At 32.4% G+C, this 72,089-nt stretch overlaps 4 protein-coding genes across 9 annotated transcripts; 2 read left to right on the top strand and 2 right to left on the bottom strand.

Moving 5' to 3' along the window:
• Positions 1-3,355: 3,355 nt before the first annotated feature.
• Positions 3,356-4,000, top strand: LOC129301930 (uncharacterized). The gene has a single exon (XM_054940560.1). The coding sequence runs from the start codon at positions 3,356-3,358 to the stop codon at positions 3,932-3,934; it is 579 nt and encodes a 192-aa protein (XP_054796535.1). The 3' UTR covers positions 3,935-4,000.
• A 16,985-nt stretch (positions 4,001-20,985) lies between these two features.
• On the top strand, positions 20,986-23,223 carry LOC129299752 (F-box/kelch-repeat protein At1g22040-like). Of its 6 annotated transcripts, XM_054938247.1 has the most exons (4): positions 20,986-21,153; positions 21,509-21,701; positions 22,147-22,239; positions 22,402-23,223. In XM_054938247.1, the coding sequence occupies exon 4, from the start codon at positions 22,421-22,423 to the stop codon at positions 23,198-23,200; it is 780 nt and encodes a 259-aa protein (XP_054794222.1). In that variant the 5' UTR covers positions 20,986-21,153; positions 21,509-21,701; positions 22,147-22,239; positions 22,402-22,420; the 3' UTR covers positions 23,201-23,223. The 6 variants fall into 6 exon arrangements, with proteins under 6 accessions (XP_054794222.1, XP_054794228.1, XP_054794216.1 ...); XM_054938253.1 differs by lacking the exon at positions 21,509-21,701; XM_054938241.1 differs by lacking the exon at positions 22,147-22,239 and having other exon boundaries at positions 21,514-21,701.
• Positions 23,224-25,479: 2,256 nt separating this feature from the next.
• On the bottom strand, positions 25,480-36,430 carry LOC129299741 (COP1-interactive protein 1). Its single transcript, XM_054938212.1, is given in 14 exon segments — positions 25,480-26,082; positions 26,462-26,601; positions 26,674-26,775; positions 27,016-27,147; positions 28,082-30,084; positions 30,087-30,470; positions 30,473-30,601; positions 30,604-32,578; positions 33,354-33,483; positions 33,561-33,598; positions 33,795-33,917; positions 34,394-34,594; positions 34,710-34,907; positions 35,776-36,430. Coding segments are annotated over 13 exon segments (5,679 nt in total). The 5' UTR covers positions 34,788-34,907; positions 35,776-36,430; the 3' UTR covers positions 25,480-25,838.
• A 9,327-nt stretch (positions 36,431-45,757) lies between these two features.
• On the bottom strand, positions 45,758-48,993 carry LOC129303754 (aminotransferase ALD1, chloroplastic-like). The gene is made up of 10 exons (XM_054943268.1): positions 48,834-48,993; positions 48,698-48,726; positions 48,357-48,421; positions 47,962-48,078; positions 47,766-47,828; positions 47,176-47,280; positions 47,010-47,060; positions 46,582-46,902; positions 46,281-46,487; positions 45,758-46,175 (listed from the first exon to the last, which is right to left on the bottom strand). Exons 1-10 carry the CDS (start codon positions 48,893-48,895, stop codon positions 45,885-45,887), a joined length of 1,311 nt encoding a protein of 436 aa, XP_054799243.1. The 5' UTR covers positions 48,896-48,993; the 3' UTR covers positions 45,758-45,884.
• Positions 48,994-72,089: the final 23,096 nt, after the last annotated feature.

Below are 72,089 nucleotides of genomic sequence, written 5' to 3'. Positions count from 1 at the left end.
TCTAGATCGGGTTTGAAGGCCATTTCCGGCCACCTTCCTTTCTGGCGAAGTAAATTCCATTTTTTGGGCAATACCGGCCTTGTCAGTCCAAATGTGTGGTCGACCATTTTGGGCCTTCACCTTTAGCCACAAGCCCATGCCAGTTGCAAGTTTGGGCCTTCAATTACATGCTAACACCCACCGAACTTACAGTTATAGTACTGGCTTTCATCGGCAATGGAGTTTTCACGTGAAGTTTTACCGAAGTGGATTGGACAAGCAATAAATTTAGTATTATTCAACTGCTTTAAGATATCGTGTGCAAAAGTAAAAAATAATAATAATAATAATGAGTCCTATTATTCATGTCGCATTGACAGTGTTGCTTGCTATAATTTTTCTATATTCCATACACTAATTAATTATATTTTCAAAGGTATTGCATAAAATCTGACATGAGGAATACTTGCTATAAAAATTTACTAACAAAAAATTTGAAATAATTAAGAAGCTTTATATTATGAAATAGAAATTTAAACACGCATAAGAAAACTGAGGAATATATGTTGGATATTTTATAAACAGTTAAGATGTTCATGCATGAGTGAATTTAAATTGATATAAAAAGTTTCACATCAAACAAAATAATATATAATAAAATAAAATAGTTTATAATTTTGAATTTTAAAATTGTGAGTATACAAAAAGAAAAACTCCAAAGGACATCAACTACAGTCTGGTTCCATGAAAACTAATTCAAATTTTGCTTTTAACTACGCGTCTAAACTGAGGGATAATCGACGTCACACTTGAGTTCTAAAATTCTGTCCGCCGGTGGCGTAATTTGTGTTTCACCTAAGAAAAATTGGAAAATACCCTAACAAAACGGATTGTTTTGAGCTATAAAAACGCATCATTTCAAAATTAAAATTGGCGCCATTCTGCTTCAATAAAAGTTGGGAATCTTGTGCTTGCTTCAGTGGATGGCTGTAGACTGCATGGCAATGTTTTAAAATTTGAACCAAATGTTGAATTAGAAAGAGCAATAGGTCATGATTTTCATAATTTAATCAGTTAGACCGGCGATTTAACCAATGACATAAAAATTCAATAAAAAAATATTTATATACACAAATATATGAATAAAAATATTAATTTGTCAATTGTGCTTGGGATCTCGATGCCAAAGGCTAAACACCTAAACTGCTTTGGAGCTGGAGGCAGAGACATGTCAATACAATCTTACAATCTCGAAGCAAAATGCTAGACCTAGAGACACGCAATCATGTTATGACTCTCGAGCTTTTGATCTCGATACCGAAGACTGGATAGCTAAAGTTAAAGGTAAACGCTAGGGGAGAGGTCAGAGATTGAGCATAGGTCGTAAAGGAGAGATTAAAAATGAGATAAGAGAAGATAAAAGAGAACTAAATATTAGAAAAGAAGAAGCACAAAGTTGAGGGACTTAACTTGAATTTCAAGTCAAATATGGTTCTTTCAAAACTGACTTGGTTAACTTGGTTCAATTGCCAGATTGGTCAACATAGTTGAATTAGGTCGTTTTGATCAGTTGGTAGTATTCGAACCATCCAATCTGATTTTCAAACACTATTGCACAGGACCATTGTTTTGCATAGAGGATAGGCAGAGGATGGGCGAAGTTATAAATCTATTCCTAGGTCATGTTTTCTTGCTAGAATATATTAGAATGAAATTAAAAAAATCAAGAAAAAAATGAACTCAATCACCTTTATCCTCATGATAAAATGATAAAATTCATTAATATATATTACAAATGTGAAAATCATCATACCCTTCAAAAATTTCATAATCATGATTCCCAATCTCGTAAACTAAATTATTCCCTTTTATGAATATGCTTACTTATCTCTTTTGATCTCATTATTTTTACCTTTGTTTTTTTAATACATTTCATTCCATTCCATTATAGTAAGTAAACATAATCTTAAAGTTTTCTTATAGGTGCACCTCATAACCTAATTTTTTTTTAATACAACCTTGCCCACGACGCTTTTTAATTTAGTACAATGTCACTCTAAATAATAGATTCAGATTTTGATTGTTTGTTTGACCATGATTTGCAGTACTGGCAGCCGCGTGGCATCTATTTTATAAATTAAAAAAATTAAGAAAATTAACACCTGGTTCCTCAGGCAAGGGGGTACCATGTCCTTCCCCAGCTTATCTCTCCCAGGCAAGCAATAAAGCATTTTTACGAGCCAAAATGAGGACAGAAAAAATAAGAATATAATTCTGAACATACTGTATGCATTTCGCTCTATGTGAATAACCTGAATATTCTTAACCAACAAGAATTGAATCCAATGAAAAGAATTAAGATCTCTCATGATATAATAAGTTAATATTTAAATTTTCATTAAGAGAAATGCCAATATCAAGTGCTTGCCTTAAAAAAGATTACTTTCTATTGAAGAATGTATGTGAGCAATAAAAAAAAAAGACGTGAGTATTATTCTTGTATTACAAGGTACTTTTTACATAAACAAAAAGTGGTCATAATTCTTATAAGAAATCAAATAAAAAGATAAAACAATATATTAATTTTATTTTTTTAACTGGATTTTTAAAAAAAATAATAAAGTGATTTATAATCATCCTTTAATTAACACGGGTATAATTAAAAGGTTGAGATCCTTTTTAACAAACACAGCAACGTAATTTTTTTTCCAAGTAAATGAAAGATATTTCACATACTTTATAAAGAGGAGAGGAGGGATTATCAATCATGCAACAATTTTTTTTTTTTATTGACGCGTCGCTAAAGTCACATTTTTTCTACACAACAATTATCCTATTATTGCCACGGTTTTGAATGGGAATTAAAAGATTACATATGGCCGGTAAGGATGCTGCTTTTGCACATGATTTTCATGTATTATGTGAAATAAAAAATACAGATAATATAATTCATTATTATAAAAGTTGTTAGTTTTTATCACATTAACAAAACATTGTCATCAAAATGAAAAGCACAATCAATTATATTATTAATATTTTACTTTCTTAACGTTTCCTGTTGTTTAATCAGGGGCGTGTAATGATGTAGTAATAACTGATAATGAAGACGTAACTTTTTGCCCTGAATACCTCATATTGATAAACCTGAAGCCGCATGACTAAATATTAGCTGTCTTCGCTGCATCTTTTTTCTCTCCTTCCCAAAATCCTCATCAACCCCTCCCTCTCTGCTGTGGGCTGCGCTTTATAAATCCTCCCAAGTCCCATAGTCATCACCTCAAACTATATTCTCATCCTTTCATCCGCATCTCTCTTGAATATAAATCCCATATATATGTTTAGTTCATCAGAGGCGTAAATACTGATCCCCAACATCATGAGCTCCACCAACGGCGACTACATCGGCACTGAGAGCTGCATCAATGACATAAACCACGATGACTTACGCGACATGAATGAGCCTGCAGGCCCGCCAACGATGAAGAAGCAATCCAGCGGCAGAAAGATGAGGGACAAGAGAGAGTTCCCTCCCCCCATACCTCTGCTGGTTTCATCCCACATGCCGCACGAGCTGAAGAGGTACTGCACCAGCGACGGCCGTCTGATTCTCAGGGAGGAAAAGCCCAGCCGCCGCCACTTCTTTCGAGCTCACAGAGCCAACGGTCGTCTCATCCTGCAACTCCTTCCCCTCGACCACGTGTTCCATACAGATAGCCTTTGTCTCGATGCTCGGGAGCAGCTAGAAGGAGTCCAAGCAGCTAGTCCGCCTCAAACTGATGTTTATGGTGATGGTGAGACCGTGCATGATAGGTTTGGAGATGAAAGCCCTGGCGCACGGGATGCTGAAGGGCTTCCCCGGTCAACAAACTGTAATTTGAACTTTACTAGGGTTTCATCAACGCCGTCCTCCTTGTTTGAGATGCCTGTTCATCCAATTAGGACGGTTCGTGGTTGATTTCTTTGTAAACAAATCTGGAATCCAATTTTTTAATTTCCTAGCTAGTCCGTGCAGCAAGCGCCAGGGTGTTCTTGGTCTTGTTAACAAGGTTGTTTTTCCTGTATTGTTGCTAGTCCATCATCCTCAATGATAAGCAATTGTGATCCTGCTTTTCTTTTAATGTTCGCTGCCAACTCGTTTTGCTTCAAGGTTTATCCAACGGTTTCAACTATGAGAAGTGCCTTGACTCGATCGATATTCTAAAACAATTGGAGACAGATACACGGATGGAGGAGTGTCAATTAAGGCCAAGTATGTCAACATATTGAAGTGGTAAAACTGAGAACGAACTTAAATAATTGATGGAAATGAAAATAGATAGGAAGTGTATATATGGACTCGCCGTGTCTTTCAATTTTAATTGTACGTTGCCACCAATTAATCAAGTCATTAAGAGATATTCAAGAAAATAAGCTTATCTGGAATTGGGAGTCGAGGACAGCGATACTGGCATATTTAGCTGACCAAATAGTTGTTTTTAAAACAACCAATTACAAGAAGAGATTACTCGAGATGGGATAAGATTAAGATGGATCGTCGTCCACTTCAATCTTGTTCCTGAATTGACTCAGGTTTTGAGACCACAGTTCTCGAAAAGAACAACTTCATATATTCAGGTGGGTGTTGATGGGACAATACTGATAATGAGAATGCGGTGAATTTTAATTTTTTGGGTGCACCATGAAGAGTTTAATATTTTTTTTTTATAAGCAGAATTCAAATAGTTTGATTTCGTCAAAATCTTATTGGCTTAGAGATCAAGGTATGAAGTTATGAGTTTGAATCGAATGAAGTTCGTGTAAATAGGTGTTGTGTATGTGTTTGTGGGCTTTCCTATGAGAGAAGTGAGAGTGTGTGAATAATTAAAAAAAAAATGGTTTGTTCTCTTAACAGAAATGGAATAAGTAAATTAAAAGAAGAAAATCGAAGGGAGAAGTAGAAATGTGGAACGAAAAGCGCAAGCTGGCAGGGGGAAGAGAGAGTGAAATTTCCGACTTCCGAGGGAGGAAATGGGAGTTGGGAAAGCAGGGAGAGAGAGTCCTCCGTAGGTGAGGTACAGCTAGCTTATGTACTTTCAATTCCATGAAAGAATGATGCCGCGATCCTAAAAAAATTAATTAATTTAAATTATATTTTAAATATTAAATTTTATGAATTTATAATTCAATTTTTTAATTTTAATTTGTAACTTATATTTTAAATTTTAATAAAAAATAAATTTATTTATATTTTAATTTTGTTAAAATTTAAAAAATAAATTATAAATTCATCACAATATAACTATAAAATTAAAAAATTAAATTATAAATTTATGAAGTTTCAATTTAATTTAAATTAATAGATATTTTTGAAATTTTTTTAATCATACTCCCAATATTCCAATTCCTATTTGTGTCAGTCCTCATCATTCGCTCTTTCATCCTTCCAAATTTGGGTCTGAATTGATTTTTTTCATTTTATCTTTTAATTTTAATTTTAGACATATTATTTTACCTCCTGCACAATCAGTGTATTCATTCTTCTGCTCGATTCAATGCTTGTTTTATTTAATTAATATCTGGATGACAACAAAAACAAAATTTCAGACGTCTGTGAATAAAATTTGTCTTCCTTCAACTTAACATTGTTCAAATCTTATTTTAATTTCTTAAAGTGTAAAGCGAAGAGATTTTTTTTTTTGTTAAAAAAAAAGAGGAGTTCCACGTTATAACGTAGTTTCACATTTTTTTAGAAAATTGTACGTTTTTTCAAAAAATTATAATGGTTTATTCCTTTTGATAATTTTTCTAGTGATTAATTCTGATCTTACGTACATTTATTTGATTTAGTGCTTAAAAAGTTATTGGTCTTATTTAGTTTTGACTAACGAAAAAAATGTCATTAATTTTATTGATCATGGACCAATATCTGTAACCTTTAAGTGTGGGAAAAAAAAATCAGTGCCGTTAATTGAAATTTCCAAGAATAAGTAACTTATCAAAATTTTATTTTAACCTAATAATCAGGAAACAAGTTATTATTGTTTTTTAAAGGTTGGACCAATAAAGGTATCTGGAGCGCGTTTTGGAAATTGGAACAGCCAAGTTCTCTGACCAATTAATCATGTTGACGTTTGATACGGGGTTACACCGTATTTTTATTCAATAATATTTATTTCTTAAAAAAAAAAAAAACGATGCTCCATGACCATTAATATTGCACAAATATGTACATGACCTTCCATCCATCTTTTAATATATCCTTTTAAAGACATTTTTAAAAATCTTACCTAATTTAAAATATAAAATATTAAATAACTTTTATATTTAATTATACAACTACATCCTTATTTCATTTATTTATCTTTTAAAAAAATTATGTATTAAAATTTAATTTTTATTATTGAGGCTTTTATATATAATATTTAATGAGAGTATAAACTGAAAGATGTACATATTTTTAAGAATTTAAACTGTTAACTAACATTATTTATAAATCGTGAATTCATTAATCATGCTTATACTATGGTTTGAACTTTGGGGGGAATTATAGCACATATGTTTATATATTCTCCCCCATTCCTAATGTAAAATATTTTATTAGAATACTACCGTACTCAAAATATAAGATATTGTGTAATTTTTAATTCTTTAATTATATTTTTATTTATTTATTTGTTTTAAAAATAGTTCACTTAAATTTAAATTATTATTATCAAGATGTTTATACAAAATATTTAGGGAAAGTGTAATAAAATAATGTAATTTTTAAAAAATTGATGTCCCAACTAATATTTTTAAATAATATTCACAGGATATTAGGACTGTCGTCCTGGCGTACAGTAATTGGATACTCTTGGAGAAGCACACCTGGCACCTTGAACAGCGGGCCCCACAGCCAATTGTGGGCTTATCGCTGCGACCCGCGAGAGTTGCCACGGATTTTCCCCACTGGAAAGTGTAGGTGTGGTAGGTATGTACGCGTACTTAGGAGCAGTGAAATATTTGGAGTGAATCATATAAATACTCTTTTATTGATCAGAAACAAGAAACTGAGAAAGTTGTGAGTAGAGCGGAACTGGCACTTAACATGGATTCCAGATATATTCAAAACCCAACAAAGTTCTTGTTGGATTGATCATGGATGGTGTGATCAATTTTTCTTAATTTGGCCCCGTATGTCTTTACGCTGTTGCGCCTCCGCATCCTCCCAATCCCCTTTCCGCTAATAACACTCCGATCGGAGTTTTGTCGGAATGAAAACCAGCCGTTTCAAGTCTGCCCTGGAAAGACCTTCTTAGCCCTGGGGCCTGCTGTGGGCCCCTCGAGCCCAAGGGCATCTCACGTTAAAAGAACCACTTGGGAATATGGAAAATGAGTTGGATCCGGAGAGTGCTGAGTGTTTTCTCTCTAAAATCACTTCCATTTTCACTGTCATTTTCCACTCTTCCTCAGCGCCGAGTAAGATATCGTTCCTTTGCCTTCATCATCCAACTTATCGCAATGTTTCTTCTACACAGGTTTTGTGCCTCATGTGATATTGTTGCATCTCTACATAGTGTAAATTTACATGGATTTGATGATAAATTTATTGTGGCGCTGTTTCGTAAAAACAATGGAGAGTTCTGCATATCATGAACATGACTTCAAAATTTTAGTATCAAGAAATTAAACATCTCTGATAACTGTTTGTGTTCAATTCTGCTCTGCCATTCATTACTTCAATAATCCTTTCTTTCTTCGCATATGGGAAACCCATGTGTTACGAGCGTCTCCTTGCCGAGGAAGACGAAGCAAGCAAGGCATACACGAGAAGGGTGGCAAATAGGACAAAAATCCTCGACATGTATATCACAATTGCTCACCACGTGTATGAAACTATTGGGAAACAAGTCGATCGATGTTGCGCCTGTGTGTACATATATTTACATATATATAAATGGCCGAGGTTGACAATCATAAATTGCATTTCCCTCGATCCCCAGTCGAACACAAAAGCTCATCCAGTTTTCACGTGTGCGATATGTCTGTGACCAACATGTTCAAATTAAGTTTGGTTTGTAGGAAGCTTGGAATTAATTCAACGCTCAAGTATTATACTATTCTTGTGTGATTTTCTGCAGGTGTCAATGGATGTCAATGTCGACCGGCTTCGTTCGTTTGCCGCTTGAGTGGAGACTATTCCCTGTTTGATGCCAAACTCGGAGAGCGGTAAGGAGGAAGTCAAACAAGAATATTTCTACTTACCCCCACAAGCAAGACATGGGCATAATTCGATACTTTCTATCATCCAAGGAAATGTTATCTTCGAAAAATCCAAAGCAGTCCACTGCAGGTCGTATTGAAGATGACCTGATCAGAGTAGGACTACAAACCCTAATTCATCCTTCCACTCGTGCTCCCCGCATCGTACATTCGTATACTGGCTATACTGTCTTCACAGCGAGGAAGCCACTTCCACCATCAATGTTTCGCTCGCTTGTGATGGACGATGTTATTGGAACCGAGAGTGGTGACTACATGAGCTCTAACGTGGAATATTCAAAAGGCGTGGTGGACAAATCTGAACCACGCCGTAATGGCACAAGGTCCAGATACAGGAAAACTGAAATGAAGGAGTTCCCACCTCCCATTCTACTGCTGACACGAACAGGTGGAATGCCGTGGATTTTCAAGAGGCAGAATATCGACGGAAGACTTATCATGAGAGCGGAGAGAATGAAGCGTCATGGATGTTTTGAGGCTCACCGACTGGATGGCAGGCTCACTATGAAGCTCGTCCCGCCCAGAGACGACGCCGCTTATTGTGAGGATTGTGGTCATCCCATCGCCGACCAGCAGGAGGAGTCGGAAGATTATGAGCAAGAGGAGGTGCAGAGTGAAGGTTCTTGGGTACAGAAATCACCTGTGAAACTAGAGACTGAGGAATCTGAGGAGTTGTGTGGGTGCATCGGATATGATGATGGGTTGGTTCGGGATTCGGACCTTTTCTGGAAGGGCAGAGGAATTGAAGGGTCCAGTGGGTGTTTGGCAAGTCCAAGTTCGGCCCATTTTCGGCCCATGACAACTGTCATGTAATAAAGTCGGCTAAGGTGCTGAGTCTAGTGGTTGTTTTTTCCCGGGCCTGGTGGAGATCAAGGATATCCCAGTTCTGTAATGACTAATGAGTCGGGACATCACAGAATTATTGTTTCTGCATCTTCAGTTTGACGCTTTCTTCAAGCTCAATAATCTCTTTTAATTTCCTTTTTTTAATGAAATCTAATTTGTTTTGATCCTCATGATCCTTTGGACAATGTTTAAATCTAATTTTATCGATGAATTTAAAATCCAACTTATTCAGTTAATTAAAATTCTCTAATACTCAAACTCCTTTTTAAATGGGATGTCAAGTTTTCACCACTAAATAAATAAACATTACTTAAAATAAGACTAAATTAGAATTATACAATTTATAAAAATATGAGATACTAATCATTTAAAAAATATTGTAAAAAATGACAAAAAAATGTTATTTCACATAATATGGGTCATTCGCAATGACCAATGATACGCTCATCGCGACGGACCATGTTGAGGCTAATTTAATTTACATAATAGTTAATATTTTATACATAAATAATGGAAATAATTTGCTTAAAATTTTAAAGTTTAAAATCCAAAAAGCTACTAGCGTAATAGTTTAAAGTTTGTGGCGCTAATTAATAAATAACACATTCATAAAGTACTATCACGTCAACATTTAATTGGGCCCCATGTTGAATAATAATGATGTTAACAAAAAGATAACAGGGTTTAATTTGCCATAAATTTAAAAAATTTAGGATCTATTTTACACATTCTAAGAATTCAATATTTATGGCACTTTTCATGCAATATTTCAAAGTATAAAATGCTCATTAACTCTTTATATAATATAGTCCTTGTTTAAAAGAATGACAAATAAGTCCATCAAAATAGAGAAGCAATAATTTATTTCCACGAAATGTGATAATACCTTCTAAACTTTAAGGATTTAATTGTCAATACAGTCACCAATAAAATGATAAAAATACCTCTTAAATTAAAAAAAGTACAATGAAGCTTTTTTTTTTCACAACCTTAACTCAAAAATTCACAACTTTAATTTGATAAATGATTAAAGAGGTTTACGTATTCAGAACTTTCTCATGTCATTTTTCTTCAATCAATAAAAGTTTTTTTCATTTACAATTTTAGTTTTGGAATTTATAACTTTGATTTAGTAAATGATTACAATATTTTAGACATTTAGAACTTTCTCTTGTCATTTTTTTTCAATCAGCAAAGTATAATAAGGTTTTTTCATTCACAATTTTGGTTTTAAAATTTACAAATCTAATTTAATAAATTACTAAATTAATTGAGGTATTCACAACATTTTCTTCACTTTTTTAATTTAAGGAGTATTTTTTTCATTTTATTAAAATTTTTAATGACAATTAAGTCTCTTAAAGCTTAAAAGGCAATAACACATTTTGAGGATTAAGTTATGATTTTTTAGAAGAATTTATTTATTACCTTTCTTTTTTTCTTTGTGAATATTAAAAGTCAAAGCACAAGGGAATTCAATCGAATATTATAGTTGACTTATGTTGTACGGAACTTACTTTACTTTGAAGGTGCAATGTGGATCTGCAATTAATTTCAATAATTATTAATGCAGATTTTTGAAGATATCTTGCAACTCATTTTGGAGATTTTAAAAGCTTCAATATTGTTTTCGACCTTGGCCATTCCTCCAGGATATTTCGAGGATTTGGCCATCACTCATCGCTCATTATGCACAATCCTACCCATGAAGTGGCATTTACTCCTCCCACCTCACCCGTGCACTTGCCCCTTTCAGCGCTTGGCTGCACTCCACCGTCCCATCTGCTTCCTTTTCAGCTTTTTAACCAAAATACTACACTCAATACAAAAAATTTTCAAAATGCTGTAACATGAAAAATATTTTTTAAAATATTACATCAAAAATTATTCATAAAAAAACTGAATTTGAGATTTTAAAGAAATCATTTTTCTCTAAAACAATTTGAGTCAGAAATTATTTTTTTGTTCCATTCAAAGTGAAATCATTCACTACCTGAACAATTTTAGCTTGTTATTACTGATTTGATGCTTTATCCTCAATCCTTGTATTCTTTTAACCCATTAGTGTTTTGTCAAAATCTTCGAACCCCTCGAGCCTAGCTTTTGCTTTTCATGCGAGAATAAAAAATTCATATACAATGGCTATATATAGGGTTGAAAACATGAAGACGCAGTAGAATAGTTGAAGCCAGATAGTGCGAAGCCAGTTTTTTGACTGACATACTATACAATATAAAAGAAAATACTAAAATGGTACACAAAATGCTACATTTAAAATCATGTAGGGAGAGAACAATTTTTAAAATTCATCACACCAAAAATGATTTCTTTGATGTATCAATTCAATTCCTACAAAACTTGTTCTTGGCAAAATTGATTTATGAACCTCAACTGCACCTTCCAATTATAGTAATAATTTAGTAATAATTTGAATGAAAAATGATGAATAATAATTGTTACTAATGTGATTGAGGAGTTATCATGAGGTGTATTAAATTTAAAATTATTAATAATAAATAAATAATTGCTAGGTTTTATGAAAATTAATATTGAATAGTTAAGTTATATGAATAAAAAGTGTTTGCTAAACATGTATACTTGTGCTATAATGTTTGTTTGATTGTTACTTGATGGGAGAGTATTTCTAAAATAATTATCCATTGGCCGTGATTCAACATGACCATCAACTTTTAATTCACATATGTTTGCATACAACTTTGCACTTGTCAAATGAGTTGAGAATCAATGGCTCACTTGCCACATTTGTTCAACATCCGAATCATCCTTCAAATTGTATGATTAGTACTGTGGTGGATTTATGCATGTAGGATATTTATATATTATATTTGTTGTCAATTTATTGGGAGGAACTCATAGCTTTTGTGCAATAAGTTGCTTTAGTCTATCCAAGATAATATTTAGGTCAACTTTCATTACTTTTACAGTATCTGACTCAAATGTTACACCAGTTGTGCCATGAAAAATTTATCCATTTACAAATACACACACGAACTCTTTTCTATGATCCATTCTACTTCCTATACAATTAACATCTCAGTAAAACTAAGTTATAAAAATAAATTAACTTAACTAATTTCCTAAATATTTATAAATTAATTACCTAACTTTTATATTTAAGACCAAATGAAGTTTACTTACATGTAATAATCTTTTTATGTGTTTTTAATCCTTTTATGTGTAATAAATATTTTTATTAATAAATTAACCACAAACACACACATATATTATATAATATATGTGTATGTGTTTGTTTGTTGTCTGACTTCTCTCCCTAGACCATAAAAGTATAAGGATTTGTCATGTTTATAATATGTACATTTTTTCACATATCAATCATTATAAAGATGTATAATTTTTCTATATTGTTTATTTGGCAAGTTTTTCCTATACTATTTATATTTGTTATGATTAATGTTAGAGATATATAATTTCACTTTTAAAATTTTTGTATATTATTTATTTGATAAGGTTTTCCTATATTATTTATATTTGTTATGATTAAATATTATAGATATATAATTTTATGGATATATTTGTTATGATTAATATTATATGTGATTTGTTCTCTCATATTTTTAATATAATAAACTTACATAAACAATTAATTATTATGAATATTAAAAACATATAAAAATATAGAAGATTGTATGTTAATTTTAAAATTTTGACCCCCTTTACATTTATGCTGATGCTACCCCTAATTATTCTATAAAAATATTTACTACATGGCTACATTTACAATTAAAAAAAAGCTTAAAATAAAAAATATGAATGATTAAATATTAAGATTTTACTCAAAAAAATATTAACTTTAATATAAAAGTTGAAAAAATTATTAGAAACTTGTACATTAATCAGTTGGAGAGTCAGGATTTAAGTAGATAAAGAGAAAGAAAATGCACTTCAAACTTTGATCACAGCACTAACACCAATAATTAGAGTAGAGAAATGGAATAAAAATAAATAACTTTAAAGTTTAAATAAAAAAGAAATAACAAAGCATGAGAAATGAAGTAAGCAAGAAATAAAGCAAGAATGAAAAGTATAGGAATATAATGTTCGAACACTAGATAAATAAGAGCAAACAATATTGTATTCAATCTTACTAACACATGAATGAAATGAGAAGAGCAAAAATTACCATGCATTATGTGGTTTTGCATTATCTGATTTCAACTTATCTAATGCATCTTCATGTTTTAAGCTCTTTATATAGCCACTGCCATGAATTTTTTATTCTTGCATGGAAAACAAAAGCTAGGCCGGGGGTTATAAATATTTTGACAAAATGATCACAGGTTAAAAGAATGTAATGACTGAGGATAAAGTATCAAATCAACAATAATAAGTTGAAATCATTCAGGCAGTAAATGGTTCATTTTTAATGGAATTAAAAAAATAATTTCTAACTTTAAAATTATTTTAAGCGAAAAAGATTTTTTCCGAATCTCAAACTCATTATTATTATGAATGATTTTTGATGTAGTATTTTGAAAAATACTTTTCATGCTGCAACATTTCAAGAATTTTTTTTTACTATGTGTAGTATTTTGGTAAAAAAAACCTTCCTTTTCCTTTTTTTTTTTTTACCTTTGCATTTTTTTTTCCAACGGTGCCATATTAGTTATCACTTCGGTGGAGATGTAATGCAGATTGCACTGGAGGCCATCTAAGCCCGCTCTTCTCCTGAAAATTTCAAGGAGATTTTGGGGAGAAAACCCTCCTCCTAAATTTGCCATATTTTTTTACCCCCTCATCAATTTTGGCACGTGTGCATATTTTTTTTTTAATGAAATGTTACATATATCTAATTTTAAAAATTTTGAAATCATTGCAACAAAAAAAAACTTTTAAAAATAAAATATTAAAATTGGATAAAATTGCTTTAAATTAAGATTAAGATTAAAATTATATTCTAACTATGTGCTTTTTTAACTTATAAGTATTTTCTAAAAATAACAAAGTCATTGTTGTTAATGTGAAGGTGACCAATTTTTTATCGTCCCATCTTCCGTCTATCTTCATCCGAACAAAAAGTTAAGAAAACAAGGTGTGTAATTTGTAAATGATAATTTACTAATCTTCTAAATATGTGCTGTGCGCATCTTCCATTACAGCCAGTAATTCTAATGAGTCAACTATTTATAAACCTGTCATAAGTTAGGCTGGTTTAGTAAAATAACACATATTTTAATGCATGAATAATCAAATAACACTTTAATTTTTAATATGCATATACACACACACTATCTTAAATATTAATTAATTCTTTGAGTTTCAATTAGTTTTATACTAAGAAATTATAAATTTAAGTATTTTTTGGATATTTTATTAATAAAATTAAAATTAAAATATTAATATGATTATATTTTTATCATTTTTAATCTATAAAATATCTTAAATCATATTTAAAATATATTTTAATCTTGATCTTAAAATTAAAGACTCATAATTATTTTAAAAAAGTAAGTCATTTAATTTCCTTAAGTATTCAGAAAAAGTATATTTTACATTTTTTACAGTAATAGAAAAATTAATTTAAATTAAAAATGAAATTTTAAAAAAAGAAACAGGAAAAAATGGATAATTCAATTATTTGAGTCAACTTAAGTAAGGCAGCACAAAAGACAGGACGGCACTGGATTTCACCCTAACCTGAAGTTCAGTCTCTTTCGTGAAAAGGACGGGGTTATGCAATCTGTAATCCAGTCTTGTCTAGTGATAACCTGAAAATTAACAGGACCAAACTTGATCCATAAGACCGGGAGACTGGTTCTGTCAGTTCAGTTCTCACTTGGCTTTTTTTCTCTTTTTATTCTATAAGAGACAATAATTCATTCCAACATAATAAACTCAATTAAAATAATAAAAATACTTATAATAATAATAAATTCATAATAATTTTCAACAGTAAGAAAAAATATTTCTATTATAGTCTAAATGATTTAAATTTATAACTTTAACAAAAACAGTATTCAACAAAATTCAACAACACTATATTACAACAACAATTTAAAAACAAACTTAACAAATTCTCATACAGTTATCTCCTTAGTATCAATTATACTTTAAACATTTGTTAAAAATAAACTAATTATAATTATAATAAAAAAATTAATAGGACTGAATTGGACCAAGCGGTCCGGATGCCTGGTCTCTTGTCCAGTCCAACTTGAAAAAATAGTTTGGTCTTTTTAGTCTTTTTGGTTCTAAAAGACCAATATCTATACAGACCGAACAAGACTGAGACCATCTTGAGTTGGATTGGATCAGACAGAACTGGAAGACTTTTGCACTGCCCTAAACCTAAGCAAGTTCAAAATTCTAAAGTATTAGGATCAAATTTGGCTATGTGAGTTTTTTTTTAACAAATTTGTATTTATTTAGCTCGCTTTGAATTATCTCCTCTCTGGATTTGGAGGGAAAATAACGGTGGATTGGGTTGAATTAAATTCTATGAAGCAAGATCGCAATAATTTAGATGTGTTTGAATTTTAGTTGAGTATAATTGATTATAACAAATTAATTAATATGATTGATTTTAAACATAGTTGATTAGATTTCCCTTATTTAAAAATATAAACATTTTTAATTAAACCTTACCCTTAATAAAGTAGTTACTTATCTTTAAACTAACTCTATTTTTCCATATTTATCTCTATTTAATAGAGTGTTTCATGTTAAAAAAAATATAAAGTTATATATTTAATAGGAACACTTTAAAAAAAAGAGAATAATAATTATACTTTGAAAGACTAAAAATACTTAATATTTTTAAATAAAAGGAGTATATAATTGATTAATAAGATTGATTTTAATCAAAGTTACAAAGTAAAATAAAAAAGAAAAATTAAAAAGCAAGTAAAATTATGATTCTATGAATATACATCCAAACATCCATGTTATATATTAAAATTAATTATGAATTAAAAATCATATTTTTTTTAAAAATATTCAAACATCCATCATACATGCTAGAATTAATTTTTTATTTAAAATCATAATTTATTAAAAAATATTAAAACACCCCTATAATATCAAAATTAATTATGGGCACAAAAACCACAATCATCTTATAAGTCATTATTACTTATTTTTCAATTTATATTTTCAATTATATTTTTCTAAAAAATTATCCAAAAATCATATAAATTATTTTATAAATTATATTTTTGAGTTTATAATTAATTTTAACACACACACATGTTAGGTGTCTGGATATTAAAAAAACATAATTTTGGATTTCAAATTGATTTTGGCGTGTAAGATAGGTGTTTAAGTATATAAAAAATGTGATTTTAAATTTATAATTAATTTTAATATATAATAAAAATAGTTAAATATATTTTTACAAAATTATATTTTTGACTCTTAAAATTCATATATATGTAAAGGGCATGTTATACTATTCATCTACAATTAAATGAATAGTAGCTATACATTTCTTTCAAAAATAATTCTTGTAAACTAAAATTTAATGTGGGTTGTCCAAAAAAAATCATGTGAAACCCATAATAAAAATATTTTTGAATATTGGATTCATAATAAAAATAATATAAGGAATAATATTTTTTGATAGATGTAGATACTCTACTTAGGGGTGTGCATGTAGCCCGATTGCCCGATATGCCCGCTCGAACCCGGTAAAATTTTGCCCAACCCGGCCTTAAAAAAAGTTGCCCGACATGACTTGGGCATGTTTGGGCAGGGCCGGGCCACGAGCAGGATAGCATGCCCTGCCCATTTGGCCCAGCCCGAGTACATTAATATATTTTTTAAATTTTTTAAAGGGTCAATTATATTAACTATTAAGACTTAAGGAAAGATGAAAAAAGGAATTGGGAAGAAGCTTTTTGTAAATTAAAGTCTACTCTCTGAAATTATTTTTTTTTCATGATACTCCAAACTTTTGTAAAATTTATTGTTTTTAATGGATTATTGTAGTTGTTATTTTGGATTGTATTATGGATAATTTTACTATATGTCAAGATTTATAATAGTTTTATATTTCAAGTTAGATGTTGAATTATAGATAATTGGATATCATAGCTGTTATTTTGTATTTATGGTTTACATTTTATGAATGTTATTTTGAGTTGATGGGCTGGGTCATTGTTGTTAATTTATGGTGGTTTCATTTGAAGTTGATGGAAAGGGAGATTATTTGATGGGGAGGGCGACCCGAAGGTGCCCAGCTTGCCCTGCCCAACCCAAGTTAATTGGGCATTTTGCGGGTAGGGCTGGGCAGCGGGCTACATTTTTCAGCCCATACATCCTTTGGGCAGGGCATCAGGCAAGGCCTTGCCCAGCCCAGCCCATGTGCACCCCTAACTCTACTTGTTATTTGTTGTTTGTATTTTATATGTGTATAAGATAATTAATTTTGTTATAAATATAAATATAAATCATAAATGAAATAAAAAAATTAATTTATATAAATTATAAAAAATATGTGTATAATTTGATGGATAATTTTTATTATTTCAAATCTTAATTCACATTAAATAACAAATTCTGTATAAAATATTTTTAATTTTATTTTTAAAATATAGATGATGATAAATTATAAAATAAAATAAACTTAAATAGGATAAATATTGGCTCATTTTTTTAAATCAAATTTTACATTAAAAGATTATGCATGGCTTATAGTAAAATGATAGGTAAAAGACCTATCATGAGTTGATTGTATTTTTATATATATAACATAATATCACAATAATTTTTAAATTTTATTCCTAATACTATCACAATTAACATGCATGGTCAAACCAATTTTTACTATGAAATAAATTATTATTTAAATTTTAATTTATGAAAATCAACAACAAATGTTATTTTGAGTACACAAACATAAATGATTTTTTATTTTTATCTTTTAAAGTGTTACCATTCATATATAGTTAAATAAATAGTACTCTTTCCATTAAAAAATGTAAGACTTAAATAAATAGTACTCTTTTTATTAAAAAATGTAAGATATTTTTTAAGAAGTTAAATGTTAATAAATGTAAAGCTTTTTTAATCTTTTGAGGTGTAATCATTATCTTTTTTTTTTAAAAGTGTTCTTATTAGTAATGACTTTATTTTATTGTAGGATATTTAATAGGGATAAATATAAAAAGATAGAGTTAGTTTAAAAGTAGGTAACTATTTTATTAGAGAATAAGATTTGATTAAAAATACCTAACATTTTTTAACGGAGGGAGTAAAAAAAACTTTAAATAGAATAAATTTTTATTTAAATTTAAATTTACATAAAGTAACATATTACAAGTAGACAAAAAAATTATTTTAAAATTTTTATTTTTTTTTTATGCTTACCTTTTAAATGATAAAAGACTCTTACAAATATTCAAAAAAAATATCTCAAATAAGTTTTTACAATGCTTATAAACAAGTAAAAAAAATTAGAAAGAAAAAATTAATTATTTAATCTTTATAATTTTAATTCAATTATAACTTAATTTTTTAATTTTGATTCGTTATAACTCAGTTTTTAAAGTTTTGACTTGATTGTAAATTAGTCCCTAAATTTTTTCTCTTATAATTTAATTCTTAAAGTTTTAACCTTTTAAATATTGATATCTATATTTTAAAAAATAAAATTATAAAAATTAAAAATATTTTAAAATTTATTACTAATATTTTAAATTTTTAAACCCTTTTAATTTTTATAAATATTAAATTTTAAAATATTTTTAATTTTTATAATTTTATTTTTTTAAATATAGAGATTAATATTTAAGAGGTTGAAATTTTAAAAATTAAATTAGAAGAGATAAAATTTAAAAATTAATTTATATTTAAGTTAAAATTTTAAAAATTGAATTATAATAGGTTAAAATTAAAAAATTAAATTATAATTTAATTAAAATTATAAAAATTAAATGATTAATTTTTTGAATTAGGAACTATCAAAGCAGACAATCTGTTGGCCCCTGCAAGCAAGTCAGTGAGCCACTGGAGAGTGGGGACCCCAAAGGCGAAAAGAAAACGTGTAGCACGAGTAACACATCGTACACGAATATCCGCCAACCAAACCTTGTCTAAGATGATGTTTACACGACGCCTGTTGAATCACACGAAACACAACAAACATTTATTTAAATAATTTTTATTTTTATGAGAAACAGTTATTTTAAACTAAAACACGAGTCTTTTTTTATGACCCGGAGAAAGGTCCTCATACATACAATTAAAGTATCAAAATTGCGGTTTTGTTTTCTTATTATGTTTTAAATTAAAGTATTGGGCATCGGCCTTTTCTTTTTTCACTCAAAACTTGTGCACAGAATCTCATTAAAATTTTATTGATTTAGTTCTTTTCATGTAATTATTTTAAAATTTATTCTCATGAATAAAACTACCACCAGTAATTTTTATCGGTTATCTATATTCTGTAAATGAATTGATTCTAATTTTTTTAAAAATATTGATAGACTATACAAAAAATTTGCTGCATGTCAATTAGTTAATTGAGAACAAACTAGAGCATTTTGCATACAATTTCCATGCAATTTGCAAAAAAAAAAAAAAAAAAAACCGGGGGCGGGGGGGACTGTCGTCCTTGGTGTACTCACAATTGCTTGAAATTAGATTCTTTTATAGATCTTTGAGATATTTTGGTGCGAAAATTATTTCCAACGCATATATTTTAATTGCGAATAATCACTTTCAAATATGACTTTATGACAATTAAACTAAAAATATATTAAATATGGTCAGTTAAATTAAAAAATAAAAAATCCTACAAGAGTTCAAGTGACTATAAAACAAAATTTTAGTCAAAATTTTTTAGATGGCTCTAACATTCTCTGGATCAACGACTCGCATACTGTGCTTATATGTTTTCAGGTATAATTTTTCTTTCTTGCAAAATTTTATCATCATTAAAAAGTTCAATGATAAGATTTAGTAAAAGATGAGTTGTCTCGGTTGCAATGTGATCACCTCACGGGATTGTTTGCCAACGGTCAAAGGAAGGTTTCGAATCATCAATACAAAATGTGAAATTTTCTGAAAATTGCTTTACTCACGCTAAGCTATATGTAGATGATGTAATGTCACGCAGCTTTATTATATTATTTTTAATGAAATAATCATTTTAAATTAAATAATTAGAAACCAGTACATCATAATAAAAAGTATAAAAAAATTAAAATATATAAAATTTTAAGTATATCCTTATATAATAAATTATATATATATATATATAATAAAGAGAAGCGCGGAGAAAGGTCGTCTCTGATGGGAAGAAAGAGAAGTCGCTTGGGTTTTGCTTCAGCTGTGCTTCTTTGGTTCTCCATTTAGTCAGCTTGCTTCTTCATGTCTATCTACATTTTGCGAGAAATTTTTCTCGTTTTCCGTTCTCCAACATTTTCCTAGTAACACTGATAAAATGTTTTTCTTGGTGTGTTTACTTTGGTTCTGTTATTCTTTCTGATTTGTTAGGCTTTTTCATGTTGAATATATATATATATATATATATATTTTCCATTCTTTCATGCTTTCATATCACGTGTTGTTCTTCTCCCTCTCATCTCATATCTTCTTCAGCTCTGGTTTTAGTATTCTCACTTCATTCTTCTCTCAGTTTTTTTTTTTTTTTTGTTTTAAATCTTTACGCAGCATTTTTGAAACATCTGGAGGAAATTAAAAAAAAAAAAAATTTTGCCGAACCGGTCAGGTAGTGAACAGGCCAGTTTTTGGATTTACTTCAGTTGTTGGCCGGTTGGCTCAACCGGTTTCTAGAACATTAATTTCGGCAGTACGAAAATATCTAGTGATAGAGTTGGTCTCGGTTGAAATCATGGAAAGTAAGATAATTTTTATTTTATGCAAATCGTTTACAAATAATAACAACGTCGTCAATGAGGGAGCTGCGTGTGTCCAATTATCCCAAGTAGGTCCCACTGGAAAATTGAGAGCCCACCTTACCAGATGCCCCCTTCATCCTCCCACGCCTCCTCGGACATGGCCATTCTCTCAATGCCAAATTCCCTCAGCATTTCAATTACAAGTTTTACACCTTTTCTCCTCTCTCTTTCTTCCCTTCTTTGCCAGGTTAGATTCTGTTTCATTCTTTCTTTCTTCTTTTTGCCTTTTGAATTTCCACTCCCCTTCTGCTCTCAGATTTTTTCTAGTTGAACTTTGATGTTTATCTTACTGTTCCTCTATGTTTGATTCCTGGTCTCTCCCGTTCCTCCCTCCCCTTTTTCTGTCGGTAATTCGAAGTGAAGTTTGATTCTGGCTTATTGATTATTGAAATTGTGAGTGTAATTTACCGCCAAATAGACACTCGATTCCAAAATTGAATAGTGCCTCTCAGCTTCACAATGTCGATGTTTTCTGTCGATAATAGTTTTTTTTTTTCCCTTTCGTCATTTAATTATACTGCGTTCGTCAAGTTTTTGCTCAGCCCAGACAGGGAATAAGGGAAAGGAAAGAACTCCACTGTTGCCTGGGAAGTGTGTTATTTTTGCTTTGGGGAAGTGCTCAGACTTTTCGCCTTAACCACGGCAGGCTGAAATCCTGAAATATTATTTTGGTTCCTTTCGTCGACAGATCGCGGCTGCGTGGTCGAGGATCTATATCTTCTGATGGACCGAATGGTTCCTTTTCTTCTCCTTTCCTTTAATTGTTTTGGGCGGTCAGAGAGGACTTTTTTTTTCTGTGTTTGCCATTTCGAGGAGTTCAAAATCTGTGTTAGAACATGAAGAGTTTTTGTTTTTTTTGGTTTTTGAACGTTCATGGAGGGCTTATTTGGATGCGTTGATCATTACTTTGTATTATTTGCAACTTGTTATTTTTTTTATCATTTTGTTTTTACTTATTTTGAATCTATCATGGGCCGGTTGGTGTTTGCTTTAGTTGTTATGCAATTGTCTTCCTCTTTGGGTATTTAACAAACCCCCCCCCCCCCACAAAAAAAAAAGTCCAAGATATGGAGAGGGGTCATTTGAAGCTTTTAAGTTACATGCTTTCATTTTTAGTTGAATTAAAGCAAAAGTTTTGAAATTGTACTCTAAGAATATTTTTATTTGGACATCTTGTTAGAGTTCTGACACCGGCAACTTTTCTAGCTACGGCTGTACCTATGGTGGATACTGTCTAAAATTGTTGCGTTAGTTTGATCATTGGAACACCTGGGTATGTGTGTGATGGCAAGCTTTATGACTTATAAATGCTGCTTATCTTCTCCTTTACTTCTTTTCCATCGACACAATAAAACTCTCATAAATTGGCCCCTTAGTTTTCGAGCAGTTGGACTGAAAGCCAACTTACTATAATTATGATTTTGTTTTCGTGCAGATATTGAATTTTGCCCATTATGGGTTCTTTTTTTAGTATGGCAAGTACCAAATTCGATAGAAGTGAGGGTGATGAGGTCTTTCAGAATGAGATCTGCAAGAGGAGAAGAATGTCATCTAGCTTTGATGAGGAGAGTCCAAGGTTAATTCCAAATCTTCCTGATGAATTGTCACTTCAGATTATCGCCAGAGTTCCTAGGATTTGCCACTTCAACATGAGGTTGGTGTCGAGGAAGTGGAAGGACACTATCGTGAGTTCTGAACTATATAAATTAAGAAAAGAACTTGGAACAACGGAAGAGTGGCTATATCTGTTGATTAATGTTGGAGAAAATAAGCTTATATGGCATGCCTTAGACCCTCGTTCCCAAAAATGGCAGAGACTGCCTGCTATGCCTAATTCTGTTAATGAAGAAGACTCTAGAAAGGGTTCTTCTAGGCCTCGGATGTGGAACATGGTGGAAGGTATTAGAATTGCTGAAGTTATTAGAGGTTTGCTGGGACTGAAGGGTGCATTAGATGAAATGCCTTTTTGCGGTTGTGCCATTGGAGCTGTTGAGGGATGTCTCTATGTTCTAGGCGGATTCTCTAAATCTTCAACTATGAGATGTGTTTGGCGATATGATCCGATACAAAACACATGGGCCAAGGTGACCTCCATGTCTACAGGTAGGGCATATTGTAAGACAGGCATCTTAAACAACAAGCTTTATGTGGTTGGAGGGGTTAGTCAAGGTCAAGCTGGGTTGATTCCTCTTCAGTCTGCTGAAGTTTTTGATCCCTCTACAGATGCATGGTAAATTGTTGTTGAGGAACTTGCTTTGATATTTATTCCAGACAATGTGGCACTTGTGGGTCAAATTTTCAAGCCTTCCATTTAGTTTTGCACATTATTCATTTTACACATATGAAATTTAATTGAAACTCTAATAATTTTCTTTTTTCCCCCAAAAAAACTTTAATAAAATTACAGTAAAGCCAAAAAAAAAAGATATGGAGAAGAAGAATTGTCTAATGAAAAGATAATGAAATGTGTGAGTTATGTAATTCATTTGTGTTCTGATTTATTTATATATCAATTATAAAAGTTTTTTTTTTTTAGTTGGGAGAGAGATATAAAAGTATATATTTTTATTTTTAAAAAGTTAATGTATAACAAGATGCTCTTTATAGGAAAGATAAACTAACCTACCTATGTTATGATTAATTTTAAGAAGAAGAACAAGTAAAGATCTCATGAGAAAATGTCAAATCAAGATTTTTTAAAAAATTTTAGTATTAAAATATAAAAAAAGCAATAATGAATTGATAACTTCAGTTATGAAATGATCTTAACTTGACATTAATTTATTTATGAGGTCTCTGTTTGCCATTCTCCCAAATCTCAATTATTTATAACTTGGCATTAATTGTCTTAGACATCCATTTTGTCATTCTCACAATTGTTTATAGCACTCAGGATTATCCATAGGCCAGCAAGATTATCCATAGGCCAGCCGACGTCATACTTTAAAATTTGCAGGTGAAGAACTGTGATTGAGCGCATATGATACACGATCGGGGCTGGCTGGCGGCTGGTTTTCACATAGAGAAAGGGCTGTCATCTTTGGACCCAAATATTCCCTAGAGGTCAAAATTCATGAGTTGGTGGTGCCAAGAATGGACAACACAGTACTACCGCAATTGTAACTTCTCAACTTGAAGAAGAAAAAATACTGAAAAGGTCCATCATGTAGAAATGGGATCAATTTTCAGACAAAGTCTAATTGATGTTGGTAATGGTCAAAGAACACATGATGATGTGTGAGCAGGCTACACAGACAAAACATTGTTAAAGATCATAAACAAGTGGGTTTAGACAATGTGCCCCATATAAAGCAAGAGATGAGATCCATCCTGCCTAATCACAGAAGACCACACCACATGTTGAAGTATACAGACGAAAATGAAAAAAGCGGGACTATCACTGTTGAAGGAGAGAGCCATCATGGCAGTCGTCATCGATGAAGCCATATAAAAGAACAATTTCCGTGCTGAACAATAACGTAGGATGGGGTCACTGTGGCGATGACTTCCAATGTTTACTTATTTTAATCTTCAAGCTTTGAGCTTGCTACTGTGATTAAAAAAATGTCATTCAATATAAATATATTAAAAAAAATAAAGGAACTGTTTGAAATTATTTTTATTTTATTATTATGAGAGTTGATGTTTTGTAGAACATGTTTTTACGAACAAAAAAAAATAATAAAAATAAATATTTTTTTAATTTTTTAGAACAATAATTTCAAAATATTTAAAAGTTAGTTTTATTTTTTTATTCTCTGAAATAATATTTTATTTTTTATTTTTCAAAATACTTTTTAAAAATATATTATTAAATAATTTTTTTTAAAACAGAAAATTATTATCAGAATAAGTTTTCAAACAGGCTTGAAGTTAAAACTCTTAACACATGATACACGTTGACGCATCTTCCGTTAATTCCAAAATGATAATTTATTGAAGCTGACAGTCTGATAAGAATTCCAAACGAAACGGAGACTGGCCATTGGACAGCGGGAGGGCCGGTTATGTTGATAAGATATTTTGGATCAACATGGTCCAAACACGAAGACTTCTTATGATGCTGAGAATGAAAGCCTCACCCTCCGTACTCTATATACCATAGTGGTAGACCCCAAGCCCAAAATCTGAGTCTGCCTCTTGTTTCATTACTTTACATATTTTTTTAAGTACTTAAACTTTTTTGGCAAAAAAAAAAAAAAACGTTTTTGCTGCTCTGATGAACACTCGAGCCTTAAAATTTAAAACGCGCTGATGAGGTTAGGTCCAGCCAAAAATATTAAAAAAAACTATTACAACATGATAAATTAAAATTTGAATATATATTGAAAATATGATTATATTTAGTGTTGGACCTCGCTTTGAAATTCTTAATAAGACACCTTGAGCGATAAATAGAACTTCAAAAGGTATGTGATTTTAAAGGTCAAGCTCAGAGCCTATAGCGGGTCGTGTGCGACCAACATATTTAATGTATTAAGCAACAGAAGAAAACGTTCGTGAAATATAAGCCTTCCAGAAGCAAAAAGAACTACTCGCCGTCCATTTTTTTTTTTTAAATAGAAATGATCTTTGTATGAACTTAATTGTTTCTGTACAGCAAAACGATTCAGCACCGAGACTAAAACCGCGATGTTACAGGGCACGAGCCAGGGACGGAACAATTTTATTTACAAAGTATTTATCAGCGTCTTGATTTGAAAAATGATGATATACCATAACCACCCTTGGCCATGGCCGAAGTCCCACCCCCCCCCCCCCGGCGCTATACATACACACACTCACCATAACCTTAGGAGGGATGATAGGATGGGACCATCAATGACGAGCTCGTGCCAGGAGCCGGGGGTTTCAGATGCAGTTTTCCATTGGCTACAAAGAATGGTCCCTCCTGGTTGTCCTGGAATTCTTGAGAGTCATCATGAGTTTTTGTCTTTCACCTTCAACTTCTGCAAATTGAAGACTTAACTGAGAGTAACGGTCATGCATCTCTTTCAGTTCCGTCTCCACAGCAACATGTCTTGCCTTTAATTCCAACATGTCTTTGATTAACTCATTGATATCCCTGAAGCTTCGGAATATTGCTTCCTCGTCACTGTGTTGTTTCAAGAAAGAACTGCAGTGTGGGGGAAAATATCATGCCTTTGCGTCAATTTCTAACCATCCAACAGCAAATCATGTCATGCTATCAACAGAACAAAGCCCTAAGCAACGGGAACCCTCTTAATCCAGGCACGAAGGCAATAAAGAGGAATTCGATTTATTTCATCATTTGGACCAAAAAGAGTAAGAAAAATACGCACCATATAACTATTAAACAAAGTGATGGTAACTTCTCAAGGTTAATATCACAGCAAACACCTTAAAGTGATGTGTACAACAGAATCGAGCGCATAAAGAGAAAGGAACTGTAAAGAGTAAAGACAGCCTACTTCCAAAATGCCAACAAAAAAATTTTCATCAAATTTTCATAACTGACGCAAAGAAGAATGTACCTCTGAAATTGTATGCTTGATTTCTTGGCCTGCAATGCTTCAGCTAGTTCAATCTCCAAAGCAAGCACCCTTTCCACTGCATTACCACTGAGAGAGATTTCATTGAACACAGGGAATATATCCCCCAACTCTTGATTGGCCTGGAAAAAAGGCAAAATAAATAAAAATGAAATGAAAGACATGCTTCGGTCCATGGAGATAGAATCCATCACCTCATGAAGCCGCATCAATTCTCTTTGCAAGCCTGGAAAACTTGACTCGAAGTTACAGTCATCTACTGAAGTAAGTAAATTCTCATTCTTCATTTTTTCCAACTGCAATTGGAAGACAGAAATCAGATCACATGTTTTAGTCAGAAAAGGGTTAGACTACATTGGCATTGGACAGAACTATGAAATTAACAACTCAATAGGGAAAAGCAAATGATATTTACATTCCCTCGCATGCATATGGAAAGACTATACTTCTATCACAAGTTATTAGAACTATAAGAAGAAAGAATGGAAGAAAACCAGACTATTAATAACAAAAAACTTATTCACACAAAGAAATACCTCATTATTCAAGTGGTCCAGGCTAGATTTTAAACTTTCAGATAAAGTGACATGCTTCTGTCCACCAAGTTGCAAATTCTCTTCAGTTTCAACAGTTTGGCATCCATTTGTACTTCTAAATGCAGGAGCATCCTGGCAAATGATTACCCAATAGAATTGTTAAAAGACTTCCCAGATGTAAAAGAAAGCCTATATTAAATATGCAACAAGAGGAAGTACTTCTCCTGAAGCTCAAGGATTTGCTTGCCTTTGGAGCAAAGAGACATCAAAGCAGAAAGGAAAAAGGGTGAAAAAAGAGGAAGAATAGTCTTTTTTTTCTTCTTCTAGCGTTTTACTTGGTTCCTTACTACCTTCAGCACACTCCCCTTATTTTACTCAACTTGAAGAGATACACATTTAATCATGTGAGCATAAGCCAAAATCAAGATATTTTGTCTTATGCAAAGGAGCATTCTATATTGCAAGAAGCATATCTTAGGGACATTGAAAATGTCAGACTTAAAAGTGGTTAAAACTCGGATGATATCTTGTATATTCCATAACTTGTCATCGATAAACAACAAAACAATCAATTCAAAATCATTTAATAAGAGGCTTATTTACAGGATTCTCTACCAATACGACATTCAGCCATAATATTTAAAGTATTGGAGGGGCAGCTTGAAGTAATTCAGACTTCAACATCCATGGATGACAGATAGCTCAAAATGAATCTCGTATTAAATGACATAGAGTTTATGGTAAAATGATTTATCTCACCAAACTACATAAAATCAGCAGTCTAATATTTTTTGAACTATAGAAAGTATAGAGCTCATTAAGAAAATTTGCACTTTCTTAATTAGAATGTCTTTATACGCAACTGTTTGTAAACATGGAGCACTCCCAATTGATTTGATGAGCAAATCAAGACTTTCTAGATTTAAAGTATATTTGCTACACTGGATCAGCATAAAATCTTAGAAACAAGGTTATTTCTTTTCCATTAAATTAAATATCTAGTAAAGATTATGGAACATGCAATGATGATGAAAAATGAGCTTTTAAAAAGAATTATATCATTTACCGCAGGTTGTGCATTGATGGCCGTATGTGAATTCTCTGGCTCTTGACTGCACGCTACACAAGTAGTTTTGGCTTCTTTGGGACTTGATGGACTAGAGAATGGGTCCACAGCTGAATGATTTTGAGTAACCTTATCTAAAATCTCTGTCCCAACAGTAGGAATGTCAGAAATTGAGTTTCTAGCCTGAAGCTTTTGTTCTATGGGTTCATCAGATGGGACAATACTTTTCCATAATACGTTATCACCTTCCTTCAGAAATTTGAGATGAGATCCAGCATTTTCGATTAATTCCTTCATCAATGTAAGCTCAACAACAAATTTGGACTTCTCCTCATTGCATTTTCGAAGAGAATCTTCAAGCTCCTGCTTTTCTTGCTTGCAACATTCAAGGCTAATCATTGAGCATTCCTTTTCAGCATTTACCAGGTCAAAAGCATTTAACAAATTGCGTTTTTCAGAAAGCACAGCTTGTAACTCAGCTTCCAGGTCCATGATCTTCATTCTCAGCTCTTCATTTCTTTTTATGTGTGAAGCTTCAGATTTTTTTCTATTCTCAATATCATCTATAGCATCTTGTAGTTTCCATAGCATTTCCTCACTATGCTTTTTTGACAAGGAAAGTTGCTGCTTTAGTTCTTGCAGCTTCGTTTCATACTGTTCCTTGATAAATGCAATTCTCAAGGACTCCTGCATAGCAACTGGTGGTCCTTCATGCCCTCTTCTGTCACGAGCATTGAGACATTCAGCATCAGCCTTGTCTTTGAGCTCCTTCAAATGAATGGACAAGTTTTTGAACTCTTCTGTCTTCAACACCTGTTCGGAGAGCCTCTTGGTAAGTTTAGTACATTGAATCTGCAACTTTATCAGTTCATCATCTGATTGCTTTGGCAACATCATTGCACTTTTCAGTTCATCTAATTTGGACTGGAAAACCATGCATTTTACTTCAACTTCTTCCTTATCGAAAAAGAGGTCTTCAATCTCTCTGCTACAACTTGCCAACAAGCGCTCCAGCCTTTCAACTTCAAGAGCACCCTGGGTTTTATGTTCACAAGAAATATCAATTACATTCTCTGCCCTGCTCTTGTATTCTGTAAGCTTGGCATTTATTGCATTGTTTTGATCAATAAGTGCTCTACTCTGAGCAGTAGAGGATTCTAACTCTGATTTTAAACAATCCAGACTTCTCGCCAATCTTGTTTTTTCTTCAATGTGAGTTGATTCTCTTGAAAGAAAGCCATTTAACTCAGATTCTAAATCAAGATTCTTCTTGCAAAGAACTCCAACTTGCCCGCAAGTTGTGTGAAGTTTTTCAATAAGATCCTTAATTCGACCCTCCAACTGAGCTCTTGTGAAAATCATGGTGATATCTGTTGCTATTGAAAAATCATGCAGTTCAGATAACTGAGTTTCCAGAAAACTAATGGAAGAAGATTCTCTTGAAACGTCTTTAAGACGTTTATCAGTTTCCAATAATTGTTCAGACACTCTTGATTTCTCAGTTTCTAGGCCTGCAATCATTTCCTTGAGCTGGACTAGTTCCTTTTTGTTTAAATCAAAATCCTCCAGCTGGCATTGCTTCTCATTCAATACTGAGGTCAGATCTGTAACTGTTTTCTCCAACTTTAATCTGAATGTTTTCTCAGCATGCAATTCATCATACAGAGAGTGCCAACCTTCTTTCAAAGCATTAAGCTCTGAAGAAATCACGGAAGATTCTTCAGCTTTCTTCAGTAAAGACACCTCTAGAGCTTCTTTTTCCTTGGTAGTTTCTGCTAAACTCAGCTCACACTTTTCTAGGTCACCAGATAAAGTGTCTAGCCTCAAAATTTCTTGAGCAAGATCATGATTTCTCATATTAAGCTGTTGTAGCTCAGCTTCCAGATGATCAAGAACAGATGAAAGTTCTTTGTGATGCTTCAAGTAAATTTCTTCGACATCTGAACTAGCCTTCTGCGCATTAACAATTGCTTCAAACTCTAACTGAAGTTTCTGCAACAGGCACTGGACATACTTAGATTACTTAGCATCCCTTGCAAATCATGTTCAAACTTTTGTTTCATGACTATGAAATCTGATTTTGCCGTATTTAAGGATACTTGAGACATATGCTGTTCATTCACCAAAAATTTCTTCTCTTCAATCAGTTCCTGAATCCTATCACATGCACTATGCTGGAGCTCTTCCAGCTGCAAAATGAGATCATCTAGATCTTGAGACTTCAAATCCTGACAAGCAGAAGTGCTACTAAGAGAAAGCCCACTGTAATTATTTGCATATGATGCAATTAGTTTCTGCAACTTGATGCACACACAGCTGACCACACTCTGCAGATGGTCCTTCATAGAAACCAGCTCATTTAATTCACTTCTGCTAGCTTTTAACTCTACTGCAAGGTGGATATTTCACCGTGAAGAATATTATTTGCTTGGCTCTCTTTTTTCACTAAATTCTTCAACTCAAAGTTTTCTGCACTGCAGGCCACAAATTTACTCTCGTAACTTCTATACTCTGTCAGATGGGTTTCCAATTCAATGATTTTCTGATAAGAAGATGGTTTTCATGAGCAAGATTTTTAAAACTTGCTTCCAAAATTTCATTCTGATGAGCAATATCATTGCTTCTAGTTGTGCAACTCGCCTTGTATTCATTTAGGGAGTGAATATCATTCATGGCATTCTGCAGCCGAAGTGTCAATAATTCCTTGGACTCTGTTGAGAGTTTCAGCTGCTGAGAGAGTTGATCAATGTTCCCTTTCATGAGTTGAATGTCAGTACTTGCTTCGAGCAACATTTCTTGTAAAGCTTTTGAAAATACTTCCAGGTATATATTCACAAAATGCATATGGCAGACTTCTTCTTCAACCTGTTTGTACAAACCCTCTTGCAAGTGGAGTGATTTTTTCAAATCAATTAATAAAATATCTTCACCCAAATGCTGTTTGTTTAATGCAGCATTCTGATTTCGACATGGTGATTGATTTGAAGTGAGGCCTTCCTCTAAATTTTTCTGATGATTTAATGTTTCAGGGCAACTGTCAAGGCATGGAAGAGACGAATCAGAAAAGGCTTGCTTTATGAGATTCTTATTAGTCTCATACATAGAAAGAACCTGGACAGAAAGTAGTTCAAGGTCTTTTTGCAACTGGCCAACGGCAATAGAATAGTTCAATCGGGCCCTTTTGAGGGCTGCTTCTGCAGAAACAGCCCTTCTTTCAAGCTCATTGTTAATAGAATTCAAAATGCGCTTGTCCTCATCAAATTTTAATGTGTGCTCTTTCATATTTAGGTGCATTCTCTCTATCTCCGTCTTGCTAGATGATATAGCGTACAAGCAAGTAGAATGTTCATTCCTGAGGTTCTGCAGCTCTGCCATCATCTGTCTTTGGTTCTGCTCAAGTTCCTGAACAAGAGCTTCATAGTAGCACTCCATCTGGTCCATTTTCCTAGCAAGGCCTTCCCTTTCAGTTTTGGACTCGTCTAGCTCTCTAAGAAGTTCAAAAAATTTAGCTCTCATTTCAAGGGTAGGATCTATGGTATCAGATTCATGGGGCACAAAGCCAGGGATGCTAATGTGATGAGCCATGCCTTCTGATTGAAATAAATCTGACTCGGGTCCTGCTCCTGCTAAAAATTGCTCATCTTTATGTGAAGCCGTCTCTTTGCTTTCTCTTCCTTTGGCAAGATTGGTCCCTGGATACTCTTGTTTAAGGACTTGCAAAACCTCAATTAGTGCTTCTAACTCTGAGTCTAGAAACCTAGAATTCCTTTCATGAAACCCCATAGACACCTTTGTTTGAATTTCTCTCAACTTATCTTCCATAAGCAAAAGCTCCTTGAACCCTTTAAGCTGGGACTTCTGAAATAAATCATCCTCATCTGTCTCAGTTGGTTTTATCAATGAATATGCAAAGCTTAATTTAGAATTTTTAAGCTGTTCAAAGTCATTTTTAAACTCCAAACACTCTGATTTTAGTACAGCAACCTCCTTTGAGAGCACTTCTCCAGAAGAAACCTCAGCAGCAAGTTGCTCAGCAAATTTTAGTGTTTCAGTTCCTATTTCATCAGCATGATTCCGCAAAGAGCTTACCTCCAGCTGTAGATCAAGAATAGATGCCTCAATTGCTTCTAAATCTCCTTTAAGTCTGCTAGTATCTTCAGAAGCAGCAACTATATCATTGGCAGCAGTATAGTCCACTGTCCAATCTTGGACCCAATCACTGCCCTGTGAGGGATCAAATGCACCTCCTTTCTCTGGCTGAGAACTTTGACTGAGGGATAATCCACCCAAATCACCAGAAGTTGTGCATTTACGGCCATCTTGTTCATTTGTGGAGGACATATCATGCTTCTCAGTATATATGCTCTCTGATGTAGTAGAAGAGCCATCAAGTCCAACAGCTGATTCAGCACACTCTTCATTCATCCCTGCCTCTACTTCAAGTGAAGAAACAAGAGGAAGCCTAGATTCTTTCTTGAATTTCCCTCCTACACTGACCTAATTTAGTGGCAAAAGAAAAGGCATCATGAAAATGGTACTCACACATCAAAATTTTAAGAAAAGTCAATAGACATGATCAGTCACTCCAATGCTAGATGACATAATTTCCTTTTCATTTCAGAAACCACCAAGATCAGGGAATAACGGCATATAGGATTTGATAATAAATTGTTATTTCTTTGGGGGGGGGTTAGCATTATTGCATGTCTATTTCCTTGTAATATACTAAGCACTCTCCCAAGTATCCTCCAAGTACTTTATTAATGTTCATTCAACCAATCATCAATAATAGCTTGAACAGCAGAGTTCAGTGATAGTAGAAAACAATTAGGTAAATATGGCATGAACGAAGATAAGTTACAGATTGTAAAGATCCATAGAATAAAATCTCATGTGCAGACAACAAGCACAATAAAAAATCTCTAAGAAGAATACCCTGCATCTTCAACCAGGCTGAGAAAAAGAATTCTAAGTCTAGGAGTACTTAGATAAAAACTAAACAAAACACGGATGCATCTGATTAGCACATATGAATTGACAATGCAGTTTGAATATGACTTTTTTTTGCCAGGAGAGTTCCTGAGCAAAAACAAAAGAGGAAACAACAGAGAGTAAAATGTAAAAGAATAATAGCTTGAGCCAAGAAATAAAAAAGTTCAAGATAGAGTTATAGCAAGTATGCTTGGAGAAAGTAAGACTGAAGATTGGTAAATTAGGTCTGGAAAATATATAACAGAAATATACTTGTAAAGGAGAAGGGGGGGCATGAAACCTTATTTATATGATTATTGACGTTCTGATCTGGAGATAACTCTTTGCAATCAGTAGATTCATCATGAGTGCCTTGGTCAGAGGTTGTCTGCAGGCCCCTCTCTCTGAGTTCCCTCTGCTGCTCAAATTCTCTGAAAGTAAATAAAACCTCAAAATAAGTGTGTACTATTGTTGGCTAAAGCACATTCTTCCATGCCACGGATAGTACCTGAAACCAGTTTTGGATGTGAGCAGCTGCACAGTGACCTGGCTTCAAATAAGAAAATAGACAAAGATTTTTAAGGAATACCAGTGATATCTAATGCAGTAAATATATTCTCAAGAAATATATAAAAGCAAGATGCCATTGCCCTGGAACACAGATGCATGAAATATGGACTTGTATACATAAAGCAATAAAAAACACAATTAATAAAATGAAGAAAAATGAGATTTTTCTCACATGTAGTATGATCCCTGCCTCACATCCATTGAGCTGCAAAGAGACAGCTGTAGGCTTCAAGGCATCAACAAAATCAGCAAGATTGATAGTGACTTCTCCAAGGATGCTAGACCGCGAAGAGCCCTAGTATAAGAAGAGGCCAAAAATGAAGTTAGCACAGTTCCAAGGAGACAAAAGCCACAGGAACCTCTCTTATTGCAAACACACAGACAGCATGTAGGCACTTCCAATTGTAGCAGGTAACAATAGCTAGCTCTCTGTAAATATATGATATTCAAATTTCACAAGTATATGAGTTGTCTCGTTCTCAGCAAATGGGTCATAGTATTAATTAAATTTGATTCCCAATATAAAAGCCATTCAGACTGAGTGAGAAAATTATTAATTAGTAAATGAAAGTTGAAATATTTCTTTGGTCATTGCATCACAGAATTAGAGAATATAATCAAAACATGGGAACACTAGACTATGCGTACAACCCAAAAAATGGCAAACACACGAGTAGTTTATATAATAAAGGCAATTATGCAAATGAAATGGTTAAATTTTGACAAATTCTGCAGAATATAATTACCATATAAGGCCATAAAAAAACATACCATTCCCACAACAAGTTTATAAAGTTTATCATCATATTGTCTTGTTTTAAGGTCTTGGAGAAGTCTTGTAGTTTCATAAATTGGGTCTGCCCACTTGCAGGTTCCATTTCTCACATTTGCTTTGGTTGTCTTCGCTATAGCCTTCCCAGAGTCAGAAGGGATAAAAGAAATAAACAATTTATCCCATCCAGCTTGCGGAATCTGGACCAAAATATAGAAAGCTTATTCTCAGCGCTTACATAAAAGAAAATAAATTAGGTGCATGAAATTTTAAAATCCACGAAAATAAAAAGAATTGGGCTGCTGGCAAACTTACATGAGTGGCATGGAATTGTAGTCGGAAAACAACCTTTACTTTCGTCTTCTCTATTTTCCACTTTGTAATTCTTGACATTGTTCAGATAATCAATTAATCCTAACATGCATTAAAACATAACTTGAGGGTTCCACAATCATTTTCAAGCCCAAATAACCGCTTTAATATCATGCATGCAATAGCAGTAATCGTTGTCTCCTGGATGCAAGAGAAACAAAGCACAACCATCATTTCTTAGAAATAAACCTAATTGAAAACCTCACAAACCCAGTTATAATCCACTGATCCAAAATTACGACAGCATATATCATATGAAGGATTTACGATGCATTAGATGAATTGCACATTTGGTACAGTAAGGGGATATGTGCCGCCAGAAGTGAATAAACAGCAAAAGGAATGGCATCCAGGAGGGATTACACTTAAACCAGTGAAAGACCATGTTGTAGAACAAACACGTTACGAAATGACGGGGCAGATTCGTATTGCACATAGTATCGATCCTTGTGTTAGTACTTCTTAGTCATGACTCATGAATCATGACGAAACAGCAATGTTGGGTCGGAAAATTCCAGTAATTACTAATGTTGTGCTCTAGAAGGAAAAATGTTAGTATTATTTTAATCATGATTTGTCTGTAAACACCGTCTTAATTGGGAAATCCAAATTTGCTAAATCGCGAGAGGAAACCATTTCATATGGTACGACCGGCTGACTTGTAAATTCAACCTTCAAGTTGGAACTCGAGATATAAACTAAAGTGAATTAGATCTCCAAGTTGAACTATCGCCTAATACGTTTGGCTGCAAAGGAAGTTGGAAATCAAATATGAAAGTTAGGCCTATTTTAATCCGGTAAGTGCCTATCCGACTGAGCTTCAACGATTTCTGGTTTCGCGCATTACAGAGTGTTCAGTGATGAAACAGCTAAATCCAGCATTTCTTCCTCGCTTCCGCCTTATTCCCAAAAAAGCGGTTATGACCGAACAGAAAATGATCAGGCTACAACAAGATTTGAAAATAAATTCAGAACCACGCATACCTTGTTGAAAGAGTCGGAAACTTACTCGGAATGTGAAACCTGAATTTTTTTTTTTTTTTTTGGCCAGACGTCCGCCAAGAAAATTCGCGGATCGAACGCAATGGATTTAAATTTGACCTCGTGTGTAAAGACGAATAGCTGGAAAAAGCTGCTCCGGACAATGCCACTATATACTTCACCCGAAAAAGCTCAGAACCCAAAGACTGACAAAAAGCAAAGAGTGAAATAGAATCCCAACCCGAATGCTACGCCGAATGTAGAAAAAATTGGAGCTAAAAGAGTAAGCACGGTTTTTTCCCAAGCTGAAAAATTGTTACCAGATACTGACACTCCTTACATCAAAATGGAGCCAAAATAATAGAAAAAATGCGATGAAGAAGAAAACGCCAAAACGATTGCGCAAACAAAATGCCACGGTAAGAAGACACCTACAGCCACTAGAAAGCTGACACCTAAAATCGTCAAAATGATAAGCGATAATTTTTAAATATAAAGATTGAAATAATAATATATCAACAGAGGAGGAGGCGAGGGCTGTGTAGCGAGGGTATTATTGGGTAGGTAGTATCCGAGGACCTGTAGCTGCTTAAGAAGCAAGAAATGGCAAGGAATCTTTAGATGGAAGGCTCTATGAGTGACCGTCGCCGAGTTCCCTCTGCGTCTGTGTGTGTCTGGGAGTGGGAGAGAGGGGGAAGACTTTGGTTAGTTAGGTTTTGAAAGAAAATTAGACTGTTGCGTGAGTTAGCAGTAAATGTGGAGTGACCGCTATTATTATTAAGGTGAGGTGGATCTATGATAGCATGGTTGGTCTATCAACTTCGGAAACCAGCCAGAATCTCTCAATTATCATCTAATTACAACAAATCATGACATTAGTTGGTTGGCCTTGTGAGAATGTATTTTTAATTTTTTTTTTTCTAATTCGTTGGCAGAAAAAAACTGTTCAATTTCTTCAGCTGTCTCACGTTGAAATCCAAAGGGATATCAGTATGTCACGTTGATTTTCCCGTGTCGTCCTTGCTTGCTTCTGCTAAATTTGGACTTAATGACAGGTGAAAGATTGTCTATCTTAATCCTTCCTTGTTTTGTGGCTAAATTTTGGGATTAGGAGCAGAGAGGTTAAATCCAGTCTGCCAATCTAGCCTGTTTATGATGTAACAGCTCAAATATAATGTCAAACAAATTTTAAAATGTATTGGCTCTCATGTTAAAATAACTTCATGACAAAATTATAAATTGAATATCTCTTTTTATAAGAAATTGAGCTCCTACGTTCCAAGTAAAATATACCTCCACAGGTAAATTGCAGCGCAGTAATCCCCTGCTTGTTAAGTTATCAATTATCAATGCCAGAGAAAGAACTGAGAAGCGGGGACGGATTTTTTTTCTTTTTCTTTTTCTTTTTTTGGAGGGGGTGCCGTGCCACAATTTTTTTTAAAAAAATTGTTTGATTTTTATTTGCAAAAAATGTTAAAACTAATTTTTGGTCCCCATTATCATGTAATTTTATATTTTGACCCTTTATAAAGTAGTTGTTGGATCACACTAAGAAGTGATTGACAGTATAAAAACAAACTTCTTGTCATTCTATCTAAGTGCAGAGCCAGAATTTAAAAATAAGAGGGTCAAAAATAAAACATGTATGTAGTATAAAGTTTTTATAAATTTTAGAAAGTGAAAGTATATAACATCTATATAATATTAAAAAATTTAAAAAAAATTGAAAGGGTCACAGCTCATATTGGTTCCCTCTCTGCACCACTAATTCTATCCTGTCTATTTATTTTTTATGGTCACATGCGAGTGACTTTTAACGAGGTGGTGTTGATGGAGGATCATTTTCACCTATGCTGCCCCATTATTGTTGCTAGGCCCCTTAAATCGTTCGGACTTATTATATTTACGTGACATGCATTTGAACTCTATTCAAGCTGTTCAAATATACATAGATAAAAAAGAAAATCGAGTGCTAATCATTACAACGAGTTTTATCCCGTTTTAGCGAGGTCAAAGATACGCTACTGATAAGTAATATAAATACATTTGTATTGGTCATAGCTCATGAGCAATATAAATGAATTCAATCTGCTTGCATGTTTATAAAGTGAGAAGACAACAGCAAATGAAACAAATTTCATGAGGCGAGAAGTGCAGGATTTACAATCAAATGAGATCAAGATTTAAAAAAAAGAAAAAGAGGAAAAAAAAAGGTTAGTTGTTGACAAGAAGCAGAAAGTGGGTTGGGCCAAACAAGTTAAATGTTGACTTGAGTGGCGTTTGGATGTGTGGTGGCTGGTGAAGAGGGAATCAGAGCATTGTGGTGGGAAGGGGGTCGTCTTCAGTGGTGTCGTCCCAGACCAGTGACCACGCTGCACATGGGTTTGTTAATAAAGGGGCATCTATATTTCAACTCTATACTCGAGGATTGCGATCATGTCACGCAGCTAATTGCCAACACACCGTTATCACGTGAGAAACTTTCAATCACATGCATGACATTCACGACGCAAGCTGCTGCGGCGATGCTCCCTTTCTTCTCTTTCGTCCCTTTTTCGGGGGTTTTTTTTTTTTTTTAATTGTTTTTACGTGGTTCGAATTAACGAGCATTTTGATCAGCATTAATGAGCTAAACACAAAAGTTAAAATGAAAAGGGCCAGATCGCCCAAAAGAGAGGGTGCGATTATCCGAAGCCCGTGATGTGATTTGATGACAGTAGAAAAGACTCAATCTCATGGACCCCACCATTCACAACTCACAAGAGCCGCTCGCGTTGCCACAAATCTCATTTTTAAAAGCCCAACATGAATCCCTCCCACTTTCTCATTCGCACTCTTCATGTGTCATAATAAAAGAACTCACGGTAGCCCAAACGAATGAGAGAAGAACTTGTGGTTGGCCCAACAAATAAATCAATTTTCCTTTATGAAATCCAAATGATTAAAGGTTCAAATCAAGTTTATATCCATAGAATGTATAGAGCCCGTACCTACAGACTTAAGCTTCTTCTTCTTCTTCTTCTTTTATTTGTTTGGCCAGACTACGGAGGTTACATGTAAGCTAAGCCCTTTGTTTAAAAGGGTAATTTCAACGGAACTCAAATTTATCTAGAGATGTGTTTCATGGTTACTTAAGATACTTTAGAAAACCCCCCAAAATAATAAAAAGTAATTTAACACTGCGCGGTGCGATCATCACATGACATCCTTCTCCGTTAAAATAAACGACTAATAAATTCAAGGCAGCTCCATGCCTCCACCGGCGTGCACTAGCACATGAATCTAACGCCATCAATTTTAACTCATTTTCTACTTTTTTTTCGCTAAAAAATGACCATTCGTCCAAATAACTTCATCAGCATTCAAGAGTTCAGAGCCGACACGATTAGTATAGTTGTTTCGTTTCGAGCTTTATGGCAAGACGCTAAGACTTATTATCGAAAGTCAGAAGTAGACGCCACAAGGTAGATGTGTAAATCGAAATCTAACTTCTACCATGACATAATTCCCAAAAGGGGGAAAAAAATATCCAGGCGAGTTATAAACCTGTTAAATTGTAAGAGAGAAATTGGACGTACAAAGAATCGAGACCCCACGACCAAAAGAAATTAGGAAAAAAGACCTACGGATTAACGCATCAAGATATAACAGTAATTCTCTTGATCCAAATATGAAAGAATGATGACATCCTAAGAACAGATAATAACTAAAAGCAATCCCCTGTTTCGCGTATTGCTAAAATTGGGGAACCATTAGCCGCCGGGTCAAATCAAATCCAGAACCCTGATCATGTATTAGGAGCCGAAGTCCCCGATTTGTCATCGTCGTGATCTGATACCCAAGCAATTTTGTTGCGATGGTTCTTAGATGGCCAAAAGAAGCATCCTCCTGGAGCAGTTCTGGGCTGGGAGCCATGGAGTCGATTTTGAGCTCTCGCTTCTTCAAACTTCAACTTCTCCTTATGCAATTTGCGCTGAACGTAGATTTCAGCGAAACTAAATCCCGCGGACGCCATGAATAAATGTTAAATACGTGTGTGGGTGGTGGAGGTGGGTGAGGCTTGGGGTTTACCGGTTTAGCAGAGACAGAGGTGGGTTTATACTGGAAACGAAGGTGTAGAGTTTGATTGGGGAGCAAGGAAAGGCGGAAATGTGACGGTGGCTTCGACGAGGCAAAATACTAGTCATTTTGTGATGGGATGTTGAATTCCTTGTCCTTGTTGAATGTTGAGGTCTATTTGACCCTAAATTTGTGGGACCCTTTATTTTGGATTTTGTTCGCTGCCTGCTCTTGCCTCCTTGGCCGCCAAGGAAAGCACATTTGATATTTCTTTATTTTGACTTAAAAAAATATATATATAACTGATGAGACATATGAAATTTTTTAAGACTCGCCTGGTATGAAAAAAATTAGTTACTATTTTTTTGAGAAAAAAAATAGTTACTACTTGCATGCTGAGTTCCACAGTATATGGATAACGAAGAATTGTATAATTTTATTTTACATGTTAATAAAAACATGTAATTGTATAAAAAAAAAAGATGTAATTGTTCTCGCAAAAATAGAAGGCATTCTCTACAACACACATCAAATTGCATATTTTTCTTGTTGAAAAAAAAAATCATAATGTCAAAAGTTGTGTGACTTGCCTTAGTATACATCGTTAGAATGAGACACGTTTAAAAAGAAGAAAAAGAAAAAAACACACGCACGCACACGTTTTTTATAAATGACCAACTTGCCTAATTTACAAAAAAAAAAATCCTGCGAATTAATTAACTGGCCGCACGATTTGGATTGAATGGATGTTTTATTCACAGCTAAGTGTGCGGTGAATATTGAACGCTTTTTTTTTTTTTGGATGAACGAATATAAATAGATAGGGGCACATGAATGAGAAATTCTTATTCAGACCTCATCCACTGCTTCATTTGTACATTATTCAATAAAATTTTATCATTCCAATCAAATAAAATTTCATGTATAATTATTTTTAATAATTTTATTTTTATAATAGAATGTCTCTTGACTTTTTATCTTTTATTTTTTGCTATCATCATTGGTGGAATTAATTTATAATAGCCACGTAATATAGCTTATTTTTATTAGACAGTGCACAGATGATGTAGTGCATTGAATACGTACAAAAATTTCCCTATGTGTAAGACTTATATTTCAAAAATGTAAATGTATCCATATCTAATAGGGAGAATTTTAATAAAAACATCATAATCACATTTATTTAAATTCAAATTCCCAAAATTTTTGAAATTATACTTTAATTTAGGGATACTTATTTGATATTAAATTTTTAAAAAATGACAAAATTACTCTTATTTAAATTAATATCGGAACTTATTTACTTCACTTGTTAACTTACCTATGAAATATTATTAATTGTCCTACTTAATTTGTTTTTATTTAGGTGTTTAAATTATCTCAAGATGACTTGCTAATTCATACCATGTATGTTGTTCATTTACTTATAAATTGTTATTTATTCTTCATTCATTTACTTATGAATTATTATTTATTTTTTATTTAAACTAATATCAGAATTGTCATACTTCACCTATTAATTGCTTTATTTTACTTATTTATTTACTTATTAAATGTTATCAATTACCTTACTTTACTTGATTTCATTACAACAAAATGAACAAGTGAAGTAAAACAATTAACAATATTTAATAAGTAAATAAATAAGTAAAATAGAGCAATTAACAAGTGATATAGGACAGTTTTAATATTAATTTAAATAAAAAATAATTTAGTCATTTTTTTAAAATTTAGCATTAAATTAGTACTCCTAGACTGTAGTAAAATTTTATAAGTCTAAAAGTTTTGAATTTAAATAAGTATGATCAAGTGATCTTTGTTGAAATTCTTCCTATTTAATACACATTCAATATGATACATGCATGTCCTGCATTTCATGATACGGGCCACATAATTTAATACTTGTACTTCGATTCTCTTTCAACCAAAAAAAAAAAAAACTATATTAGTTAAAAACGTTTCAAAAACTTAATATTTTGATTGATTTTTATTGTTACAAATATTCTTGCATTATTTTAACAAGAGTTAAAGGATATTTTTATCTTTCAACTATTCTCTTAAGGATGCTTGATGTTCTAAACTTATGCATGATGCAATTTTTCCTTCCAACATTTAAAAATAATACATTGAGCACTTTATTGTTAAAAAGCTACCTTTATCATTAATTGACTTAAAAATTATAAAAATTATCAAAAATTATATAAAATGATCCAAAAAAATCATATAAACACCAAAAATAATTTTTTATCTATAAATTTTCAGATCTTTTTTTTTTGGTTGTAATTAAGTCAACTAACGGTTAAAGCTGATGCAGCTGAAACTTGACCAACAGATCGAGGAAGGCACTGGTGTGGGAAGTGAAACTAATAATTTTAAATTCTATTAAGAAGAATAGAGGACAACTAAAGATAATAAGTTATTGACTGAAATAACTTAATTAACAACATTCCTTAAAACTTAATAAATGATAAAGCATAATGATACTATGCAATCTAGATAATTGATCCTATCTAATGAGATAAATCTTCTAGTTGTTGTTGTAGTATATTGTGTCATGAAATTATGTTGCTGACACATTGAATTTAAGATTCGAAATTTCCTACTGAATTTGCAATGCTTATAATGGCAATGAAGCGGGCGAACTAGTAGGAGATTCACCAAGCAATTGCAATCTTATTTGAGTCCACCCTTTAACTTTCCAGAAAATTTCAGAATTATTCAATAGTAGGATGTCTAACACACTGTTTTTTAAAGATGAAGGAAAAAGTTGTATCATGTATACATTAAATGCTCTTGAGCGAATAATTAAAAAATATATATCGTTTAATCCTTTTTAAAATGCTTGATTAAAACTCAAGACACCGATATCTATATTCTAAGACGTAGAAATATTACACACACACACACACATTCATATAGATGTATCTTAAATTTTTGAAAATTGAAATATTCACTGTATCATGTGTTATTATATCCGTAACACATGTCGTACTTAATTCTTTGGATATACTTACTCACTTATGATTCAATTGACTAATAATCAAGTAACAGGCAAATATTTTCCCCTCTCCCTCTCCCTCTCTCTTTTTAAAAAAGTAAATCTAGGGGGAATTATGAAAATAAAAGGAAATACAGAATAAACAAAACTTTGACTATCTCAGCGCCATATTCAAGATCAATACTAATATAAGATATAAAGTACACGGAAAGTTTGGGGACAAAATGCTGCTCATTAAATTTAAATCTACGCCCACCCCAGTTTCAAAGGGGCCGTGATTATTCATAAAACATAACTTAAATTTTCTGATTACAATCAACACCTGGACGGATCCCGAAGTTAAAAATGGGGACCAAGAGTAAACATCGCAAAAAAGTGGGGGCCAAAATTAATGTTTACATATTTTATAAATAAAAACTAATATATATATTCAAAGAGAGTTTGTAATATGGAGGCAAGCATGCGCGCGCGCCTATATATATATATACGTATATGGTCTTAATTTCTTTAAATTCGTGCCAGGAAGAGCTGCACTATGAGTTTAAAGCAGCGAGAAAGACGCAGCGGAGCTTAAAACCGTTCATGTTTGCCTGTGTGGGCGAAATGATCTAATTTATTCGAAGTACCGTCGCTTCTGTGAAGAAAAAACTTGATATGCAGAGTACATGGAGGATTCAGATTGGACCGAGTATCCTAAGTGGCGGCTTCTTTTCTGGTGTAATCTGCAGTCCGAGAAGTTGATTTGCACCTGTTCTTTGAGAACCAGAAGCAGCATCCAGTGGCTCTCTGGACACGCGGAGACCCAGCAATGGTGGACGTGGTGGTTCTTTCCCGTTCTTCTTCGACCTTCAGCTTCTGCTTATGCCGCTTGAGCATCACATATGCCTCGGCAAGATCATATCCTGACGATGCCATGGCCGACAGATCATAAGTGGTCCTCAAGATTATCAGAGCCCACGACAGTGGGGAGTGGTCGTTTTTATAGGCTAGGGCCGCTTCCGACTGGGCTTTATTGCGTGGGGATCAAGCAAATTGGGCAACCCCACACTGTGATGGTGTGACCTCCGACCCTTGTTTGTGACGTCCTCGCTTCGCTTGCTGGTAACTTTCTGTTATTGTTGGCTTGGGGACCAAGAATTCTCAAGTGACTATACCATAGAGTATCAATAATGAATAATTTATTGTAATTTAATAATTATTCGTTATTTAATGATGATTTTCATATAGGAAAAGTTGAGAGGAAGGAAATCTCGTGCCAAAAATAATTGGTCGGATCCACCACTCTTCTCCCAAAACTTTGTTTGCACGAGAGAAGACTTTAGGGAGAACTCCACAACTTTGCGCTCATTGATGGTATTCGATAATATATGATTTGGTTTATTTCATGTTATTACATTTTATTTTAAAACTGTGCCTTTTAATTTCTGGATAGAAAAATAAATTTGATTTTAAAATTAAAAAAAATAAGGAAATATATTTCTTGCTGTATAATCTATTTTAAAATATTTTGAAGGTGTTAGTTTATTTTGATAGAGATAGTGACATAAAATGTAATATGTCCTGACATATACTGTTACATTTTTCTTATTTTCTTTTATTTTATTTTCCCATGTTCATCCAATGTAAGGCATGATAATATTATTATCTATTTTTTTCCTTCAATATTTCAGTTTCCGTAATATTAGATGGGTGAAAAAACAAAAAGAAAATAGAAAGAAAAAAATTAGAATAAAAAACTTTTGAAAAATAGTAACGTAAACGTAGGGGTTCGGACAGCAACAACCCAAAATACATGACGATGTAATAAAAAAATATATCATCAGTAATATTCTATTTTTCATCTCGAAGAAATCAAGGGTTAGTTTTGGTATTTAAAAAATCCCCTTGGGTCAAAGGTCACATACTCACTTGTTCTATGTTCTCGTCCGATTGGTCAAAGCTTAAATGAAGTGCCTTTTTTTATGACCAATTAAATGCTGTGCTTTAATGAAATGTTTTGCCACTTCTTGGACGACCCACATTGACCGGGTCTAACTTCTAACCAAAGCAATTCCTGCATAAAATTCGGTATAGAAAGACTACTCCTCGCCTTAATTTTAAGTTCTAAAAAAAAATACACAAATATCCTTCTATTTAAAAATATGAAGTATTTTTTAATAAGTTAGATGAAAAAAATACAAAATATTTTAATATTTTGAGGTATAATCATTATATTTTTTTAAAAAAGTATCTTTATGAATGACTTTATATTTATTGTAAGGTATTTAATAGCAATAAATATGATAAGATTTGATTAATTTAAAAGTAGATAATTATTTTGTTAAAAATGAGATTTAATTAAAAATCTTTTCTAATTTTAAATATTTTATTGATGATAAAATTTAATTAAAAATATTTTATATTTTTAAATTGTAGGAGTACGTAATCTTTAGCTAGCTTGTTGCAGTGAACCTTGATTCAAGGCAGTTCAATTTAAAATTTATTGAACATTCACAACCTGCTGAGATTTGTGTGAAAAGGCGACTAAAATTTATTTACTCAAAAAGGAATTATCAGACTAATGGCGTCCGCCAGACGCATTTTTTTTTTGAAGTTACTTTTTTTTAACTCTCTGAAGTTATATGCTGCAACGATAAAATCATATAAAACGAATTCGAAGAAAACATTTCAACCATAATGAACTGTCTTTCAAATTCTTTTAAATCTTTTAAATTTCACTCATCAACAAAATAATTAATTGCTTTTAAAATAACATTATATTTTTATATTTATTTTTATTTAATAAAATATTTTACTTTAAAATAAATAAGGTGATTTATTTATTATGAACACTTAAAAAAGCATACTAATTATACTTTTAAAATAATAAAAATATCTTATATTTTTTAAGACCTTTTATCTTTCAAAAGATGTACGTGTATTACATTTTGTGAGGAAAAGAGCAGATATTACATTTTGTGAGGAAAAGAGCAGATATTATTGATTTTGGGAATTCAAGTCCCAAACTCCCTTTCAAAAAAGCGGTAAAAAAAACATAGGCTACATGTGAGCAATGATTTGGGGCTCAGAGTAATTTCAATCTAAAGAAATTTTCTCAGCCTCGTTGAAGCTTCCAATATGCTGTCTCTATGACCAAAGGCACTAACTCTAATAAACCCCTCGCCGCCAGGCCCAAATCCTATGCCCGGGACGGTGACTATGTCCGCTCTCTGGAGAATCTTGTTGAACACGTCCCACGAATTTCTCCCCGGAAAATGCACCCACACGTAAGGTGCGTTCTTGCCTCCATACACCTTCAGCCCCAGTGATTCAAAGGTGTCCACCAGAATCTTCGCATTCTCCTTGTAGTAATTCACAGTATTGCCCAGTGCCTGAAAAGCCATTTGATTTTGACACAAACAAAACAGAGTGTCAAGATGACATGTATATACCTGCCAAGAAAACAGGGGAGCAAAGATATACACGGCGCGACTAACCTGAAAACCTTCATCAGAAAGGCAAGCAAGTCCCCCCGCTTGAACAATATTGGATGCACCATTGAAGCTGGTGCACACTAGGCGATTATAATCCTTGATCACGGGATATCCATTGGAATACAATAGTTGTTGGGGGACAACAGTCCAGCCCAGGCGGACCCCCGTGAAACCAGCAAATTTGGAGAACGATGAAATTTCAATTGCTACCTGCACTCACGTGGATTCATCTTAAAATATAGCTCAAACGACAGTTTTCAGTGGCCAGCGGCTGTAAAGTAATTAATGGAAAGCAATCAGCAACCTCTTCGGCTCCTGGGATTTCAAATATTGATCTCGGGCTTTCATCAGATATAAAAGAAGCATAGGCTGAGTCATATATGATTATGGATCCATTTGCTTTCGCAAAATCCACTAGTTGCTTCAGCTGCTGGCGGGTTGCTGCGTTACCGGTCGGATTGTTTGGAGAGCAGAAGAAAATAACATCAGCCCTTGGAGTAGCTGATAAGTCTGGGAAAAAATTATTCTCGGGTCCACATTTCATGTACACTATGTTTCTGTACTTCAGAGTTTCTGCTTGGAATCTGCCTGCTCTTCCAGCAATCACGCTGGAATCCACATACGCCTGTCATGAGCACGTCCATCAATCCCAAAATAGGAAACAACACACACGAATGTTATTTTTGGATCACTCTTGTCAATACAGATTCAAGGGAACCGCCAAAGAATTACCGGAAAAGTTGGGTCCTGCACCGCCATTGTCAAACTGGATGCTAGCAGCATCTGGCAATAGGGATAGCAAAGGTCAGTTTCATCGTGCAAATTACAACAGTAGAAGCTCTCTAGAAAGATTGGGTATTTCTTTCTCTATTCTTCCTAGATCAACGTCGACTCTTACCTGAATGCGTGAAATATCGCACTGGGCGCCGTCGGATATAAAAACCTCATTCTCCTTCACGAGTGAATCCCGGTAAAATCTTTCAGCTATTGCCTTCCTTAAATCCTGAAACGGGAAATGACGTCATATAAACAGGGATTCCTAATGGATCCCTCTGGATGCTGCTAGCATCATGGCCTTTCCATTCAGCTGCCTACACCAGAGATAATCAGGCCAAGTAAACCAAATCAGAGATCTAGTTCCCTTCAAAATGACTCATTAGACTAAAGTTTCGAGCCCTTCTCCATTTGTAAGGCCTCGTTAGATGAAAAAACCCAGTCTCTACAGTAAGGTTAGAGAACATGCAAAACGGCTATTAAGTGGACTGATCACAAGCAGAATTAAAAGAGCATGCATGGTATCTGTCAAAATTGATTGCCAGAAAGTATGCTTCAACTGTAAGTTCGGACGGAGCGCATGCAGGGGTTTGGGAGAATTTCTAAAGTTCTGCTACCCTCTGATATATGAGAAAGTCATACATGAAGAAGAAAGTTAAAAGACAATTTCTTTGGTGAAAAACTTAAAAGACAACCAAGCTAGAAGCATTTTACCCCGTTTCCTTGCTCTGGTCCATACCCCTTGTAACCTTGAACTGTTGACAAAGCAAGTGCTTTCTGCAAAACAGTGAAATCCAAGGCTGCTTAAGGCGTAAAAAGCTTGTTCCATTGATCTCATCGTTATTTGTCCTACTTTCTATGTTAAATTCCTCTACATAGACAGAGGCAACTATGTACTCCCACCAGTTACCTCAACCATAGTAGAAGTTATCATACTTGGAATTGGTTCTGTGGTATCACCAATACCAAGTCTAAGTACTCTCGCATGTGGATTCTTCCTGGCATGTTCAGATTCCCGCATGAATATCTGGAATTAAGACGCCACAGAGAATGAGAAATTGGAGCCGATGGAAATGTTGACTTCAATGAAAAAATAACCACGAGCATCAAATACTAAAAGGCAGCTGGCTTGAAGAAATGCTTTAAGTAGTTGCCATATAAAACTAATTTAATTTTAATCCAACTCCAAGGCATGGTATTCAATTCCAGCCAGGATTTCCGCGTGGTATCATTAGTATAACTACTTTCATTGAAACCAGAAACTGACATGAGCCGGTCAGGCAGGAAAGTTCATAACTCACTGACCTCAGGAAACAGATATTCGTTCTGCAGGTTCTCCATATGAACACTGCGAGGGATTCCTGTAAAGTCTTTGATTGAACGACGTGTCAGTTTGAAAATTTGTAACTAGATCATGATAGCCTTAAAGGAAGATAATTCATGATTAATCGTATCAAACGCATCTTGACAATGTATTGGCCAAAGTTTAGACCAACGAAGACGTCAATACAAATTGAGTTGTAAAAACAAAATTAAAAAGATAAGCAGTAAGTATTAGCGATCACAGGGTTGGGGGACAGCTAAATGTTGAGGAACTACATAAATATAATTTTGGGAATTTCACAGCCGGTGATAACATGACTCACCAGTCTTCCTCTCTCTGAAAGACTTCCAACTGTTAAACACAAAATAGGAAGAAGTAAGTAGAATTGCGGCAATCGTGAAAAGAAATTAGAATGAAAATTGGTTGGAAATAGAATGTGCATATGTGAATGAATCCACCTGGGAAGAGCCGTGGTGGGCTGTGCTGAACCAGCGCGCGGTATGCAGATTGAAGCCATCATCTGACAGGGCGTTCGTCTCAGTTTCCAACACTACTAGTTTCAGATCAGTGGAGAGGAACTAGCTACAAGGGTATCTGAGCGTGAAAATCACAGGACCAACTAGTCTACTTATATAATATTGGGGGTAGAGGAGCATCGCGGCAACCGGCAAAAGACTGAGTTTCTACGAGACAAACCAAACTGGTCCACATGATCCTTGGGCCAATGTTTTTATAAATTTTATAACGACTAAATACGTAAGTGATTCCTTTCTCTGATTGTATTGGTGTTTTGATTGAAAAATAATAATAATTGCTGCATATTATAAATCTTTTTAGAATTTTAAAGAAATATTTAAAATTTAACTTATTTAACACGAATAAACACTCCCGTCTACGCTTATTCGATCCGGTGCAATTAAATAAGGGCAAATTAAATAAACATAGGCATCATGTTCGTCTTTGAGACTGAATGCGCGGCTACTGTTCGTTAACTTTATTAATAATGCATTTATTATATAAGTCATCTGCAGGGTGACGCATACATGTTTCTTAGGAAAACTTGGCGTGGCAAGTCGCAATTGCAAGAATTCTGGCTAGCTGGGGAGGGAAAAAAAAAACAGAGAGAGAGAGAGAGAGGTTCATAATTGCAGGAAAGCGACAAAATGATGTTTTCAAAGGTTTTCCCATGCAATTTCCGGAGGAAAAAAAAATCCAAAGAGAGAGAATTGCATTCACAAACGTTTTTTAAAAACTTTTTTCTAAACATTGTATTATTATTAAAAAAAGTTGTTCTTATCGTTTTGACACTAACAATTTTATATTAATTTTTATTTATAAATAATTTTTTTAAAAAATCCTCGAATATAATTTTTTCAAAAAAATATTTTACTTCTGCCACGCAATTTAATTGTAAGAAAAATGACACTTAAGTTTTATGGAAAAAAATTTATTATTAAAATATTTATAAAATTTATAAAATACTCGCAAATCTTAAATTTTGTGCATTTATAACTTGATAAAGAACATTTATAACTTATATTATAAGTTATTATTTTTCTTTACAAGTTATAAATGACTGTTGTTTGATTATAAATGTCTTTTGTTATATTATAAATATATAGAATTTAAAATTTGAGATTATTTTATAAATTTTATGAGATTTTTTTATAATTAATTTTTTTATTTGGGCAACAGGTGTAATTTTTCCTTCATTATACAAATAAAGTTGACGTGGGATTTTGATTCGTGGGGTCTGGTAATCGTAAATGCAACATCTGGCTCTTCTGTTGTTGAAACTTCACTATCATCACATGTGCTCCAATCTAGTTACGAGAGTTGCGAAGATGATCAGGCCAAAAAAAACAAAAAAACAAAAGAAACGAAAAGGAAACAGAGCTGCGAAAATGAAGGGAAAGTGGCGAACCGTGTGCTCATCATACGTGCCTTCATCGGAGCCTTTTATTTTACTTTAAAACAATCTATGTCGTTTATTTAAATTAATTTTTAAATATTATCTTTATTAATATAAGAATTATAAAAAAATTAATATAAAATTTAGATGGAATGAATGTCATAGAACTTATCTATCACCTTTGACAAGACATCTAAATTTCAAAATTTTTATTTTTATTTTATAATTATTAAAATAAAAAATAAAAATTTTAATGAATATGTTCATTATATACCAATTTGACAGATATAAATATAATTTGAATGATCAAATTGAGAATTAATTTTTTATAATTTTATAAGTTGACTATCTAAATATACATTAAACAGTTTAAATATAATTTAAATAATTTAATTTAATATTAAAACTTTAAAATTTTATAAATTAGCCATTTAGTTATGTTTTGAATAGTTTAAATTTAATATTATTTTTTAATTTTTATATTAATAAAAATGATATTTAAAAATATTTACTACTTTCGTTTAAAAATATAAGGCAGTTTTTAAATAGTTGGATGTTAAAAATATTAAATTTATTAGTCTTTTAAAGTTTAATTATTATTTTTTTAAAATATCTCTATTGATGAATAACTTTATATTTATTGTAGATTATATATTAAAAATAAATATAAAAAGTTAAAATTATTTTAAAAATAAATAATTATTTTATTAAAGAGTGAAATTTAATTAAAAATATTTTATATTTTATACTGAGAGAATGCAAGTTAATTTAAACGAATGATACAGATTAATTTACAGTAAAATGAAAGGCTCGGATAGAATAATGTGTGATGAGCAATGAGACGCTGGAAAGTGGGCACTCACAAAGCTATCCGTAGCAACAAGGAAAAGTCGGTCTAGGTGACCAGGTGGCACCATAACACTGGAATAGTGTGAATGCAGCCATAAACGAAAAACAATGCTCTTGCCTGTACTATTTTTCTGCAATTTTAAATAATTGACTCGAAGACTTGCACCAATCACGAGGACGACTTCCTCGCGAGAATGGGAAGCATACACTTATCAATATGTATGAAGCGTAAAGAGAGTTTAAGAAGTTATCATCTCGTCTCGAATTCTCCCGTATGTATAGCATGACATTGCATGTACAGTTTTAGTTAAAAAAGCAGGAGAAATCAGAAGAAAGCATCTAAAGTAGTGCTTGAATTGCGAAATCAAAAGAAGATCAAATTAAAAAAAGAAAGAAAAGAAAAGAAAAGGGATTTGCGTGATCATGTGAAATTAAATGAGCAGGGCAAAATTTCTACAAAGAAATAAATAAGCAGAGGAGAATCTTTTAGTACAGCGCCTCTGGACCTGAATGGTCAAGTTCTGTGCTCGATTGTAACAGGAAGTAACTTGTGCATGCACGGCGAAGAAAGCAGGAAAATTCTTATTTAATTATTTCTGGTTCTTTGCTAGCTGATTTGTATTTTCCGAAAACTCCCTACAAAATGCAAACACGAAAATTAAACACGCCAAAATGATTTAGATATATTTAATTTCATGTTAAAAACCACTCACATCTGTAGTTTTAGTCAAAGTAGATAGCACTTTCAAATGTAAGTCCAGACATCACTAACACTTTCATCGTCGATCTCTTGATTTGATCAGAAATATGTCGTCCCCCCAGTAATTTTTGACTTCTTTCTGTTTTAATATCATAGGTTTTAGGTAACTACTAAAAAATCATATCCTTTTTTCCATTTTAATAAAAAATAATACGTCAATTTGTTTGTTTACAGAGCTTAAGAATTTGCGCTATCTTGAGTGCGTAATTTTATAGCACACCATTCAGCATTGTTTTTATTTATTTTAAACACATCCACGTATTTGAAATCCTGTTTTATGATAAATCAAGTTATCCATCAAACTATACTTTTTCTATAGGTAGACTTATTTTTTTATTAATGCACATTATTGTTATTTGATAAGCTCACGTAAAAAAGGTTGTATTATTGGGGGAGTAACTCAGTTTGTTAACAACTAAAACATGAATTTAATCCCACTTTAGAACAAAAACATTCTGAAAATTGATTCAAGAACCAAAGGCTCTTCCGTATATAATCTGACACCAATATTATGAAAAGCTTGACACTGATATATTCAAAAATTTAGTAATTGTCTCCAAGTTGCCTTAGTGTTAAATTAAAAACATCAAGGTCAAATCATTTGATAATTACCCTGACTTCTGAAAATATTAGTTTTAAATTACAGCAAAAGTATTTAGTGTCAAAATTTGAGAAATTAATATTAAATTTTGAAATCCGAGGGTCAAATTACATAATTATATTTGGGTTTTTGGTGGATTTTTTAAAAATCTTTTAATTCCAAACTAAAATTAAATCTATCTTCTGGTCCCGTACTGTCCCTTGCCCCTACTGTCATGTTTCATTTCAAGACTGGGGTGGGTACCTTTTTCTTTTCTCCACAAAATGGACACGTTACACGCGTCAGGATGTCGACATTTTCATCCCGTTTTTAGAAATCGACTGGGTCAAACGATGACCCACGGAAATAATTGCCTGGACCAAAAATGCAAGTAGATAATTGGACGGTCCAGAAGTGCAGCAGGAGTGAATAAAGGTCCCCCCATCCACGTGTCCGGTTCTGTTGAGGGCAAAACTATCTAATAAGATAAGTTTAAACGCAATTCAACAATTCAATTTAAAATTAAACACCTAAATATAAAAAATTATTTTTTAAAAAAATTTAATAACTTAAATGTTTAATTCTCATTTCTAGCTTCATTAAACCACTTGAAACTTTGAACAAAATGCAAAAGAATCAAACACACCTGATTACCATAATATATCACATATATTACATTAAGTATACATTTTGACCCTTCAAGTCACATTAAACACTTGTGAACTTATATAAGGCACATCATGTAATCACATACACACATAAACTTGTTCTATTTTTAACCATGTGACTTTTTCATATGAAGCTAAGTCTTAACATATGGTCGAGAATCATATTTTACACTTGATTCATGCAAATGGAGTCAAGCCTCACCATTTGGTTAAGATCTACACATAACATATTTTATCACATCAATTTCATATATAAATTAGTGGAACAAGTCATACAATACAATATAAAATACACTCACTTGATTAGCATCTAGGTCTGCTCACGTATTCACTTCTGTGATACACTTAGCAAGATGCTTACAAAATATACAAGCAAGTTCTTAACAACATAATCACGTATTCACATTTATATATACTTACGCATCATAATTGACAACTCAAATCTTTATCAACATATTTATACATTCATTATACAAAAGTGCTTATACCACTACCTATTGAAGCTACTATTTTCTTGTTTCTTTTCCTCATCTTCTCATGCTCTCTTCAGCTGTGTACAAAGATAATGGAGCGAGACATATATCCTAATAACTCGGACAAACCCCAAATATCAATTAGTAAATAAAATCATGGATAAGAGATAAAGTAGCATCATTCCCATAAAACAATATAGATATGTGTACGCACAAAATCATGCTCAATCAATCCATTATGCTCATGCACTCCTGATTCCTACTAATAGAGCAAGCGCAACACTCGAATCAAGACTTTTAGCCTTACACAAAACAGGGCCTGCAAACTACTATCTCAAACTATGTATCAAAATGGATGGTCTCTTGAGTCCTCGCTATAAGAGCATTCTTAAAGCTTGAATTATGAGGACTGCCTAACCTTACATAGAATAGGACCAGTACCCCTTATCCTGGTTTAGGATATACTTATAAAAGGTCTTTCTTGGTAAAGCAACCTCTACGCTCAAGACTTTCAAGACTTCCTAACATTATATAGAGTATAGCCGCAACCTTTACCACAGTCTAGGGTATACTCGAGGATCCAAATGCACGTGTCACTTCGCATATAATTCAAACACCACTCACACACTTGCATGCATATTTCTTTTGCAATACTGCTACCCTATTAGTTCATAAAGCACAATGCACATAATTATATAAAATATTTGTAAACAATTTCACAATCCAATAAGTAAAAGGATTACTTCAGTTATCTTTTTAACCTTCTAACCAAGGGTATTGTTCACACTGAACTTCTCAAATCAGTTCAACCCTTAGGGGAAATCCTCAAATACTCAATTTACACAATGAACATTCCTTGCTTAATTTTTAACATTTTAACATAGACACTAATTTGGCTGAGCCAAATTTTACAATGCATAAAACACCACAACCAAGGCTTTTTGAGTTTATATAATCCATTCTCCACAGTCAACTGTCTCTTAGGTCATCAAAATGACCAAAACACCTTCCTATCTCATTCATTTATTAGTTTTTCTCAATTTCACCATAATAAATTGAGTTATTTTATACATATATCCTTAAGGTTTAGTCATTAAACTCCAAACCAATCATAAAACCTTAATTTTATACACGAAAGCCCTTTTTAAACATTTCTCTTAGATTTTAACTTTTTAAAACTTTTTGATTCAATTTCTCTACCGATTAAACTTAGAGAAAATATGGTAGAAACATAATATAGGGTTGTATAAAATTTAACCAATAAGTCACTGGTCGAAGCAAACTCTCGATTGCCAAATAATGGTTTCCCTAGTAAAGACAAGCCCTTCTCTCCCTCTTATGCACAATTTCCTTCTTTTCTTTTCTATTTTCATGAGTTGAAAACATCAGCTTTACGCAAAATCTATGCCACGCGCTATGGCGCATATAGCACATGCCACGGCATATGACATAATGAAGCTAATCTCACTAGTGCTCACGCATTTCTTCTTAGCTTATCGTTCCACCATTCCATACTATTAACATATCAACCAACTAACACAAAATATCAACCTAACATCTAAACCAAAATCAATCCATTAATTATTAATTTACCCTTAATTAACAATTAATTTCCTAGATTAAAATTCAGGATGTTACACATTTTTATTTATCTTCATTCTACCTTTGATCTTTTTTTACATCTATTTAAATGAAACATTCTTGAAACTCAAAGTTACACCACCAGCATGTTTTGGATATGAGTCCTCAAATGATATGTCATGAGATCCCTTTGCTTACTTTCAAAGATTAGTCAATCATAATGTACATACTTTATACGACACACACACTTCATTTTTAATGTACATTATTTCATACTAATTTTGAAGAGAATGCTCCTTGACAGCTTCCTTAAATTCATCAATCGAGGTGAACTTTATTTTACATTGAAAGACATAATCTTTGCACATCTTATGTAGATTATACTTTTTGTAAGTACTAGACACTACATCCTCTTCCAAACCAAATCAAATTCATCTACAAATTCTAATGAATCAGTTTTGTGATTAGATAATAGAGAGCCTCCATCTTCATCAAAAAATGTCAAGGCATCCACGTTATCTAATGACAAGGCATCCATATTATCTTCTTTGAAATAAGTATGATCATCTACCTCACCACCAAACTCATTTTTTTCATAACTTGAACTATCACTACTCCATTCATGACTCCCTGTATTTTTATCATATGATTAGACATCACATTAAGAACATAATTATGTTATAATATCAATATTAATCAAGGATATCCACTTACCCATACTAGTTGAAGAATCCATGTACATGAAACTTTATATATTCGCACTTAAAAAAAATGAAAACAGATTACATTAACATTTAAAAGGCTTCTATTACCACACAGTATTAAATTCACACGTTGGGACCACTAGATAAAGCCAAAAGTAAAGGAATATGATATTTTTGGGATATTAGGATGACACAAATATTCAAATGACTTGCTAGTACCACTAAAGCTTTATGCCATATAAAATAGAACCACTTTAATCATATAGGTAGCCAAAATTCTAGAAGTACATGCATTTGCCAACTGACACACCAACAAACAAAGCTTAGCCTTTAGAATTTTGAATGCACCTAGATACACTGTTATAGAGAAAACCTTTCTCACTTATCAATACCCCTTTGTTGTACAAATGTCTTCTTGTTTGGATAGGCTAGAATAATCAATTCCCCCCTCCCCAAACCATGGTCTTAAGAAAAAAAAATCCAAACACTCTTTTTTCAACAAATTGATTTTGTATCTATAACTCCATTTTGGGATAAGCTCATCTCGGTAGCTTCTCATTATCAATTATTACTGTTGAACCCATTATTATTTGTCTTAATTTTAACCTCCCAAATATACCCTTGATTGTGTGCCCTTACGGATTCAAAACCTTCATCATCTTCTTCCTCTAAAACTCAAATTCTAATTAAGTGCAAATCTTCCTTCAACGACAATGTTCAAGTTCGACCACCCTCTTCGATTTGTTGTGTTTGCTATCTACAATCTCCAACATCCTTCTCCTTGAGTTGTGATGCCTTCTTACTTGTTCTGATATGTTCTCCTCCTATTGTTGTGAAAGCCCTTTTAACTGTGTCTTTTTTATCATCTTCTCCCTGCTCCATATTCCTACCATGAAGTCCTCTCCTTGGATATGCATTGAATTGATGCACGTGTCACCCTCTTCCTAATAATCTTACTCCATTTCAAAATGGTATTAAAATAAGAAGACAAAGATAAATCCTTCTTTTCTCATTCTTATTGAAGTCTTTCATTAAATTTACTTTAACTCATGCATATTGATTTATTTTTTACATTGATTAAATTATTAATATTATAATATAATATACTTAAATTATATAAGTTAAGTACTATATTTACTTGTTAAATAAAGTTTAACAAATATAATAACATTATACACACACACACAAAATTTTATCAATATTTACATTTTCAAAAAACAATGTCCTTTATGATAATTATTATATATAAAAATAATTTTAACCAATCATTCAAACATCTTCAATTATATCAAAATCAATTTCATAAAAATAATATTCAAATAAAATTATGTTATAACATAACCAATTATAATTAAAATCAATCATATTAATTAATTTTTTTATAATCAATTATATTGAACTGAGATTCAAAAATACCCTTAGTCGAGTTGTCCTCTTCTTCATGCATGCTCAGGTCATTTTTTTTTTCATTGCACTTGCTCTTCTTCTTTCGTGGCCTTCAATCTCTTTCTTCATCGCCTCTTCAGTGCTCATCTTCTTTTTTTCATTGCTTGCATCTATTTTTCTCTTCTTTGCAAACCCTACTAGCTACCCCAATTAAAAATTCCTTTAGCTTATTCTTTTTAAATTCCATAAAAACTCCACAAATATGACATGGTAGCCCTAGTAGCAATTACTAACGGCATCAATAACATTTTTCTACATGTAGGATGCCTAAAGTATAATGTGGGTTGACTTATAGACGATAAGCATAATTTTTTAAAAATAACAATTGAGTCATAAATGAGTTAAAAGTTAAAAGACTGAGTTGTAATGAGTTATAATTAAAAAATTAAGTTATAAATAAATTAAAAATTAAAAAACTAAAAGGTTAATTTTTTCCACGACATTGTCATTGTTATTGTAGACTAAAAATAAAGAAAATTAATTTTTAACCTCTAAAGTATCTTAAAATCCAGTTCTTCATTGTAATCCTTGAACTATTGACTTGTTGTGGGACAGTGAATGTATATGCAATTTTGCATCATAAACAAAATATTTTGCACGCATAAGACCAAGACCAAGCCTTGCCAATAGAAAAGGAGCCAAATGCAAAGAAGCAAATGAACTCGATCAAATGGCTCTGCGACCTCATCATCGTGACTTCATCAGGGACATTACAAATAACGAAGGACTTTGATTCTTTGAATATGAAGGGCGATGAGGTCCGTAAGGTTTAACACATTTAGAAGCATATAAAGAGAAGAAACCAATTCCATGAAACACAGCTGAAGGAATTCCGAACTTGGATGTAGAATAAATGGCCCACGGGAAGAGCATAAATGCAACAATGCAATCGGGATGGAATTTCCCCAAAACTTGCTCCTGTGGCCATTGAATCAAACTTTTTCATTTGTATAAATCTCCAATATAATTCATAAATAGAAATGAAATTAATATCCAATTAGTGACATATATAAATATATATATGTACATATATAATACCAATGTTATACTAACAAAGAGCACAGGGAAACAGAGCTTTTCTGCCTATATCTATCTTCGTCATTGGTACAAAGCAATACATATCCATGCGTGACATTTCACATGGATCCCCACACACACTTACAAACATCCATGTGGGCCCTCATCAAGCAAATCACATGGATATACAGTTACACATAATCCATAATTCAAACTTATAAACTAGTTCAAATGAGTTTAAAAAAATTTAGATTCAAACTTCATAAAAATAATGAATTTTTAATGTTCAGCCAAGCTTGAAAAAATTTCAGGCCAAGTCCAATCGAATTTGAACTTAGTTTCAACTAACAAAATTATTTTTTAAAAAAATATAAAATATAATAAATATTAATTAATTCTTTAAGTTTTATATTATTTTATAATAAAATACTTGAGTATATTACTATATATATTTTTTAAAAATATTTATATTTTCATATTTTTATGATTTTAACCTCTAAAAAATTTAAAATAATATTAAAAATTTATTTTAATATTTTTATTTAGATTTTAAATCCTGCATATTTTTTTAAAAATTGAATCTTATGCATCATTTCAATATTTGAAAAATATATTTTTATATTTTTTAAAAATAAAAAATAATTAATTTTAAAGTGAAAATTAGATTAAAATTAATTACAAAAAATTGTAGTTATTTGGACCACTCGAAGCCCAACCAAATTCAAGTTAGGCTAAGTCATTTGGATCTTAGAAATTCAAGCCTATTTGAGTCAAATTCAAATAAACTCAACTTGCCTGAATTATTGACTATGCTACAGAAAAAATCTCAGTGCGTGTTTGGATTAAAAAAATTACAACTGAAGTTAAAATTTAACTAAAGTTAGCAAATTAAAATTAAAAAAAAGTCACTTAATATAACGTGATTAGATACTTTTTTTTAAAAAAAGCCAATTAGATAAATTAAAATTTATTTAGATGATTTAATTTAAAAGTTAATTGAGATTTTTAATGATAAAAATAAATATAAATTTTTTGAATAATTAATAAGTAAAAAAATAATAAACTTAAAACTATAATTAATAAGTAAAAGTCTTAAATATTCAGCTGAGATTTAGTTTTATTTTGAATAATATTTATTTATTTAATAATAAAAACTTGGGATTCTATTGAAAAAGAAGTTTAAATATCAGAGGATTTTACAAACAATGGATGCGAAGCTGACGATTTTATCAATAAATTTTAAACCCAAATTAACTGATTAATTAAAATTCTCTAATATTTAAAATTTTTAAATGATATCTTAAGTTTTTATTATTGAATAAGTAAATATTATTTGCTATAAATTTAGAAGTTTAAGATATGTTTTACACATCTTATAAGTTTAGGATCTATAATGCTTGAAGGTTTAAAATGCTCATTAATTTATTTGTAAATTATAAAATATTCAATTCTAAAAGCTAAAATAAATTGACAAATTAAAAAATCTTAAACTTTTAGAAGTTAGAATAAAATGATAATTTACAAAATATTAAATTAGACTATCAGTTTTCTTAATTCAAATTTATACATAAACTTTAAAAAAATTATAATATTGCCAATTAATTAATCTCATCTAATTTAATTAAAAAATGAATTATAATATTTCAATATAAAGCATGAAACTCACGTCTAGTTTCATATATTTATGAAAGGGAAAGGATAAAAAAAGGTACCCTTACGTTAAAAAATGAGCTTCCTGTATGACATTGTAAAAAAATTAGGTTAGTAAAATTATGTAACTTAAAAAAGAAAACTCTAATTTTATATGTTGGAATCTGCGTAACATTATCTATATGACTTTCTTTTTTTTCTCTTTAGTTATTATCCCACCGCTGCATTTCAAAAGCCATCTTTTTATGATTTTACGTTAAACGAGCGTTTACCTTTCAATATTAGTTATAATTTTTTTTGATCCAAACAATATTTATTAAGTTTTTAATATTTCAATCTAAGCTTGGATCACCCTAATTTAAGTTAAAATGTTATCCCAACATCCCCTCAATTGCATACGCAAATCCAACAGTTTACGTCGCCTTTTTCTCACGGAGTGGTCGCGACTTGCGTGATCTCTCTGCTCGCTGCTACATAGACACCGTACTCGCTAATCTTTGTTCTCTCTGCAAGCCCCATTTTTTTTCCCCTTCGAAGAACTCTCTACCACTTAAACGCTTAAACCTTACTTTTACTCCATCTTTCAATCAGAACCTGCACACAGGCCAAATCACGCTCATCTAGCAATATCAGTAATGTTAATTGAAGATTGACATGCAGGATGATTCAGTCTCGAGGAACGAATTTTGAGCGAGTTTATAGCCTAGGTATTGATTTACAAGTCATATTTATAAGATTGGATTTTAAGTAAGTCAATATTTTAGGGATTAAATTATTAAGGGCTTGTTAGATTTATATTTTTAATTTAAGAGTTATTTTCTATTTTTAAAACAAAAAAAATCTGTTCGAGTCAGTATTTTAAATTTAAATATTTTTAAAAAGTTCTATTTTTCATTCTGTCTCATGTAAATTTAATCATATCTCCTTTAATTTGCAAAATGTAATCAATCCGTCAACTCAAGAGTGCTTGACTCAACAGGATGATTAAAAGTCATAAAGAGTACTATCTTTCACACCTTACAAAAAAAGTTATTTTTCATAATTTATCTCATATCCGTTGAAGTTACCGAAAATTATTTTATTTTTAATAAAAAGTAAAGATATAATATGTACCAGAAAAAGATCACACAGTAGCACCACAAGTATTTAGTCAAGAAGAAAAACTAAAGACTGAAAAAAAAATGAGCTGAGTAACATTGAAAGCAACAGGTTGAAAGTTAGCAAACAAAGTTATAATGTTTTCGAGTATCCCATCGTGATGAAACTTGTTGGAAAGGATTGGATGAAAGAATTCTTTTTCTTGAAGCTACTAAGATGCATTCCCAAACCAGGCAGGGCAAGATTAGATTGAAAATTATTAACCAACCATAAAGCATCACAAAGGCAAAGGAGACAGGACATGTTAGTGTTTCTAGAGGTGATCCTGACACCAAAACGATTGAGGAGTTGGATTATGAAAATATAACAACATGACAACTGATGAAATTTCTCTTCTTTACTCTTTTAAAACCAATGTGCGACACCAGAAACGATCTGAAAATCCTTGAGAAATGAATCAGAACTTTTTTTTTTTTTTTTTAAATTTACGAGAGCTTGCTCCCAAAATGAGCCGCAGAAGCAAATGGGAATGAAAACCTATTCGTCCACGAAAACATGCTGACCCATGAGTTTTCAATTTTTTAATGACCAAATCCTTCTTGGACCAACTACTAACTACGGGCCTTCTTCAATTCGAACCTTCAAGAGCGGATCTACTTGAATCTCACTGGTAAGCTTGCCAGAAATTCTGATATACGGCGGGACAATTGGTGGGGTGTGACTGTTTGGAAGCTTTGGTTTTGGAGGAACCAATATTTGCATCATGACACTTTTGCTAAGCCTTATGATCCTGGCTTCAAAGTTAGTTAATAATTATGCAAAGAATGGTAAAAGAATAGACTGCTTGCAGGCGGTAAAGTTAGGGTGCGTTTGGAAAGCCAGCGTTTTACATTCAAAAAGTCGATTTTTACTTTGAAAAAGTTAAATAGTGTTTGGAGATTATTTAAGGTTTAAAATTAACTTTCTGAAAGTGCTCTCGGACCTGGCTGAAATCGAAAATAAATCAAAACAAGGTTAGATGGGGTCCGCTTTCTAATGATTGGATCAAGGACAACGTAGACCGTGCCACCGGGGGCACGTTGGGTTTTATCAGCTTGTGGAGGGCTATGGGCCATGGGGTTCAAATCTTCATCGGGCATTTGAAGTCCCCAGGAAGCTGAGGAATGGGCCATTCTTATTACAGGATTTGACATAGCATGGTATTTGGGCCTTCGATGCATAATTACTGAATCCTATTCTAAGGCTCCAATTGATGAGATCAACGAGCCAGGTAACGAACAAGCTGATAGTTCAGTTAGGAGGGAAATTAGAAGGCTCGGGGAGAAAAATTGGCAGCTAAAATTCCAATATGCTCTTCTAGAAGTCAACAAGGGGGCTGATTCTCTTGCTAAAGAAAGTAGCAATGACTTAACAGGTTTCAATTTTTAGATAGAGCCCTAGCTTCACTAGAGACGTCAATATATCTTTTATAACAATTAGATTTTATCCCATGCGATGATGTACGGGATATTGGGATTTAATAGAATAAAATTTTATAGGAAGTTTGATATTTTTTTGTGATAAAAAAGTTTGATTTTAAAAAAATGATACGTGAGGTTAAGAATTTAAATTGGTTGTTTTACATCTTATTTATATTAAAAAAATTAACCCCACTTTTTCAGGTTTAGAATCATATTTGTAAAAAAAAAAAAATTCATGTTTGAAATCAAATTTGTCAAAATCTCCCCTCTCGTTGCCTCTATTTCCTTTCATCTTCCTTGAACCAAACATGACTAAAAATTAATTTTAAGTTAAATGCTAAGTGAAGATTGTATCGATAATTCTATAATAAATAATAGTGCTCTGAGATGCAAAATATAATTTTACCCTACGAACCTAAAAGTTATTTTAAAAAAAATTTATTTTTTATATTTTTTTACTTTTATATATACTAAAAATAGAAGTGTTCAAAATCAATTCAAACCAACATGAGCCTATCAAAATTAATTATAAATAAAATATGATTGTTTTTTTGCAAAACTGATTGATTTAATTTGATTTAAATTTTTCGTTTTTAGAAACTCGAACCACGCCAAGCTAATCTTATATTTATTTTATATATATTTTTAAATTTGTTTAAATTATGAAAGTATCTAAAAAAAATCTCAAATTTAATCTAAACTTAAACCAAACAGAATCAAACCAAATTGATTATATAAAAAAAATTGAATATATCTCAAGCTTTATTGAACTAATAGGTTTGGTTATTCTTTTAAACAAAACCAAACCAAGCCAGTAAACTCCCAATTCTAAAAGTATAAAAAGTATTTTTATTTTATAATTTATTATCTTGTTCTTATTTAAAATAAAAACAATAATAAATTTTGATATTATAATCAATATCAAAATTGTCACTTTTCATCCTTATAACTTACATGCTATTAAACCACAAGGTTATGGATAATTTTTTCAATAGGATTGCAAATTTATTTTTTTTACAACTGGTGCAAATTAAATTTGTAATCTTATTGTCCGTCAGACATCCACTATTTTTACCATATTCATAATCTAAATTTTTTATTATCGACCGCCCATACAATTTGGCTTGTAGTATATATATTTTTAATGTATTCATTCGCTTACAATATTTAAATGAGGCGGAAAAAAAAAGGGCAACAAAGGCACATACACGAAGGATTGAAAATAAAAAAATATAAAATATCATCACCATGCCACAATGCGAGGATTGCATGTGACCCACCCACAATATCTATCCTCACGGGACCCATTGATATTTTAATAATTGGTTTGATCATGTGTGCACAATCTCTGTAAAACTACAATGAGATATAACGGTAACAAGTAATTACAAAGGAGGGAGATTCCACCAAGCCGATATCATCAATATATTTTCCATAACAAATTCACCAAGACGACACAAAAATTGGTAGCTCTAGAAGCAGATTACTGTTTATAAAGTCATTTTTATGTTATGGCTTAGGGAGTTAATCTGGCTTTCTTGGCCTCCGTGTCAAGTGTACGTGTTAATTCATTTTCTCAACCAATACAACACGGTATAGTTCATAAACCGAGAACCAGTTGTGGTCTCCATTTCCCTTTTCTCCTCTCTCTCTATTTTGCCTTTCCGTTTCTTCAGCTCCAACCCGTTTCAAAGCATCTCCGCACATTCCCCCCCTCCCCCCTCCCAAATCTTTCTCACTCTCTTTCCAGTCCCAAAGCTGCTCTTTCTTTATTTTGCTTCTTCTCTATGCCTTAGCGAGTGCTGAACAGAGGGAAACATACGAAAGTGATCAAGAATCCATTCAAGAGCTTGGAAACGAAGGTGAATCCATTCAAGATCTTGAAGAAAATGCTTCTGATGACAGCAACGATGATGACGAGTGATTCAGTCTTGCAGCATTTCCTCGGTGATGATAATGTCGATCCAAAAGAGATCAAAAGGGTTGAAGCCAGTGCAAGAGGATTAAACTGAGACAGAGAGGAAACTCTTCTTATTTTCCAAAGTCTCAAAAGCTGATCGAATCTATTCTGCATGCTGATATGTTTAGTTACAACTGAACATTAACAACCCTAACAGGTTGGGCTGTGGGCCTCAGGCCCAACCACATGATACACTAATAGCTAATGATGGTAAATCGCATATTGTCTTACAAATTATGGAAAATGAGGGAAAAAATTTTTTTTTGTAGCAGCCCCCCATACATGGAAAAAAAAAGTGTCTTGGAGTCATTAATGTTGCTTTCACTTTGTATAATATAGTCTACAATCAATACAACTAATATCAAGAATGTCGAAATAAAAGTGAGACAACCTTCATAGATGTTTACAACCATTGGATAACAAAGTGTTTTCATGCTTAAGTTGTTAGATATTCTTAGATAGCATCGGAGGCATCAATTCTTTAAATCTAGTATACTTGTTTTTAACCAAAAAAATCAACAAGTGTAGCTTTTCTCTGATGTATCAGAAGCAATGCCTGCTTTCCCAAGACTCCTTACCATTTTGATGATATATTACAGACTTTTGTTGCGAGCATTCTTATACCTTTTGCTGTAAGCCATTCTCTTCTCTCGACCAATGCCTTTTTGATTATGCATATTGTTTCATCCCTATATATGAAGTCAGACAGCTAAGCATTGAGAGGTTTATTAATTATGCTACATGTACACACAATTCTTGTCTCATTTTACCTGTCAAGTTTTGCTACATATGAGGTAGCTTCATATATATATATATATATATATATTATTGTTACATGTGATAATGTTAATTTTGTAAAATATAGGGCTTATTGGGAAATATATCTTGGGAATAGTTTTCTATTATCCAAAATAATAATAAAAAAACTATTTGGCAACATGTTTTAAAAAATGTTTTGAAGAAAAATAAATAAATATTATTTTGGGGAATAAAAAAGATAAATATCTTTTAAATATTATGATATTACACACTACAAAATTTTAGGAGGAAAATAGACTTGGACAACGCTGATGGTTTAGTCCTAATCAAAATTGACATTCTAGATGATCGACTTCTGTTAGGATCAGATTGCTAGCACCTATTAGGATCGAATGATAGAGTTCCATCAAGATAATACCATCGGTAATGACCAGAATAAGACTATTAGTAACGATTAGGACTGGATGACCAACTTCTATCAAGATCGACCTTTTGCTGTCCTGTCCTAATTGGCGCTGGCAATCTTATCCTAGTCAATCATGATTTGATTTCAGTAGAAGTCGATCATTTGGTTTCGGTCTGCGCCAGTAATTCAATCCTGGTCAAGATCACTAGCTCGGTCTCGATCGAATTCATCAATCCTAGTCCTAATCATGGTGGTATTTGGTCATCTAATCCCAATTACAAGTGGTTGTCTAGTCTTAACTAGCCCTGACGATCCTGTCTTAGTAGAAGTTAGTTGTCTAATCTCGATCTTTGCCTACACTTATGCCTTGATTGGCACTAGCAGTCTATTCTCGGTAAAATTTAATTTTAGTGGGAGTTGGTCGTGCGGTCGTGGTAATCAGCTAAGCTCCAATCTCAATAGGCACTGGCTATTCAGTCTTAGTGGAAGTCGACAATCCAATCTCAATCATTACCTGTAATTTGGTGGCTATGGAAGTCGATCATCCTATCCTGGTCAGGTGGTCAGCACAGGCAACTCGATCCTGGTCACTGTTAGAAATTTGGTCTTGTTGGGCACCACCGATTGCTAGTCAAATTACCAAGAGATTAAGATGAAATTTAAAATAATAAGAGTTTATAAAAGATTTCAAATTATAAAGAGATTGAGGTAGAACTTTGATTTGAATTTAGGTTAAATTCAAATTTTTAATTTTTAATTACTCAAACAATGAATTTGCCTTGAATCAAAATAAAAATTCAAATCCTCATACATCCAGACATAACATAAGTTTATTTTAAAATTACCTCTTATCATTTTATTCCCTAAATATTTTTCTTTACATCTTTTCTTTGTGAAGTGAAAGTTATTTTTAAAAATTTATATTTAATTGAAAAATAAAGATTCCACATTGTATTCTATTGATTTCATTGATATGCATGATTTTAAAAAAATATCTTATAAAATGAAGCTCAAATGTGTTTGAGAGACTTTTTTAGAGGGAATGGAATAGAGTGGAATGATTAAAAGATATAAACTATCATTGTTTGTATATTTTTTTTAAAGAATGATGGAATGGCAAGAAAGGATGTCTAAAGCCCTCATTTGCCATCTATAGCTCAATATTTGTTGTCTTCCTAAATTGGGGGATTAAGGATGAAGTGATACATTATAATTTTTTCATTTATAAAATTACTGTCAACCTCCTATCCTAATAAAAAAAAATTTCATTGGTTATTTTTATTCTTCAGCTATCTCTTTCACCTCCTGCTAGGATTGCATATGAGTAGGGTCGGGTTAGGCATCACTCCAACCCAATGGCCAACCCAATATGCACTTGGGCACTAGGCTAACTCGATTGATATAAAAATATTTTTACAAGTATTTTTCAAAAAAATATATAAAAAATTTTTTCTTGAAAAAAATATTATTATTTAAAATATATTCTTCACAAAACCAATATTAGAATCAAAAGTAATTTTTAAAAAGTTCAAATGAACAACAATTTCCAATTAGTTTTACATAGTAATAAGCTAAAAATAAATTTTGCATTTTGAAGATATTTAAAAAATTGTAATGATAAAAAATGTCTAAAAAATTATAAAAATAATATAATTCATAATAACTTTGATAAAAAATAATGCCATAAGATAGATGTTATTCACAAATTTTTTTAAAAAAACTTGCACATGTTCGGGTAAGGCAAGGTTTGACTTGTGCCGATGCTTGGCTCCATCTGCCTAAATGCTTCAGGAAAGGCTAGGCTGATCGAGCAGTAAGGCATAGTGCATAGTCTTGTCTTTCGCCATTTCTATCTCACTCTTGCCATCTCTCTTTGTCACACCTTTTAACACTACGACTTTGATATGTTTTCCTCTTGTGCTATAGGAATGTTTGTTTAAATAGCTTTGTTACTTGCTTTCTCTTTATATTTTTAATTCTTGAGTATCTTGTTTAATCGTTAATTTTAATTATTATTATTATTTTTTTGTTGCATAAATATTATAATTATTTAATGGGTATTATTATTTTCTTTAAATTTAGTCATATGGATAATATTAAAAGAAAAAAGTTTTAAACCATTTTGTTTCATTCCCTTTATAAAAACTCTCAAACAATGATCATGTAAAACCATTCATTTCCATCATAAAAACTCTCAAATAATAAAAACTTTTGTTATATCCCAATCCACTTCACTTCACCCTGCTCCGCTCCATTTCATTTTATTAATGATCGTTCCTTTCTATTCAATAATAACCTTTCAAATGTACTCTTAGAGAGTGCTAATTTGTAGTGACTTCTAATACTATCAAATGTCATCATCGTTCCAAGAATAAACAATCGACATTTGAGTGAGTTAATTGTGGAACAATGTATATATCATGATTTTTTTCTCTTTCTATGTAACATCCTGTTAAAAGCAACTTTGTTTGAGGCATGACCATATACTAAATGAAAGTACATATTTATAATAAAAATTTGGACATTAATTTATTATATTGTGAAGGATTAGTTTTTTTTTGCTAGGTTTAATTACTTGTTAGTATTGTTTTTTATCTTATTTATAAATCAAGGAGAAGAAGATATTTTTTATTTTATTTAAAAGTCATGTCATTAAATTTTTAGCACAAGTTTTCTCTTTCACTCTTATTAAATGTTAATAAAAAAATATTATTAATATATATATATATATAATGGGCATAAAGTTAAAAAAAATTAAAATTTTAGTAAAGTCAATAAATTTTAATATTTTTATTGATTTCAATAAAATACTGTAATTAAGGAAGTAAATTATAAATCTGTGAGTTTTTGAGCTGTGAACACCCAAATCAATTTTGATCAGGTAATGTGTCGCGAAGCATGGCCAGGCCATTTTGTGTTTCGTGTAGTCGTGCCCGCTGCGTCGTCACATCGATATGGATTAGGGGATTGGACCAAATTAAAATAATTAGTAATGGTAATGCAACGGAGCACCCGGTACATATAATTGGGGTATTCGTTAATTAATTTAATAGCATACTAACAGCCTGACAATACATTAAATTTTTTTGATAAATTAGATCATCAATTTAAACAAAATTTAAACAATTCAAATTTAATATTAAAATAATTTATAAATTGATAATTTTAATATTAAATCTGGATCATCCTGATGAATTTTCATTGAATTTTTTTTATAAATGTATTATTCACATATATTTTGACAATAAATATTTAATATTAAATTTTTTTAAAAATTTTATAAAATTTTAATATTAAATTTGAATTAGATACTATATTTAAACTATCCAAACAGATACTGAATAAATTTTTATTTAAAGAAATAAAAAATAAAAATTAAAACATATCCAGATTTTTCCTCTTCTTTAATGGAGATTTTTTATTTAAAGAAATATAGAATAAAAAATTAAAACATTTTCAGATTTTCCTTTTCTTTAATGGAGGGGTAGTGGAAGATTCTCACCGTGTGTGGTATAATATTTTTAATTAAATAATAATTTTTTATGGGCACGTCATATTCGACTGAAAACAGCTGAGAAAAGTAGTAATTTTGCATTAAGAAAACCACCTAATAAGTGTTGCCGCTGGTCACACAGAATGCATGTCCAAGTCATCCTCCGGCAATTTAATAACGCCATCAACCACGTCCCTGCTCTTTACTCCTCCACCAACCACGCTGATCACCACTGCAGACCTCCATGACTGCACTTCCAAACTACCAAAACCTCTACATGCCTCCACTTCTCATCACCCATCCCGTTATCTTTCTCATCACCCATCCCCTACCAAAACTTCACCTTGCCACGCAAGTGCTGTGCACACGGGGCTACGATTCCCCCCTCCCCCCCCCTCCCAATATAAGTCTTCTTTTAATAGTAGTTTTTAGTTACACGTGGTGTGATATTTATAAGTATGAGATACTTTCTTACCTATTAAGCTAATCTTTTTATATGAGTTCTCCATTTGAGTTTTTATTAATCACTTAAAGTAGTTAATCAAATGTCGACTCTCAATGAGATGGCATTGTCATAAGTCGAAAAGCTTTACAAATGGTGGGTTTTATAAGTGTAAGGATATCTCTTACCCTATAGGTTAGTTTGTTTGGTGGTAGTATTACTATCTTTGATCTTGTTGTCTCAAAAAGATTACCCACAGAGGATTCTGACAAGACTGTGGTTTAGTGAAGTGTCGTGGAGCAAGAGCTGTCTAAATTATAAGTTTTGATAGCCACTTCTACCAAGCTAGTTTGTTGTGGTCGAGTGAAGTGCCATGAAGTGAGAACAACTTAGATTATAGTTTGACTCTCAATGAAAGTATTAATGTAACGAGCATAAACTCAAAGAAGGAGTTCGAATCAAAACATTAGGAAGGACCCTCACAGTTATAAATCTTATATCATTTGTTAGACTTTCAACGTGGGATTGGTGACAAGTGTCCATTATTCCTTTGCCTCCATTCCCTCACAAACCCCTGTTCACGCGGACGCTGTGGTTTTGTGATGTAACTTTACAAAGTTATTTATGAGCTTAAATGCACGTCTGAAGTGGTAGATGAAGCGCACTTCCTTAAACATAGTTTCCTCGCAGGACTTGTCATCTCCCCAACGAAAATATTTAATTTAAGCACAAGATATTTTGTCTTTGTTAAATGATCTATAAATATTGTGGACCACTTCACGTCCCAGGGGAGCGTGGTCACGTGGCCAAGTAGCCAACGTTAGAATTAATGGACCCTTGCTTATGGAATTAATGGGTGCATCTAAATGGCCTGCCAAGTGCCAGCCTTGAAATGGCAATATTCAAGTTGAATGGCCGTATTCGCATGCGTCAAATCCATCTTCGTTTTTTTATTGTAAAATTTTATTATACAAGTTTTTTTTATGAGTTCGACGGATTCTTTGGGTGGGAATCAACAATTGTTCAACAACCAGGAAACGCGCCATCTTTACCTAAATTAGAGTCTCTTTCCCATTGCTGTTTTGGGCATAATCAACGATCTGTGCAACCTTCTCTGCGTGGATTCCAGATGCTTCTTCTTGCTGTCGTTTCCTGTGGACATAGGAAAACGCATCATTTTGTGTAAAGCAATCTCGTTTGCTAACTTCTTAAAGGCTTGGATCTGGTTTCTTGATTTTTTGGCCCACTTCTTGTTATTCAGCCTTGGTCTTGAAGTGAGATGCAAGAAGAAACAGCTACTCAGCCCAATGTTGTAACCATGGTTCATGATACCTTGTTGAGAAAATGATGGTGAAGAAGCCTTTCATTAATAAACTCAAATGATAATTACAAATAATATAAAATTCCTTCACTTGAAGGATTACAAATCAAATCAACTCCCTTACGTGATAAACGAATCCCGTTTTGAGGACTAATATGAGTGAGGATCTTTGTTAACCTCCCTCTTAATATAGGATACAATTCCCTTACACAACATAATAATATGGTCCCTTTATATAGATTTAGAGATACCAATTGATTAGGGAATTGAAAACTAATCACATTTTAGTATTCCAAAACAGAGAACCTTATTTGCTACGATCTAGTCCTCTATTTGCGGAGCGGACCAATAATATTGTTCTTGTGGGTCTGGACGTGAAAGTGATCATGTTCTATGGAACAACGGCCAGCGGGCTTAAGTCTCTAGACGCTCCTTTTCAACTGATGAACCCCAAACCTTCATATTTCATCAAAGATTCTCCAGAGGCTGCTAGAATCGAGCATGTGCCAAGCAGGTGGGGAAGTCGAGGGTTGCCGTGGCAAATCAATCTGAAATTGGGAAGGCTTTAGGCTTTGCGTGCACCAACTTCTCAAGGAAAGACAAGTACGTGTGATCTTGGCAGGCAACAAAGGCCTCAATCGTGAACCTGCCAATTAATGGGCCTCCTCATCTTCTTGCATGGCCACGTCCGAAGATAACTCATTCCTCCCTTGATTAAAAAATATAAAATAGTTTTAATTAAATTTCATTTTTTATAAAATAATTATTTATATTTAAATTAATATTATTTTTTATTTATTTTTATTTAATAGAGTGCTACTTTAAAATAAATATAAAATAATTATTCATTTGAGATATTTTTTCAAAATAATAATTACATCTTAAAATATTATTTTTAAATATTTAATTTTTAAAAAATACTTCATATTATTTATCGGACAAAATATGAGTTATGACACCGTCATAAATGATCCAATGGGGGAAAAATTATTCCCCATATTTTAAATTTTTTTATATCAAAAAGTCAATATATAAACAAACACACGTGGCTTTGTCTTTTCGTGGGCCACGCGGAGGGACTGCGGGCATCACTGGAGAAGATTTAGTGTGCGTTTGGTTTTCAGTTTGTCAAAAG

This window comes from Prosopis cineraria, unplaced genomic scaffold (genome assembly GCF_029017545.1).
Source record: "Prosopis cineraria cultivar Desert tree isolate PC_DT_omini unplaced genomic scaffold, ASM2901754v1 PC2, whole genome shotgun sequence".
Lineage (NCBI taxonomy): Eukaryota > Viridiplantae > Streptophyta > Magnoliopsida > Fabales > Fabaceae > Prosopis > Prosopis cineraria.
The sequence above is the reverse complement of the archived record's forward strand: the minus strand, read 5'-3'. Positions and strand labels throughout refer to the sequence as shown.

Bases quoted from the DNA above. Each gene is read 5' to 3' on its own strand.
- LOC129303754 (XM_054943268.1), bottom strand. From the start codon at position 48,895: ATGATGGCTTCAATCTGCATACCGCGCGCTGGTTCAGCACAGCCCACC. The intron at 48,727-48,833 runs GTGGATTCATTC...TGTGTTTAACAG, and splicing joins CCCACCACGGCTCTTCCCAG to TTGGAAGTCTTTCAGAGAGA. The intron at 47,061-47,175 runs GTAAGAGTCGAC...CCCTATTGCCAG, and splicing joins GCGATATTTCACGCATTCAG to ATGCTGCTAGCATCCAGTTT.
- LOC129299752 (XM_054938253.1), top strand. From the start codon at position 22,421: ATGGGTTCTTTTTTTAGTATGGCAAGTACCAAATTCGATAGAAGTGAG.
- LOC129301930 (XM_054940560.1), top strand. From the start codon at position 3,356: ATGAGCTCCACCAACGGCGACTACATCGGCACTGAGAGCTGCATCAAT.